The sequence below is a fragment of the Misgurnus anguillicaudatus genome, chromosome 20 (genome assembly GCF_027580225.2).
Source record: "Misgurnus anguillicaudatus chromosome 20, ASM2758022v2, whole genome shotgun sequence".
Taxonomy (NCBI): domain Eukaryota; kingdom Metazoa; phylum Chordata; class Actinopteri; order Cypriniformes; family Cobitidae; genus Misgurnus; species Misgurnus anguillicaudatus.
In genome coordinates, this window is record NC_073356.2 from 35,340,616 (window position 1) to 35,403,150 (window position 62,535).

Here is a 62,535-nt window from a genome sequence, read left to right on the forward strand (position 1 = left end):
CTAGCGAGCACGCGCAATTTAAGGCCACCGAAAGTCCACATGAAGTGGGCCATTTGGGACAGGGCCATCGTCGGATGAAATTCGAAATGGCCGTTCAGAATAAAGTAACATTGCAATACATGAGATATGTTTCCAATTTAGGACCACAGATGAAAGTGGCTGATTTAGAAAAAAAAAAATAGATTTGTGCTGTTCAGACGTCTTAAGAAAATCAGATATGGGTCACATTTAGCCTGCAGTGTGAATGTAGCCCTAAACAAGAAGCTTTTTGATTTAAACCTGCAGAAGATTAACCTGATTTCACAAAAATATGTCATATATAATGCTGTTGTTGTCCGCTAGGTGGCACTGTGTGATAAAATAATAAGAAATATCAGAAAGATGATGTGAGACTGTTTATTCAATGAAGCAAAATAAACAACTGTAAACACTGTTCTTATAAATGAATATACTCTTAATAGAACGTGTGAAAATTAAATCACTATTATTAATGTAAACTTATTGGAAAGCCTTCATATAAAATAATAAAGAAAAATTGTCCAGCAATAAATTTGGGTAGTGGATTAAAACAGACAGAAGTGCAAAGGACAGAAGATCTGACATCAATTGTCAAAATGGCTGCCTATTTCGTAACAGAAATTGTGAGCTGTCAAGCTACTGTAGCAGATAAAGAACTGCAGATAATGTTGGGCTGGCAGTAGACAAAACAGGATGAGAAATTCTAAAATCTTCTTAAAACATGTTTAAAAAGCATGCATTCGGTTTATTTAAATGCATATTTATGTTAATTTTGTGCAATAAAATATATGTAAAAAAAACTTTTTTATGAAAGTTAAGACTGAATGGACCTGAAAATGTCAAAAGGTGCTACCGCCAATTGTGCCAAAGAATGAAAAATATTAAATATTTTATCCACCTTGATGGCATGTAAGCATAATCAATCAATCAATCAATAAATAAATAAATAAATAAATCATTTAAAATATCATTTTATGAGTTATTTCTAAATTTAATTTAATGCGTTTTTGTAATATTTGTCCTGACATATGTTATAAAAAACAGCTGTGTTTTCTAAATAATCTTTGACAAATTATGTAAAAATGTATGTTAAAAAAATCACATTACACTAAACTAGATAATTATATTTTATTTCACATTTGTTTTTATTAATATATTTATATTTTCATAAAAAAAATACTAGTTACACCAATTGACACAGATCGGTTACACCACATTGACATTTTTGCAATTATCCCCCAAATTCTGTCAAAATGAAATAAAACCAGAAACTTTAGACTTGGTCCTCAAAAAAGAGAGTGATGCAAGTAATCTGCAAATTTATTTAGAAATTTTAACCTTTTTACATTTAATTGAACCATATGGACACAAAATTATTGAAAATATAGTGTCAAAGTGCGCAATACCTTCAGAAGGAACAACACCAAAGACCCTATCGTCACTCATGACTTCAGACCGAGGGAAAAGGTAAGAGTTGACTTCTTTTATGTCAACCAAGCAGACTATCTGCTATGTGTGGACTACTGCTCGAAATTTCCTGAAATTGCTAAATGAACACAGACAACAAACCAACATGTGATAACGGCATTGATGTCGAGTTTCACAAGACATGGAATTCCAGACGAAGTTATCTCAAATAACGAGCCACAGTTTGTGATCACACAATCTAGAAACTTCAGGGATGAATGGGATATCCTCAGTCGAATGGTCAAAAGGAAAGAGCTATACAGGCCATTAAAGAGCACCTATTTCATTGCTAAAAACAACATTATTTTTTGTATTTGGTATAATACAATGTGTTTGCGTGGTTTATGGTGAAGTAAGGAAGTAAAGTTGTCTCCTTCACAACTGCTCATGGGAAACACCTGCTCAAGACGAACGAGACAAGTTTCCAGAATCCACATAACGTTATTCAGGATTCATTGAATCCAGTGACTGTGTCCCAAATGTAGTGGCTGAAATGCTAGCGTCACTGCCAATAACAAAACCTGGACTGTTGTCTTCAAGACTTGAAGTTGTTTCAGAAGAGACTACTAAAGTGACACGTTTTGGCAGAGTGGTTAGGCCACCAAAATGTTATTCTTGCTTTAGTTATTTGTTTGTTTAACACCTGCATTTTGGTTGGTTTGAAAGAAAATGATTATATTGTTTTATGAAAAAAGAAGATGTGATGTATGCTGGTTCTTACCACTAGGTAGTGCTCTGTATTCAAGTATCCTGTGAAACAAAACATCAGAATAAGAAACTCAGTCGGAGTGAACAGTTTTTCTGTGTCGTGTTTTCATTAATATCTTTGGACTCTTAAACTAGTAAGCCTAAACAGCTAACAAGAGTTACCAAAAGATATCACAAAAGTAAACACAGCTAATCACTTACAGGTAAGTCATAGAAATATAACACAGATTAACCTGAACAGGTTTATCATGTTAGTGATCTAGTGAAGTAGGTTATATGTCAAACTGGATGTCAAATAGCCTACTCAACTGTTTTGGTTGTTTGCTACAATGCTGGTATGTTTTTTTTAACATAAACGTTTGTAATTTAATTGGTTGTAAAGCAAAGTTTAGTTTTATTTAGTCACATATAAGTTGAACACTAAAGAATCAGGAAGTTTATGTCGGACTGAATGACGGCACGATGCACTGCAGGTGTAAAACACATTATTTACAGAATTTACAGATGAAATGAAATAACAGATGAATTTACATATGTTGAAATAATAAACAAAACAGAATAATATTTTAGTTTTATATGAACAGCAGTGTATAGTTCAGTGACTTTTATAAGAATTACTGTTTAATATTTCACTTCCAAAATCATATTATTTTTCTTCTTCCCTTTGTCTATTGCATATTTCAAGACTTAATTGTTTTTAAAAGTATTTTTTTTTTAATATAATCATTTTAAAATACAATTTAACATTGTATTTAAACAGTACAATAAAAAATTGTGCAAGTCAAAGGACCGGAGTCAATCTTATAGCACGTTTACCAGAGACATTGCACTGCTGACAATTTTTAAGACGTTTGACAGGTTAGGTGTGCGGTTTACATAAGGAATAATTGATGACGGGCCGTTGAATTATTAGAAAAATAACAGTCCGGAGTCAATTGCCTTGACGTTACTTTTCCACGTGACCACACCGGAACTTGCCCTGTTGAGTGGCAAACGTTCAACAAAATGTCTGGTTTTCATAGCGGGTGCTGCGAAAATGCCAGTAAAACTGACTAGTTCCACTTGATAGCAGAGGTGGACAACCTGTAACCCGTAACTCACGACTTCAAAACCACGACTCACGACTCTGAATTGGGAGTACATCGATCTACGAGTTCACGGGTGGGAACTCACAGGTTTGACTGCCGTTCCAGTGCACTTTCACAGGTAGAAGGTTGTAAAAACACCGGTTACAGACTGCCTGGAACGCATAGAGTCGTGGTTTTGAAGTCGTAATTCACGGGCTCAAAAACCTGCATGGAATGCAACAAAAACATGTCTCGCCCTACGCTGCTGGCCAATTGAGTGGAACGTCCGCATTTGGCGGCCATCTTACCATAGGGCGCTCGGTCACTCGTAGCATTGAGTTTTAATGATGCATGTACTTTTAATTGACCATAACTTGCTTAATTTTCTACCAATTTTCAAACGGTTTGGTTTGTTATAAACGTCAAAGATGTACCTATGACAATGCATATTTAAACTAAAAAAACAAAATTTTCATAAAAGATGTTAAAGCATCCAGAATTATAGCCACATTAATAACATTTGTAAGATATCAAACCGTTTGAAAATTGGTAGAAAATTGAGCAAGTTATGGTCAAGTACCTGCACCATTAAAACTCAATGCTACGAGTGAGCGAGCTGCCTGTGGTAAGATGGCCGCCAGGTGATGAAGTTTGGAGCCCCCGCCGTAACACATCTAGCCTTTATACATATCTATGGTTACCACACTTCAAGACATCGATCACATGATATATTTAAAGGGATTCGTCCGGTTTTTGTACTTAAATCGCTATTGTGAGTAGGACTATTTCTTCCGCATCTCATCCAACTTCTCTTTTGCTTGTTCCAAAACGTAATTTTAAAGCTGGCAATGGAGGCTTGAGCCATTGATAGCATTCTAATGCAGCTATTACAGTTTTTCTCAGTCGCTTTAGTACATTTCTCGAATCATACTCGACATTTGCAAAACAGTAAGTGCATTTCTCAAAACAATTCGTACAAATAGCAAAACACCATGGATAACCTGCAAAAGCCACTCTCTTACTCAAAATCCTTAGTTCATCTCTCAAAAGTAAATCTCTGTCAATGAACATGTCAGTGCCATCAGAATGACAAGTCATTGTGTCATTGTGTACAGATAAGACAGTCAAATTGCTAGTCATGTTGTCAATATAACCTTTACTCTGGATGGATGTTCTGATGTAAAATATGGCTAAAGTTTTCTTAAGCAATATCGCTCGAGTAGGAGTGTGATATAGCTCTATATCATCATGGCTGTGATTAGGCCAGAGGCACGAGGCCGCTTTTATAAAACAGTTCGACGGCACACGTTTGAAAAATGAAAACTAGAAAACAACAACAGAGTTATTTTAAAAGCCTCTTTGTTTGAGAACTACTCCTTCCGCCATGGATTTGAGGGAGGCCAGAATGACAGGTAACACTTTCGACTGTTTTGAATCTCATAATAACTCAATGGACGGATAGACGTTTCTTTATATTAACGTTTTGGTCACAAAGTGTAGTTTTAAGATTAGTTCAGTCGAGAATATATATATATGTATTATATTTAAATCTGCAGTCGATTAGTAAAGATAGCGCCTGTTTGAACGTTTGCTTAGTGAGATTCGGTACGCATGAGAACCAAAGCATGAGCGGACGATAGGGGTGGGCGGTATGAGCAAAAATTCATATCAAGGTATTTTTCACTCTTCAGCCGGTAACGGTGTTACGGTATGTTGCCATACGAGATAAAACAGTTTGAGGTCACACTGTAGTAAACCTTAGTTAAATTACTAGCAAAATTTGTATTTTTAACCTTATGTAACTAATAAGTGAGGCATTGGACGTATAGACATGATTTTTTATCTTTTCCTATTTTTTCCTTAAAAAGTGCCATTATGTGGATTGGTGGAGTCATCTTCTTATGCATATTAATCACTAATATGTGAAGTATGAAAGTATGGAAATCTGTAAAACATTTGCTGGTATGTGCCTTATTACAATGTTTTGCGTTACATCCAACAACTTTAAAGCTGTCTGCTGTGTATATATTGTGTCTGTTTGATTTATTAATATACAAAGAACAAGATTTTCTTTTTGTTGTTAATATGAACGTCTGATGGGAGATGCCATCTCACTTTAAATTATTTTTAATCCCTGACCGCATTAATGAATGCAGTTTATTAATACAAGTTAGTTATATTAATAAATGTATTTATTGCATTTAATTTAATTAACCAGCAGATTCACATTGCCAAAAACACTCCACTCATACGTTTTTATGCGTAAATATGCACTATGTGCTGTTTAATAGCCTCTCTAATTAATAAATCTGCATTAAGAAAACGAAATTTATCATTAAAGGCTGTTTTTAATGTGTTTGGTACGTTGCTTACGTTATCCGCTAAAGGACTCTGAAAGCGCTATTCATTTAACCGTAACTCCTCAACCATTTGCGCTATCAAAAAAGGAATGGTTCCTATAAGAAGATAAATTGCACTTTTAGCCAAATTATGGTTTATTACGGTAATTTCTTGCTTTCCATCCTCAAAACGCTGCTGTTATCTGGAGAACGCGTGCAGGGCGCAGTAGAGAGAGCAGATCTGAGTGAAAAGCGAGTAACACCGTTAAACGCCTTTGAAGCAGTGAGGTAGAAAAAATGTATAACACTGTTGACGCGCTGTTGGTGCCTTGGGGACTCGACAGCCCGACTGTTTAAGTTGATTTTCAATAAAGCAGTGTTGATTTTGTTCGCTTCTGGGTCCTCTTATGTTTCAGAACCTGGTAATATTAGGTAAGCCACGGGCTTGTTTCTCGCCAAACTCGCTGTTCACAACACCTGAAATATAGCATTTGGCAGGATTTGCGTGCACTATTCTGTGCATCCTCTTATAAAAATGATGATTAAAAATGGATTGAAGTGCGATCGGAGCTTTTCGTTTTGTGTTTCTGTGGACAGCGCATCTCGGGAACGGAGGTATGACTTTTAAGACTTGGGTAAACTCCCGCGGGGTCTTAAAAAAATAACATTCATAAAGTTAAATTTAAGTCCTAGGATGAAGATCTGGGCGTTTTAAGGCCATAGATATAACTTTCTGAAGGTTAGTTTTTTTTAACACCCCGCGGGAACCCTGATAAGTGCAAAAATAGAATTTAAAATATGTAACGCCGGTATCAAGGGTTTTGCAAAATCCATATCATGGCGTGACACAATACCGGTAATTACTATCATACCGGTTTATTGCCCACCCCTAGCGGACGTCAGTGTTCACTCGCCCCGCTGACCACCGCCCTGTCTGGGCTACATCTCTGACAGGCATTCCCTGGCTCATTTGTAGGCCTTGTTTGTTTTTGATCGTCAAAATGAGATCAAATCAGCAGTATTTGGTGTCATGATCAAACTTTTACTTGATTTCTTATTCATATTTAGTGTCTTTTGTGTTGTTATTGTTTTGGCGCGAGGTAACAGTTAATAAAACTATATTTATATAATGTTACTATTTGTTTACCATTTCATCTTAACGCGATACGAGCACTCGGTTATTATTAGACTTCGTTCTTTTCAGTACTATATAAAACTGTTTTTTATAAGTGTCAGAGAGATGTTTTTGCATGCTGCTTATAAATATTCCAGTGGCGATATCTCATAACATGTTTTAATAGTCACGTCGCGATTAAATAAATGATAAATGTCCACATTTAAAAGCTGCGGTGCTTACCTGCAGTTCCACGGTGTTTCCGCGTTCTGATAAGAGATATTGCTCCAGAAAAAAATTAGTGTTTACATTCCTCTTTCCAAGTGTTAATCGTCCACACGATGTGACAAGACATTACTCCCATTACCTTTAACGTAACATCCAAGAGCGCTGATCTTTGACGGAATAATAACTTCCGATTGGGGATTCACAGACTGATTTACGAGCTAGTGAACTAATGAGCCTGCAGTTTTGACTAATGACCTCCATTCACTAGGTGGCGGAATGATACGAAAGGTGAAGCGGTTACTGTGCCTTTATCAGTAGAATATTGCACGCCTCTTAGCCAATCAGATTCGAGAACCAGAAAGAACTGTTGTATAAATGACAATTATTGTATTGTAAATTGTAGGTTACACCTTAGTGTAAGTTATGTGGGAGCGGACTGGACAAAATTTACATTTACCCTTTTACTGTTTGTACTGTAATTTGTTGACCGACCATGTCATTGCGCGATTACATAGAGGAAAAGACAGCACTGCATAGCACAAAGAAAAAAAAGTAGAAATGTGAACATGGGACAATCTCGTTAGGGAAAACTGTACATGCAGTGCTTTGGGCTGCCAGTGACGTCTAACCATTATAGCCCAAGAATAGACGTGTATACTTTTAGAACATGTAAACGAAATGAAAGCAACCAAACACCTTGAACACCTGTTGACTTTGCTTACGTTTTGGAATATCATACATTTTCAAGTTTTTGGTAAAATGGCATGTAATCAAATTCAAGGTTATTTAGGGTTGAAGTGGTTACTCATAGCCTATATTGGGTCTATAGTTAGTCATCATTTCAACGTCTCAGTTTTTGCTTGCTGAGGATGTTTCTGTCTGTTAGAGAAATTCAAGATTCACCTGGGAGCAATTTACCAATTCAGGACAGATTTAGAAAAAACGTCTAATGGAAATGTATGGAAATATGTTTGACTATACCTTGTATTATGAGAACTTGTTCAACCATTTTGCATGTAAAGACTTATACTATGAACTAATGCCTATATGTTGTGTGGAGTGAGACTATTCAACAGAGACCCATTATAATTCATTTTGATCAACATGACATAAGCAACTGATAATGTAGGAAAAAGCAGAGAATTGTACATAATCATTTGCATGGATGTACTAAAGCATTTGCAACTTGTTTAAAGAAATGAGAAACTGCTTTTTTGATGTGCACAAGTGACACAATGTGAGAATTGAACAAGTAGTTTTGAGAATTTTAATTCTGATCTGAGAAATGAACCAAAGCGACTGAGAAAAAAGTGTAATGAAGTTATTAGAACGAGAGCAAGAGTGACAGAGACACAGAGAGAGAGCGAGTGAGAGAGAAAGAGGGCAAGCGAGCGAGAGAGAGAAAGAGAGAGATTGTGTGAACGAGGCTACCTCGGTGCGTCTCTAAACAGCACTGTTTTTGCCCCGGAAACCGTCTGTCATGTTGTTTTTGTTAGTTCGTTATTACAGTTACCTATGCGAAATGATATGGAACTGTAATGCGGTCCAGAAAGCTGCCTGGAACTATGTTCGTCATGCATTTCCCAGAAAATAATTGGACACCTCAGAACGTTTATCAGCCAATCAGATTCAAGCATTCAGCAGACCCATAGTATAAAGAAAATTAATCATCCATGGAACATCTCAACCAATCAAAATAAAGCATTCAACAGGCCCATGGTATAAAGTGCATGAGTGACTCTCAAAAACTAAAGTTATATAAAGGTTCTTCCGAGCAGTTTATTAGATGAATTGTTTCTTTATTATCTTTTGATTGACTGTTGAAACTTTTCTCACTACAAAGAACCTTTTGTGTAACAGAAAGATTCTGTAGATGTTAAAGGTTCTTGATGAAACCATACAGCCACACAAAGACAACTTTTCAAACTTTTATTTTTAAGAGCATTGTTTTTGATAAATCAGGAAGGCCTAGGTGAAATATTTTTACCATTTCTTTTTCTCAGCAATGTCGATGACTGAAAAGCTTCAGTGTTCAATCTGTCTGGATGTGTTCAATGATCCAGTCACCACTCCATGTGGACACAACTTCTGCAAGATCTGCCTGAAGAAATGTTGGGACAACAGTGAGAACTACAGCTGTCCAAACTGTAGAGAAACATTCAAGCAAAGACCTGAACTCAAGATTAATACAACACTCAGAGATCTTGTGGATGAACATAAGAAGAAATCAGCAGAGAAACCTGAAGTCCTCTGTGACATCTGTGAGGAAGTAAAACTGAAGGCTGTGAAGTCCTGTCTGGTGTGTCAGAGCTCTTACTGTAAAACTCATCTGGACCGTCATTTGATAGTGCCAGGTTTACAGAAACACAAACTGGTTGATCCTGTGAATAATCTGCAGGATTATATATGTCAGAAACATGAGAGACCTCTGGAGCTCTTCTGTAGAGATGATCAGACATGTGTGTGTCTCATCTGTACTGTCACAGATCACAAGAATCACAACACTGTGACTTATGAAGAGGAGATAGCAGAGAAGAAGGTTAGATTTGCTAACAAAATTACATTTTTGGGGTGAACTCTTCCTTTATACTGCCTTTAAAATGCTAAAATAAGGCATATTTTTGTAAGATAAAAAAATCTGTGTCGTTATAAAATCTATTTATGTTGTTCTTTCTATAGATTGAGCTGTTGAAGACACAGACAGACGTGCAGCAGAAGATCCAAGAAAGAATCGAGAAGATTCAAGATATCAAACATTCAGCAGAACTCAGAAGAGTGTGTTTATAAACTACTGAAGAAGTTCAATATTTAATATATCATGTGTTACGACCCAAGGCTGTCTAGGGTGAGGGATGTAACATTTTATTTGAAAAGCTTTTCCTTTTTGGGTGTGTGTGTGTTTGGATGGCAGGAGACAGACACGGGAATAAACTGAAAATTATTTATTAAATGTGAACCAGTGAACAAAGTGACAAAAGCGTGAATAATAATAATTATGATAATGATAATAATAATAATAATAAGAAAACAAAAATGAGAATAGCAAAATAATATTTACAATATTTACAGGGGTGGAACACAAAACACAGAACCAAAGGAAAGGGGACGAGAGTGGTGCTAAATCAACGAAAGAAACAAAACAAAACGAAGCTAACTATTTTTAAAGACCTCTAAACTAATCTAAAGAAAATAAAAATAAAACAAAAGGTCTTCAGCGTATACACGCCCTAACTAAACTACACTAGCTAGCTAAAAGTCGGGGAAAAACATACAAGGGTGGCACTCACTCCTAAACTAGTGTGTCTAATACAAAATTAATATTTCCCTACGTGTGCACAATGTATGTCGCGCGACAATCTTACCTGTCCGCCTTCCCCGGCACGGGGAAAACGAAACGCCAGAACATTCAGGACAAAACAACGGGATAAATGAGATAACGAAAAACGAGAATGAACTGACATACACAGGCGGGGTAAATATAACAAGCGAAACAGACAGTACACAGTAACAGAAGGGTGTATAATTGTACAGTAAATACAGTACATGAGCCGCAAATGACTGACGCGCGTTTGAACTGGCGTCCTTTTTAAAACTGTGGGAGAATGGAGATTGGTGGAACCTGATGTGACGTCATTTATATACTGCAATGATTGACAGGTTGATGGTCCAATCGGGAAACTGGGTGTATCTGGAGAGAGAGACAGCGGAGAGAGAGAGAGAGACACAACAACAAAGACACACCTACACGGACGTAACACACCCTCCCTTAAGAACAAACAGGTGTTTGTTCTATCACACAATTAGAGGGTTAAACTCTGGAAAGGGCATCGGCTAGAACATTGTCTTTACCTTTTTTGTGCACAATCTCCAAATTAAAGTTTTGTAAATACAAAGACCAACGCATTAAACGTTGATTGTGATTGTACATGCGTGACAAGAAAACCAGGGGATTATGATCCGTGAAAACTGTAATAGGTAAGTTATTTGAACCAACATAAACCTCAAAATGTTGTAAAGCCAGAATAAGGGCCAAAGCTTCTTTCTCTATTGTAGAATAATTGAGTTGATGTTTATTAAACTTCCGTGAAAAATAGCTTATGGGATGGTCTACACCGGATTTATCCTCCTGAAGGAGAACAGCTCCAGCACCAACACCACTGGCATCCACTTCCAATTTAAAAGGTAAAGTACAATCGGGTGCTACAAGCACAGGAGCATTACAGAGTAAAGCCTTAACATTAACGTAAGCATATTGACATTCAGGGGACCACACAAAAGACTTAGATGGGCTTAGCAAGGAGGTGAGAGGTTGGACAACAGTCGAGAAGTTTTTGCAGAAACTTCGATAGTACCCCGCCATGCCCAGAAACCTGCGCAACTCACGGCGGGTGGTGGGAACGGGAAATTCCATAATGGCCGTGACCTTGGCCGCAACAGGGCGAACTTGACCCTGACCCACTTCCTTACCAAGATAGGTAACAGTAGTCTGTCCAAATTCACACTTGGCTAAATTAAGTGTTAAAGAAGCTTTGTCAAGGCGCTCAAACACTGCTTTTAGCGTACACACATGTTCAGCCCAATCCATTGAATAAATAACGAGATCATCTAAATACGCACTACAATTGGGCACATCACCAAGCACCAAATTAACAAGTCGTTGAAACGTTGCAGGTGCGTTACGAAGACCGAATGGTAAAACAGAATATTGTAGAAGATGATCCGGAGTTACAAAAGCAGAAATTTCAGAAGCTTGAGGGGTGAGTGGAACTTGCCAATAACCTTTTAACATGTCCAATTTACTAACAAAATGTGCTGATCCAACATTGTCAATACAGTCTTCCATGCGGGGAAGAGGATAACTGTCGGGCACCGTTACCGCATTGACCTTACGGTAGTCGGTGCAAAACCTGAACGTTCCGTCAGGTTTGGGAACCAGAAGACACGGAGAACTCCACGGGCTACAGCTTGGTTTAGCTAACCCATTTTCTAGTAAGTATTTTACTTCTTGGCGCATAATAGATCTTTTAATTGCATTTACACGATAGGCATGTTGCTTAATAGGACGAGCACCATCTACATTAATTTCATGCTGCAAAACCGTGGTTTGTCGGGGAACATCGCCAAAAAGACAGGGAAAATCAGAAATCAATTTAACAATGTCAGAACTCTGTTCTGTAGTTAAATGAGTAAGGAATGACGGGAGATCTTTTATTATTTCAGAGTTTGGTAACCGCGCACATTGCTGAGGAGTGTTGCGAAGCATCACTCCATCCTCGTCATCACCCGCACAACCACGAGAGGAACCCAGATCAACGGCGGTAACTACGGAAGAGATAGTGGGCTCTTTCATCTGATCCGCAGCATCTGCGAGGGGTTTCTCACGGTCATGGTAAGATTTTAGCATGTTTATATGGCAAACACGAGACTGACGTTTCCTATCTGGCGTATTAACCATATAATCTGTCTCACTCATTTTCTTAGCTATTGTATAAGGACCACAGAACCGGGCAGACAGTGATGAACCTGTGACAGGCAGAAGTACTAGCACTTTGTCACCAGGTAAAAATGAACGGGCAACTGTTTTGAAATCATACTGGCGTTTCATATTCTCCTGAACAGAGGCCAATGACTCTTTAGCAAGAAGGCATGCATCATGCAACCGACTACGAAACTTGCTAACGTAATCCAATATATTAACTTTTGAACTCGATTCAGTAGACATGATTTGTTCTTTTAAAAGTTTCAAAGGACCTCTGACGGTGTGCCCAAAAACGAGCTCCGCCGGACTAAATCCGAGGGACTCCTGAACAGCTTCACGCACGGCAAACAGAACTAAAGGGACACCCTCATCCCAATCACGAGCCGTTTCCACGCAATATTTGCGCAACATAGACTTAAGGGTTTGATGGAAGCGTTCGAGTGCGCCCTGACTTTGGGGATGATACGCACTCGAAACTCGGTGAGTTATAGCAAGAGACTCTAATACCTGATTGAAAAGTTTTGACAAAAAATTAGTGCCTTGGTCTGTCTGGATAATTTTAGGAAAACCAAATGTTGAAAAGAATTTTGTCAATGCTTTGATAATGACCTGAGCAGTAATTTTTCGTAATGGAAAGGCTTCAGGAAATCGGGTAGCCACACACATGACAGTCAACAAAAATTGATTACCTGATTTAGTCTTAGGCAACGGTCCAACACAATCTACTATTACATGCTCAAACGGCTCTCCCACCACTGGAATTGGGGAGAGCGGAGCAGGCGGAACAACCTGGTTCGGCTTTCCAACAAATTGGCAGGTATGACACGTACGACAGTAATTCGCAACGTCTTTCTTTAATCCTGGCCAGAAAAAATGTCTTAATATCCTATTGTAGGTCTTAGTTACACCAAGATGACCAGCCAACTGATGATCATGGGCTAAAAATAAGACATGCTGTCGATAAGGTAAAGGAATAACAATTTGGTACACAACATTCCAGTCTAAATCCTGCTGTGGGGTGGAACACCATTTACGCATTAACAATTCATTGTCAATGAAGTAAGCAGTTTTCTTATCCCTAGCGAATTCACACGAGACAGCAGAGTTGAAACACGGCGCGAGCGTCTTGTCTTCTTTTTGAGCGGCCACTATTTGCGCTCGCGAAACTGACAACTTCAGCTTGGGACGGGTTAACCGGTGGAGGAACATTTGAGACCTGTGCGGGCGTTGGATGCGCAGCCGAGCCGGCGGCGACCTTCATCGCTTCCAGCTCGAGCTGCCGCAGCTTCACCTGCTTTTCGGCCTCGATCTCGAGCCTGCGCACTTCCAGACGCATTTCCAACTCAGCCTGGCGTGCCTGAGCTTTTTCTTGTGCCTCTATTTGTAGGCGGGCCAAACGGACTTTTAATCGGGCATCTATCCTCGAGTCCGTGGACACCGGTGAAAATGGATCGAAGGGTGACAAGCCAGGTTTCGCATCGGCCTCCGCCGTCGCGCCACCCACAGCTCCAACCCGTTCGTCCACCTCATCGTCAGTGTTAGAATGGCCAACAGAATCACCACCAACATCAACCTTCCCACCGGTCTTACCACCCTCAGCACTTATCACAGGAAGAACATCAAGTTCAACCAAACCTTGTAGAATTTTTCGTTTGATTTCCTTTTTAAGCATTTGTTTGCCCAAAGAAATATTGTAATGCTCTGCTATAGACTCCAACTCCTTTTTCCTACATAATTCAATTTGCTCTACAGTAGGATTACCAATAAAGGCTTGCAAATTAAACAATGCCATGACTGTTACACACCACACCCACACAAACACGCAGCGCGGCATAACAAACAGGCCGCCAACCGCAGGCCAAAAGCAGACCGCTAACACAAAGTCGTCTGCCACCAAAGCACGCACACCCAGGAAAAAGGAAAATTTTCAAAAATTTATATGGATTATCAATTTTTAATGATCCCGGACGAGCCCCCAATAAATGTTACGACCCAAGGCTGTCTAGGGTGAGGGATGTAACATTTTATTTGAAAAGCTTTTCCTTTTTGGGTGTGTGTGTGTTTGGATGGCAGGAGACAGACACGGGAATAAACTGAAAATTATTTATTAAATGTGAACCAGTGAACAAAGTGACAAAAGCGTGAATAATAATAATTATGATAATGATAATAATAATAATAATAAGAAAACAAAAATGAGAATAGCAAAATAATATTTACAATATTTACAGGGGTGGAACACAAAACACAGAACCAAAGGAAAGGGGACGAGAGTGGTGCTAAATCAACGAAAGAAACAAAACAAAACGAAGCTAACTATTTTTAAAGACCTCTAAACTAATCTAAAGAAAATAAAAATAAAACAAAAGGTCTTCAGCGTATACACGCCCTAACTAAACTACACTAGCTAGCTAAAAGTCGGGGAAAAACATACAAGGGTGGCACTCACTCCTAAACTAGTGTGTCTAATACAAAATTAATATCTCCCTACGTGTGCACAAGGTATGTCGCGCGACAATCTTACCTGTCCGCCTTTCCCCGGCACGGGGGAAACGAAACGCCAGAACATTCAGGACAAAACAACGGGATAAATGAGATAACGAAAAACGAGAATGAACTGACATACACAGGCGGGGTAAATATAACAAGCGAAACAGACAGTACACAGTAACAGAAAGGTGTATAATTGTACAGTAAATACAGTAAATGAGCCGCAAATGACTGACGCGCGTTTGAACTGGCGTCCTTTTTAAAACTGTGGGAGAATGGAGATTGGTGGAACCTGATGTGACGTCATTTATATACTGCAATGATTGACAGGTTGATGGTCCAATCGGGAAACTGGGTGTATCTGGAGAGAGAGACAGCGGAGAGAGAGAGAGAGAGACACAACAACAAAGACACACCTACACGGACGTAACATCATGTTTTCATTTGATTTGTCAAAAAAAATGCTGAATGGAACATTAAAATTTTATTATTTGCTTGACGTGATTGATGTGTCAGAGAAACACAGAGAAGGAGAAAGCAGCCAGCGTGGAGATCTTCACTGATCTCATCAGATCCATTGAGAGATGTCAGTCTGATCTGATGAAGATGATGGAGGAGAAGCAGAAAGCAGCAGAGAAACAGGATGAAGATCTCATTAAAGATCTGGAGCAGGAGATCACTGAGCTGAAGAGAAGAAACACTGAGCTGGAGAAGATCACAAACACTGAAGATCATCTACACATCATACAGGTCACTGAATCTCTCATGAGGTTTTTCTCTTCTGTGAGTTTCTCTGCTGATGTTCTTCTCTCTCCTGCTGTAGATTCACTCATCCATCTGTAGGCCTTTAAACACCAAGAACTGGCCTGAGATCAGTATGAAGAGTTATGTGAGTGTGGAGGAGACGATGAGATCTTTGACTCAACTGCAGGAGACTCTACATGAGAAACTTGGTAAAGCCGGTAAGTAAAGATCAGATATACTGTCTAGGGATTTTCAATGTTTTGGACCTTGGTTCTTATATTTTTCTTGGGCAGAGTAAGCTCAGTTGGTGGAGCATTGCATTAGAAGTGTAAAGGTCATGATTTTTTTATTTCCAGAGAACACAGCAAAGTTTCCAGTGTTAAATTAATACTGCTTGGTGTATATATAATACACACAGTGTTGTTAAATTAACACTGAATCAGTACATTGTTGTATTCTTCATATAAACTATTGTTGTGTTTTAGATAAAAAGTACAAACTTTAAACAATACTATTTCTTCTAAATATCATACAGTACTGGCTTCAGCTCTAAGAGAGTCAATCCGCAATTTTGTGTATATCATTTAAACAAAAAAAGCAAAATCTATCTTTTGTGGGTCATATAGATTAGCGCTGCTTGGTCTAAAGTTTGGTTTTGTCTACATTTATCCTGCTTTACAACCAACAATAATTCAGCGTAAAAGTTTGACAACTTTTTAGATTCGGTAGCTACTGTATCTACTGTAATTGCATATATAAATTCATGTAAACGATGTGATGTTTTGTTGTCATTTGTCTGTACAGTGTTAAAGAGGATGCAGCAGTATGCAGGTACAGTCTGATCTGTTCACTCATATACTACAATAGTTTACATTTATACACTGACAGATTAATTAATCACTGTATTAAATATCACAAACATCATCATCATCACTAAGTGTTTGTATTATGAAGTTGTGATTCATATTCTCTGATCTCTTTCAGTGGATGTGACTCTGGATCCTGAGACAGCTCATCCAAATCTCATCCTGTCTGATGATAAGAAACAAGTGAAATATGGAGACATTAGGCGTGATCTTCCATACAACCCTAAGAGGTTTGATATATATTATAATGTCCTTGGAAATGAGGGATTCTCATCAGGGAGATTTTATTATGAGGTTCAGGTGAAGGGAAAGACTGAATGGGTTTTAGGTGTGTCCAGAGAATCTGTTGTAAGGAAGGGAAAGAGCACAAGGACGCCAGTGAACGGATACTGGACTGTGTGGATGAGGAATGAGAATGAATATAAAGCTGCTGCTGATGTCTCTGTGTCTCTGAAAGTGAAACCCCAGAAGGTGGGTGTGTTTGTGGATTATGAGGAGGGTTTGGTCTCCTTTCATGAAGTGGTGTCCAGATCTCATATCTACTCTTTCACTGATCAATCTTTTAATGAGAAACTCTATCCAGTTTTGAATCCATGTGACAATGAAAATGGTGAAAACTTAGTCCCAATGATTATTACACCTGTCCATTACAATCAGTAATTTTACAAAATACAAAATATTGCAAATCTCAGACTCTCACTTTCCCCATGAATTACCCATGGGCATTCATTGTATGAATATAAGTTAGTCAGTTTAGGTCAATAAAAAGATAATTGATTTATAAACAGATGCATTTTAGTTTTACTGAAGAAATCTAACTTCCAGTTGTACATGTAATGAAAGTGAAGTTACTTGAATTAATAAATACAATGTGTGTCTTAAAACCCAATGGGCATTAATTGAATATTCATAAATGGCTCATTTTATTTTAATTAAAATATTATACATTTATGAACAGATGTGTTTAAGTTTTTCTGAAAAAAAATGTAACTTGTTTACATCCATTGCATGAACCTAAACTTGAACTGTTTCTAAATTGTTCACTGGATTGTGATTAAGTTTTTCACAATTGCACAAAAACGGAGGGGTTGCTTGAGTGTAACCTTGTTCCCTGAAAAAGCGGAACGAGTTGCTGCGCTGCTAAGCGCTATGGGGAAAAGTCTTTATTGTTGACCAGCTGAATATAGTGTGTAAACATGTCAATGGAATTAACCCGGAGGTATATAGCCTTGGTTGATGACGACATCACAGTGCACTCGATGCGAGGCTATAAAATAGATGAGCACCAGCTGTGTCATCAGATCTTTTGTTTGAAGACCAGTCCTGGGACATCTACTGTACGGCAGGACGGCGCAGCGTCTCGTTCCGCTTTTTCAGGGAGCAGGGTTGCACTCAACTAGCCCCTCCATTCCCTATAGAAAGCTATACTCGATGCTGTGCTGCTAAGCGCTATGGGGAACAACAATACCCACGCTGCCGTGCTTGGAGATGTCTGGACGCCTTACGGATGTATAAGTGTGCGCATAAAGGCCGCAAGGAAATCTCAGACATAAACAACCAAGCTAAAAATAGTGGATGTGTGCAGAAAGGATGCTCCTGCCGCCTCACTAACACCTATAAGAAGGCACCCCTTACTAATAGTAGCAGTGGGGGATACCCCTTTATGGACAAATGGTATAGACATTAGCTTGAGATGTTGACTTGAGGACATGAGACCCTGGAGTGACATGAGCATCCAAGCAATAAAATCTTATGAATGTATGCGGAGAGGACCAGCCCGCCGCATCACAAACGCTCTGTAAGGAGGCACCCCTTACTAATAGTAGCAGTTGGGGATACCCCCTCTTGGAACAAATAGTATAGACATTAGCTTGAGATGTTGACTCGAGGACATGAGACCCTGGAGTGACATGAGCACCCAAGCTATAAAATCTTATGAATGTATGCTGAGAGGCCCAGTCTGTCACATCACAAACGCTCTGCAAGGAGGCCCCTTTTACTAAAGCAGTAGAGGAGGCTACTCCCCTGGTGGAGCGAGCTCTCAGACCTGCCGGCGAGACTTGACCCCGCACCTCATAGGCAAGAGCAATGAAATCCCTAACCCAATGTGATATGAACTGCCTGGTGGCCGCAGCACCTCTGTTGCGGGCCCCAAAACAGACAAACAATTGCACTGACTTACGCCACTGGCTAGTGCGGTGAACATAAGTCTGAAGAGCATGGACTGGACACAATCTGTGGTATAACTTCTGCTCCAGCGTGGTGAACGGCGGAGGGCAGAAAGTCTCAAGAATGACCGGATGTGCAGTCGAAAAGGGAACCTTAGGCAGGTAATCAGGATAAGGACGCAAAATCACCTTCACCATTCCTGGGGCAAAATCTAGACAGGATGGCGAGACCGCCAGAGCCTGCATATCCCCAATTGTCTTTAAACAAACGGCTCGCGCTATCGGCCATTCTATGTTTGCTCTGGTATATACAGAGAGGCATTTATTGCTAAATCTGTCAGGCATAAATGAGAAGGATAAAACTTTTCTTTTAGATGCCCCTGTTTCCCCATTGGGTTTATTTGGTGATGCGGTTGACTCCGTTGTCACGAAATTCACTGAAGTTAAAAAGCATGAGGGAATATTTACACTGTTTTTGCCTCGCCGCATGCAAGGGGAGGGGCTGTCACTCACGGTCACCCGACCTCTTCTCGGTCTTTCAAAGCCAAGGAACATTAAAAGGGATAGTGTAGCGAATCGTGTTTCCCCGCAAAGAGCTTGGGGATCGACTCGTAACACTCAGCAGCCCCAAGGGCGGACCACAGCACTTTCATTTATAAAAAGAAACAATCCTGACGGTTCCACTCTTTACAGTAGGGCCCGCCGGCGGGGCATATCATATTACATCAGATCGTTCCGTCCCGCTGCCACATACAAAGCTTCTCCACCTCCGCCGCCTGTGGGCTTGCGGCGGGGTGGCAGTTTCCAGCGAAAGGCCCCCTGTCTTCAATGTAAAAGGCCCCCCATCTTCCTGCTGTCATTCAGGGAGCAGGGTTTTTAGCATTCCCCCAAGAGGAAATAATAAAATTAATACCATTATCAGAGAGTCTGGCAGTGTGGAAACTCCTGCCAGGCGTTTCTGCTTGGGTAATAAGCACAGTACACATAAGATACATAATCCAATTTATTCATTCTCCACACTTCAATGGCGTGATATTCACTTCCGTGAGACCGGAATGAACGCACATACTTTTGCAGGAAATACAAACTCTACTGATGAAAGGGGCCATAGAACATGTTCCCCTTCCAAAGAGAAGGTCAGGCTATTACAGCAGATACTTTCTGATTCTTCCATTCGGCCTAGCTTTTTTACTCCGCAAATACACAAAATGTATGGATGCAGCACTGGCTCCATTGAGACTCCGGGGCATCCGCATTTTAAATTACATGGTTGCCTAGAGCTGACGGCTGTATTTCTGGCCCTGAAATACTTTCTCCCCCAACTGAGAAGCTGTCATGTCCTAGTGCGGGTGGACAACACAGCGACAGTCTCATACATAAGTCACAGGGAGGTCTGCGCTCCACAATTTGAACAGGATAGCAAGGCAGATTTTTCTCTGGGCTCAGGACAAGTCCCTGTCACTCAGAACAGTGTACATCCCGGGGAACCTGTGTGTAGGAGCAGATTTACTGTCCAGGCAGACATTATTGACTGGGGAATGGAAACCCCACCCAGACATAGTGTCTCAGATATGGACCTGATTTTACAGAGAGGAAGTGGACCTCTTGGCCTCTTTTCAGATAGCGCAATGTCTCCTTTCCTTCTCTCTGAGTCCCCAGCCCCCCTGGGTCTGGACGCAATGGCGCACACATGGCCGGACAAACGCTTCTATGCGTTTCCTCCAGTTGCACTGCCCCCGCAGGTTCTAGCCAGAGTTCGCCCTCTTACTGATAGCACCGCGTTGGCCGAACAGAGTATGGTTCTCAGAGAGAATATCTCTCCTCAATGGCTCGCCATGGGCGAGTCCGGAGAGGAGGGACTTTCTGTCTCATATAATGTGGAATCTCCATGTTTGGCCCCTGAAGGGTACCAACTGATGGACACAAGCTTGTCGCCTGATGTTATATACACTATTTTGAGTGCTAGGGCTCCTTCAACTAGAAAGATTTATGCCTTTAAATGGGGTGTCTTTGAAGCATGGTGCACAACACATAATGCAGATCCTGTTAACTGGCAGATTGCTACAGTTCTGAGTTTTCTGCAGGAAAAGCTGTCAACAGGGTTATGCCCATTCACTCTCAGGGTTTATGTGGCCGCTCTTTTGGCTTGCCACGCTTTGGTGGACGGGGCGCCACTTGGGAGGCATCCTCTGCTCGCTCGCTTTATTCGTGGGGCAAAACGATTGAGGTCTCCAGCAAGAAATAAGATCCCTTCGTAGGACCTAGCTATAGTCCTTGAGGGTCTGTTCAGACCCCCTTTGAACCTCTAGAGTCAGCGTCTGATAGACTTCTGACATTAAAGATGGTTTTTCTAATGGCGATAACTTCTTTAATAACACGGAGAGACAGATCTGTAGCCCTACGCAATTTGTCAACTGTCTCTTTGTCTATCGTCCCGCCTGCACTCTAATCCTTTTACAAATCAGTCTGGTATGCCTGTAATATCGTTATAGTATGCAGCGCAGCACAAGCCTTCGTGGGCAGGGTAGGCTTCTTTAATGAGGATGCCGAGCCAGGCGAGAGATAACTCGCGAGCGTCTCTACCACCTGTGGCATTTCGGTATATCCACGTGTCTTCGTACCCACGATAGTCAAATAAATTGGCGCCATGGGCATGAAAACACGTGATGAGTATGGTCTTTCCCATGATTTATTTAACTCACCATGGAGATCCTCAAAGAAGGGGAGAGGCTCATGTTTTTTATAGCAAGAAATTGACCGTGGCCAATTATTTACATTTTTGTTTTCTGTGGCATTGATAGCATAGTGTTTTTTACTGAGCTGTTATACTGCAAGATGGTGCGCGACTGCAAAGCGGTTTGTGCGGTGGGATCATTCTGCGGTATGTACCCTTATAGATTCGTGTGTTACTAATTTGTTTCTGTTTTTAATATTATCTTTCTGCTCAGCAGGACTTCCCTGCATAACTGAGAGCCTTTTGGGCTATTCGCGAGAGCGTGCCAATGCTGAACTGTGACCGTGTATAATTACGACTGCGTCGCTGTTTTGCCTCGACGTTCATCCCCATAGCAACGATTAACTGTTGCGACTTGATTGCACGTTGCTATCGTGTATTGTGTCCACTATTCTTCTGACTGTACAAACTGGTTGGGTATGTCATCTGGCCCCAGTCTATTCAATTCCACTGGTTTGAAGCGCCTCATATGTATGTCAATTTGTTTTAATTCAATGTCAGTTTGTTTTATGTGTTATTGGGTCCTAATTATGAAGTGGTTAGACCCTTGAATTATTTGATTTGTTGTCTTTGGATTGTATTTATGTTTTGTGTGTTCTCAATTTTTGTCTTGTTACAGGAGCTAGGGGGTTTCTGGAGGATACAAGCAACGCCGCCATTTGTGTGGTGTATTCACACTTAGTGCTGTGTGTCTTCTGACATTTTAACCCTTCACGTGCGTGTGTGTGGGTATTTGTAGTGGATTATTTGGGCAAGTAGGTTTCCAAATTTGGCAGCCGGCCTGGACCTCCAGATACCTCTGCTCTTTTTTTATTTTTTTTTATTGAGAATTGTGTGTCTTGAGTAGCTTCTTCTTCTTGATGGTGTTTATAATGCCAGTCTAAGTTTAAAAGGGAAATTTCCAACAATTTATTGAATACTCACGAATAAAACTTTTCTATTTTTTCTATACCTGCCTCATGTCCTCTCACCCACCCACTCAGAACGAACCTGTGTGCCCTTAGGGCTATTTCCCTGGGTTTCCAGGGTGACGTAGTCGATCGTATATTATCATCGGGTAAAAGTGTGGTGAATCTTAATCAATTCTAGTACCCACTCGGTGCCGTACTGCTACACAAGCATTGGGACAATTTTAACCCAGCGCTGTGTTCTGTCCAATATTTACCCATTTTTTGAATGTATTTCATTTATTTGTTTATTAACATTTAATTAGAGGATCAACCCTATGAGATGCAACATCTTGTTTTCATGGGATCATGAACAAACAACATAGAACCACAAAACAATATAATAGATACAAGCGAAGTATACTTGACAGTAAATAAAAAAAGAAATCAAGAAAAAAGAGATAATAAACATAAAAATACAACAAAGCACGCACTCACGCAAGCTCTCACTATCCCCATCACATGGGCTATATTTCCAAACAGCCGGAGTAACATTTTACATAACAGAATAATCCCAAATATTACTGACAAAGTTCACAGCACTGTGAATGTGCTTTTATAATCATAAAAACATACATATATACACATAACATGTCTGCAACACAGAATAGTCAATTAGTAACTCCCTCCAATTTGTTTCTCTTTCTTTCTCCTTACAGCCTGCGGTGGGTACAGCGAGTCCTCTTCGGGGGCCGGGTCGTCGTTCTCCTCCCTTAGAGAGCTCGGGCTGCAACGGAGATCACACTTCAACTTTAACTGTGACTTCCGTCCTTACTTTCAGGGGTCTGGCAGCAGTGGAAACGTTAAGTACTCTTCAAGGAACCTGGTTCGTCGTTCTCCTCTCTTAGAGGGCTCGGGCTGTAACATAGATCACACTTCACCTTTAACTGTAATTTTCGTTCTTACTTGCAGGTGGCGACTAATAGGGGGCACAGAGGGTGAGTCCTGCGACGATCTTCTTTTCCAGGGCCTGAATGATGCCCGGGGAAGTAGCGCAGTCACTGTCGAGCCGAACGCTGCCCTCTCCTGCTTATGCGTGGAACTCTGGACAGGGGCGCACCTTTGGAGAGGCTCCGTGACAGGTAATTAATAACTTCAGCAGTACAGCAACTCTACCCACATGTACATCAATACTTCAACTTGTACTCACAGAAAATCTTGGTTTCCTGTACCCTTTCTCCACTGTCACCACCGTAATGCACGTCGTCAATACTGGTTTCTCAACTGTATCGCTGCACGGCAAAATAATAACAGGCACTTCACTCGCCACACCGCATCTCCCTCGTTATAATCTCGGCCAACTCCGACCTATGATGGTTCCTGACAACAGGTACACAGCACTTCACTGCAATACAATCACGTGTACACACTCACTCTGTAAACTCCAGACTCACCCACACCACACTTCGGTGAACAATAAGGCCAGGCCAGGGGCTTTCGTGGAGCTGGTCAGAGGGTCTGCGGGGCGCTGACGTGAAGAAAGCCAGAGTTTGAACTGTAGCCGTAGTGATACCTTTTCCTCCTAATGCTGTTTGGCCCTCGGCTCACCCACCTCTCAACTCTGCGATGGGGCCGCTGCTATCGTTGCTGTAGACTCACACACATACGTCAATTCCTGATATCTTAGATACACACACGTCTTCATACACCTGCTATACTCACGAAGGATGATCACACTTTCTCTTTTCGACCCTTCAGCTCCCCCACTGGTCGATTTCTTCTCCGTATGATACAGGATTTAGCGCACTGTCATCCAACTGTTACATACAACATCAATGCAAATGACGAGTCAACATCTCGACCATAACAGAGGTTTATAGATCATACTCATCCAAACCAGCGATCTTTAATCTGCGTCTCCAACTATCCACTTCACTGTTCCAGGAAATATTCACTCCACTGCTCCAGAGAATATCCACTTCACTGTTCCAGAATACCGATCCGCTACCAGAATACACAACCCGAATGCACAGGCACACACACGGCAAAAACTTCACTGCAACTGCAACCTTCTCTTCCGTGGCGCTCCTTTGACAAACGCTTTCCACTCCTTCCTTTATGCTCACTCGGCCGTCTTCTTTCCGCTCGCCTTAGCGATTCCCGGATCAACAGCACCTGTAGAGGAGTGGACGTTTAATCCGCCCGTGGCGGAGCGGAGCTCACCCCGAAATCAACTCTCCTGCTTTGTGTTTTTGCCAATCTATTTATGTGTCATCTTCACCTTCTCCTCCAATCATGTGTTGCCATCTTAATTCCCCACACCTGTTTCTCGTAAGCCCCAAATCGTGCTGCCATGGGAACCAGGAAGTAAAAAGGTGCTCAAAAAATTTTAGCCCGGGCGGAAACCGTCTCCGGGCAGAACCACTCTTCTGCATTTTAGTTACGCCCTATATAGTCACCCCGTGACATATATACACAAGGACTAATGACAACAAGAAACAGGTGAGGATGATTAATTAACATTGATGACTAATAAAACAATTATGGAGACAGGCAAACTGGAACAAAGATAAATGAACTACACCTGTAACACTAAATATATTTTCAAATTCAAAAATATATTTAGGCAAGGCAAGGTAAGGCAAGCCACGTTTATCACATTTCATACACAGAGGTCATTCAAAGTGCTTTACATACAGTAGAAATGAGAAAACATATAAAAGAGAAAAAAGAAAATGTAAAAATAATAGATACACGATAAAATCACAATTAAAAAAAAGATACATGAGACCAGCATGGGATGCTGGTGCTAATGCTGGTCTAGCTGGTGCTAATGCTGGTTTGGTGCTGGTGATAATGCTGGTGCTGATGCTGGTTTAGCTGGTGTTCACTAGCAAACCAGCACCAAAACACAACATATGCTGGTCTTGCTGGTATGCTGTTTTTTTCAGCAGGGTGGTCAAAGGCGTATTTTTTGCCATGTGATGACACACACACACACACACACACACACACACACACACACACACACACACACACACACACACACACACACACACACACACACACACACACACACACACACACACACACATTCTGGTTTCCATGTTTTGTGGGGACATTCCATAGACGTAATGCATTTTATACTGTACAAACTGTATATTCTATTCCCCTAACCTACCCCATTCCCTAACCCCAACCATCACACAAAACTTTCTGATACTTCACATTCTCAAGAAACATCATTCTGTTTGATTTATAAGCTTGTTTCCTCATGGGGACATCAAAATGTCCCCACAAGGTCACAAAAACACTGGTATTCCTATAATTGGTCCCCACAACGTGATAATTACCAGGTACACACACACACACACACACACACACACCACCAGTCAATATATACAGCATCCAGGGCATCTGGTTTAAAAATAAATGTGTGTTGTGTATAACAACACACCTTTTACATAAAAAATCTGTAGTAATTACATGTTTAGTCAGTATACATAATCCCTGTCTGGGAAACCACCCCTAATTGTCTAAACTGAAACTGAAGCTAAACTGACGTTTGTTTATAAGCATGTGGGTAAAACCAGTAAAATCAGTGTTACATTGTCATTGTAGATTGAAGTGAACACACAGCTGATATTCACTTACAGGTAAGTGATAGAAATATAACACAGATTGACCTGAACAGCTACTTTTATTTGTTTACTACACTGAAATTAGTTTTATTTAACAGCACACTGAACTGCCACAGCATTTTTTTTACTGTAATGTAAAAGATGTAAAAAGAGGTCTAACAGAGTACCAATTTAAATAATTAATAGAAAAAAGATAAACTGTTATTACAGAATAAAAAACAAGTCATGACCTGTTTGATGAAGTCTTCTCTTACACTCAGTATAGGTGTTTATAATGTGGCGGTCAAACCATTTCTGATGTTTGATCTTTTCACAGCACTTTAGAATATAGCTAGTCTGACGTATTTAATCTGCCATTTGATTTATGAGTTGAAATTTTGTGTAATTTTGTGAAATGACTTAACGATGAAAGAAACATGATGTTTATGGAGACGACCTATACAATTTAAACTACATTTCCTTCAATGTGCCGCCATCTTTTATTTTTACTTGTCTTTTATGTCACTGGTAATAGTTTTTTGTGTTACCCTGCCCTAATTGTGTCCAGGTGTGTCTCGTCTTGTCTTGTCATCATGTCTTCGTCTTGCTTTCTGTTATGTTATCACTTATGTTTGGATTCTTTAAAGACTTTTATCTGCACATAGATCTTGCCTTAGCTTCATGTTTGGACAACATGTTACACAATACAAAATAGATCAAATTATTAATAGTTACATCAGACTACACAATTTAATATTTTTATAAGGCACCATGGGGTGGTTTCCCGGACAGAAATGAGCTTAAACCAGGACTAGGCCTCAGTTTAATTAGGAAATATATATAGTTTTAACAATCATGCCTTACTAAAAACATTACTTGTGGCATTTACTTTACTTTACTTTACTTTACTTTACTTTACACATAGTGGAAATTCGTCTCTGGCTTCACATACATCAATACAACAACACATAACACATAAAATACAATAAGAAGGGAGAATGTAAAACCAAAATACACATCAATCTTTACCATTTGAAGGGGACAGAGAATGACAAACCATTTTTACCTTGTCTTTGTTGAATAATGGTAGTCTACCCACATTCACAAACATACAAAAAGTGCTAAACATGCTAAACATCTCAGTCTCATAGAAATTCCTCTTTTAGAAATGTCAGTCAGAAAACAGCCCAATCTGAAAAACTGATGCTTATGACATCACAGGCATCTAACTGCCCTTCCACTTTAAAATAATTGGCTACATTTTTTGAGTGGCAGCAAAGTCAGCCAATCAGTAATGAGATTGCAAGTTAAGCCAGTAGGGGGAGCCAAATAGGTGCAAACCCACCTGTTTAAAATCCCCCACCCTAATAGAGATATCTGAGAGAGGTTTTTAGGAGGCTTCTAAGGCATTACAGACCCAAACAAAAACATTTTTGTCTACATGTCACATCACAGAACAAGGATAAATACTTCGTTCAATCATTCTATGTCACCTTTAAAATCTTGACAGCATTTGGCACAAAGGATAATTCGAGGCAAAACAAAGTATTTTAAGATATAGATGCAATAGATAGATGCAAACTAATGTCAAACATTAAAATTAAATTATTTGATATTATTATTTAATTAATATCACAGCAAACTTCATTCAGGTAACATTTTCACAATTTCTCTTTGCAGTGATGTCATCTGCCAGTGATTCAATGATTGAAAAGCTTCTGTGTTGTATCTGCATGGATGTGTTGAATGATCCAGTCAGCACTCCATGTGGACACAACTTCTGCAAGATCTGCCTGAATTCATACTGGGACAACAATCTATACTACAGATGCCCATATTGTAATAAAACATTTGAGCAGAGACCTGAACTCAATATTAATATTATATTGAGAGATCTTGTGGATCACTTTAAAACTCAAGTTCCTGAAGTTTTCTGTGACGTCTGTGAGAAAGTAAAACTGAAGGCAGTAAGTAGGCTACTGTGTGGTGTGTCAGAGCTCTTAATCCAACAATAGCAAAAGTCACAAAATCTAAAAAACCTCAGAACCTACCGGAAGTAGTGTTTACTTGTGTACTGTATATCCAGTCTTCAGAAGCTATATAGAAGCAGAATTACATTGTAGTTTTATTTGATAAACCATCTCTAAAGCTTACTCATGTAAGACAAATGATGTTTTTTTCTTAGGTGAAATCTCAGCAAAACTCTCCATCTGCGTTCCATTTAATTCCACAGCTGGTTGAGAGAGGCAAATCTCATATGTGGATTCTCGTACCTATGGGAATCATCCTGCTGATGCTTTTCTGCTTTTCTTCTACTGATGTTGAGACTGTCAGCATTCAGAAACTCAGTAAAGTTGGTATGTAGGTCAAACACACTGGTCAGACTTTACAGTATATGCAGTGTTGGGCAAGTTACTTCCAAAATTTAATACATTATTAGATTAGAATGTGAAGTTACTGTCACACTAAAGATTTTTTATTTTGTAACTAATAATGAATAATTTTTATAAACTAATAATGAATAATTAACAAGGAACCTTAAAGGGACTGTAAGTAGGATTTTAAGTGTTTTATTAATCCAAATCAATGTCTTTATTCATAAATATGTCCTCGTTGGTGTCAAATGACCTCTGCCAGTGATCTAACTTTTCTTTGTAAGCTTAGAATTTCTCCTCTTTACTTACATTGAACGGGTAAGTCCAAGGAGGCATCCATATCGTTTCCGCCGTATTGATAAACTATAATAGCAAAGAGGGACAAAAAAGCAATAGCTTACTAACGCGTTTCCACAACGCGTTTTCATTCAGAACATGTGAACCAGCTGCAACGGACAAAGAGATCAGTGATTACATAACGGCTACTGTAGTTGCACACGTTGCAACATGCATTTGGAAAGGGGAGGCGCTAGAGAGCAATGTTTGTTTGAATGCAAAATACAATTCCACCACTAGATGGGGTAAATCCTACTTATTGCCCCTTTTAGACAGGGAGCATGAGATACACAGAACATAAACACAGGCACCCCGACTCTCCACACAAAACAAGACAACAAAAAGAGCTGATCCTGTCACATGAAACAAGGGATAATACAAACAGGGCTGACAGGATCATGACAGTACCCTCCCTCTTAGGGAAACAGTACATGACACTAGACAAGTCCACAGAGCAAGATAGTGTCCAGAGATCCAGACCCCCATGAAAAGAAGTATAGAGCTGAAGATCTTTGCCCGAACCCGACGGGACCCGGGTTCGGGCTTCATTTCTAACATTTTACTCGGGCCGGGCTCAGGCTTGCGCTCAGGCTTTGTGAGGTAAATGAGCGGTCAAGTTCAATGCTGCTGGATCAGTAGCGCAGGACCGCGCTGAATTAATTTACAGTGGATTTAATGATTTTCCTCATCAAAAACATGTAGCCTAATCTTGGTGAGTAGGTTTTTCAATGTATAAATAAATATGAATCGAGTCTTAAATACATAATTTAGACAGAGGATATAGACTAATGTTGGCAGTAATGGAGAGAAGTGCCGACGCAAATCCCAAGGAGCCTTTCTCTTAATTTCGTTATTGCCAAATACCCATCTTAATTCAGAATGTATTATCTTAATTTAATTCGTTAAGAAATAATAATTTTATGGGCATATTTATAGTTTATATTGCATAAGCCTATTTAGATTGAGATGTTACAATGTTACAGATTACTTATTTTATTTCTTTGTTTCAACTTCCAAGTGGCGTGTAGATTATTAGTCATGAATAAATAATGTTAAAACCTGTGTAAATTTCTAATTCTTGACAAAAGCTGTGTGTGTGCGCACATTTAAATAATGTCGGGCTGTAAACGGGTTCGGGCTTTTAAAAAGCTGTCAATCTAAATTTACGTTCGGGTTCGGGCTGCATTCTGTCGGGCTCCGGACATTTCGGGCCTAACTTTTAAGGCCCGATTACAGCTCTAAAGTGGGACTCCATTCTCTGCAAGGAGGTGGGCTTGGGATCCCGCTCTAGGCTCACCAGCCAGCCACGCCCCTATGGAGCTCACCAACAAAGAGCATGCCCACAGGGTTCACCGAACGGGGACGCACCCGCAGGGCTGGCTCACCAGGAACACTCCCGCAGAGCTCGGTGACCGGGAACAGGCACCCGGAACTCTTTCTGCACAGAGCTGGCACTCTCAGCACGCAGTGTGAAAAGCTGGGACTCCCTCCCTGCTTCCCATTAAGAACCGGCACAAGCAGTAGCTATCCTGGAGCAGGCACCCGTGGCTCACTATCATGCAACACGCGCTCTCATCTCACCAACTAGGATCTAACGGCTCCCTGAACAGGATCGCCTTCTCGGGGGCCTCGCTCCAGGGACCTGCGACTTGCCAACCAGGAACGCATGCTCACATCTCGCCGTCTGGAAGCTCAGCCACGGATCACCATAAAGGGACACTGACACCAAACAAGAGTACACCAGACAATAGGAACACACTTGATTGACGCAAAACTAAACTTGGTAAAAAAACTGAGCTGTCTGCTGGGTTCTCTTTGTTTCGTCATGTTTGGGGGAGACACAGCCCAATTGCAGACAGCTCTTGAACAAAAGACTTTTATTTTATAACAAAATACCCTTCAGGGGGCAAACAGTGACAATAATAAAACATAACCATAAGAGGGTAAGGCATGACCAGATACACACAACTGTATCAAAAGACACACAGGTGAAGGGCGTAAACTAATAATGAATATTAACAAGGAGACAAGGAGGCGGGGTCAAGACTTAAGACAGGAGAGCACGAGGTACACAAAACAAACACAGGCTTGTGACTCTTCACAGAAAACAAGACAACAAAAAGAGCTTATCCTGTCACATGAAACTAGGGATAATACATGGGTGACAGGATTATGACAATTTTAGCACAAAATGTATAAAACCACACCCATTAACTTTGTATATGTACAGACATGCATTAATAAATAAATGTCAAAGATGTGATGATGTTTTATTATCATTTGTCTCTACAGTGTTGAAGTGGATGCAGGAGTATGCAGGTAGGTATAATGTAATCTGTTCTGTAGTTTACATTAATATACTGACAGAATAATTGTTCATTTGTTCATCATCATCATCATCATCACAAAGTGTTTGTATTGTAAAGTTGTGATTCATATTCTCTGATCTCTTTCAGTGGATGTGACTCTGGATCCTGATACAGCTCATCCTGAACTCATCCTGTATGATTATAACAAACGAGTAAGACATAGAAACATGTATATGAATATGTATGTTATGCACATGTATGAGCTCACAGAAAACCCAGAGAGGTTTGATGAACATTTTTATGTCCTGGGAAAGCAGGGATTCTCATCAGGGAGATTTTATTATGAGGTTCAGGTGAAGAATAAAACTGCCTGGATTTTAGGTGTGGCCAGAGAATCTGTTAACAGAAATGGAGAGATCGCACCGACACCAGATGATGGATTTTGGACTGTGTGGATGAGGAATGAGAATCATTATGTAGTTAATGCTGGTCCCACTGTTTCTCTGTCTCTGAAAGTGAGTCCACAGAAGGTTGGTGTGTTTGTGGATTATGAGGAGGGTTTGGTCTCCTTTTATGATGTTGGGTCCAGATCTCATATCTACTCTTTCACAGATCAGTCTTTCAATGAGAAATTATATCCAGTTTTCAACCCCTGTAGGAATAATGATGGTATAAACTCAGCCCCACTGATCATCACACCTGTCTATTACTGTCAGTAAATGTACAAATATTCCATAAAATACTTGTAGCTCATTGGTAGAGCATTGAATTAGCAGTTCAAGGATCACAGGTTCGAACACACTTTGACAAAATGTATACCTTGGCTGCATCTAAAACAGCTCCCTTCTAATGAATAACAGCTGTGAATTATGCGCTTAAGCTGCCACGTCACAGGAAAATAAGTGAAAAGTGTCCCAATGTGAAGTAAGCTAGTGTCCTTACCAGTGCCCGAACCTGCACACACGATATAATGATTCACAACCTCGGGAGCTGATGATGCATTGTAAGTCCCCTTGGATGAAAGTCTCTTCCATATGCATAAATGAATTAAATGTATCCGTATACTTACAAATTTGTCCTATATGTTGTATTTTACCTCATTCCTGAATTAATTTGAACTTAACTCCTTAATCTTGATGATTTAAATTTTTTAACCAAACTTTTATTAATTTATTATATTAAAATAGCTTTTTTTTCAATAGATGACAATAATACTGTATACATGTGTATCTGTAGGTTGTAATTCAGTTGACAAACTTTTTAATCACCTTTTAACCCACATATGCTCTGTTGCAATATTCCAAGCAGGCAAATCTGCGCTCATTGATTCCAGTTTTTTTTGTCTGTGTAGGCTATCTTTATTAAAACTACAGTTACAAATTTAAGAGCAGTGAGTGGTCTTTTTTGTTTTTTAAATTAACATTAACAACATTATACATATCTAGGCAGCATGACAAGTGTATTTGTATAGCACATTTCATACACAGAGGTCATTCAAAGTGCTTTACATAGAAATGAGAAAACAATGCTCGCATGGTTGCAGCTCGCACTGTGTGAGAGGAATTATGAGAAGAGCCGAGCAGGTAACAATCACCTCACAACCTCACAATAATTTTTAAACATGTCAAAAAAGTTTGGGAGCTGTTGATATAAATTCAGAGTGTTGGTGCGGGTGAACCAGGGGTGTAGAGAGCGGATCGGGCCGCATTTTTCTGTCCGAGCCCGGCCCGCATCCGACATGGCAGTAACCGAACCCGACAGGCATTAAGATATTTATGTTCGAGCCCGACCCGAGCCTGAAACAGTTAAAAATTGCATTGTCACAGCAACATAAACACATTTCCGCACACATGAAGAGATGGATGGCGATAGTTCATCTTAAAATAAAACTTTTATCAGCTTACCCCCAGACCATCCAAGAGGTAGGTGACTATGTTTCTTCAGTAGAACACAAATGTAGATTTTGAACTCCAATCGTTTCAGTCTGTCATTTGTATAATGGATGGTAACAAAATCCAAAAAACATGCACAGACAAATCCAAATTAAACCCTGCGGCTCGTGACGACACATCGATATTCTAAGACACGAAAAGATCAGTTTGTGCGAAAAACCGAACATTATATCATTTTTTACCTCTAATACAACATATCCACAGAGAAACGGGAGTCCCGACCCGTATACTCTCTCATGCTGTGCCCCCGTTACAGTAGGCGGCAGTATGCACCTATGAAGTTGTTTCGCAAGTCGCAACCTGCTATTAAACATTAAATGAATAAGAAGGTGATGTGAACGCGCGTGTTTTCGTTTTAAGATGAACTATCGCTCTAAACAGGCTCATTGGCTACCTTCATATTATAATAAGCTGTTTTAAATTTCAAATGTTCAATGCCTTATTGCGCCGAGCCCGACCCGAACATAATTTCTAAATATCTATCCGAACCCGGCCCGTCGGGTCTCGCCGGGCTCGGTTCGGGTATCCATCCTCTACAGGGGTGGATTTACCCATTAGGGAAAGTCAGCAACTGCCTTGGGCCCTGAGCTACCAAGAGGACCCAAAATCCAGGGGTGTACTTTCTGAGCTGCCACTTTTTGCCCCTGGTAATCACCGTCAATCATCATCAGCAAAACCCTGAACTTTTGGTTGATTAAACCAAAATTAGCTTACCTTGATCATGTCACTTTCAAAACACCTGCCCTGCATTCCAGTTCGTTTTTTATGAACTTTCCTCGCTAACTTCCCTCTGTCTCGTTCACTCTGATGTACGTCATTGCTTACGTTGTACGAGTGCCCACTACTGCTAGAACACTTGAAGTGGGTTCAAATGGATCGCCCTAAGCCCTTGATCACATGGAAAGTGGAGACCGCCCCTTCCATGTGCAAAGCGCGAGTTGCCGAAGTGACGTCACAATCGTGCTGCATTGTGGGATATGAAAATTCGAGGGAGCGAGGGTCTGTCCATACAAACTTCCCTCGTCCACTTGACGAAGTGGAACGCACTTCAAAATGGCGACAGGGATTCCCCCGAGGGGAAGTGCTTAGGGAAGTTCGCGAGTGTGTGTCTAAAACTGGAGTGGAACGCACCCTTGATAAGAGTTACTTCAGTCTTCCTCCTACTGGTAACTGAAAGTTAATGCACACCCACGGGGAATACATAAAAACATTTTCAAATTTAAACATATTCGGGTATGTCACATAACCAGCTTTCTGGAATACCCCCAGAAGCTTATATAATTTTTTTTTATTGGGTATTCTAATTAATCTTTTTTGGGTTTTATTAAGTTAAGTTTGGGACTCCCTACTTAATTGCCAACTTTATTAAACATGCACTTTTTTTGTTTAACTAATTTGCACATTGTTTACATTGATTGACAGCTACATGATACACTGCAATACATGTAATTTTCAATTTTGGATCTGTCTGGCATTTCAGATATAAGAAAGTTTTTTGTTGATGCTAGTTCGAAGGATTTGGGAGCTGTTATCCTGCAGGAAGAACATCCTGTAGCATATGGTTCGAGATCACTGACTGACTGCCAGAAAAGGTATGCTCAGAAAAAGAGCTTTTAGCTTTCGTGTATGGATGTGATAAACTTAGCCAGTACCTTTATGGAAAAACAGTAAGAGTATAGTCAGACCACAAGCCACTGGAGACGGTGTTCAAAAGCCTCTTCAGAAAGCCACACCACATTTGCAGAGGATGTTGATGAAACTCAAGCCATATGACCTGCACCTGCATCTACACACCTGAATCTACAAACCTCAATAAGAGTTGAAATTTGCAGATACGCTTAGCGGAGCCTACCTGGAGGAAGAAAGAGAACAACTGCTGGACAGAGACTTGGAAGTACATCAATTGTCAAAATGTCGGAAGAGAAATTGAGAGCTGTCAAGCAAGTTACTGTAGCAGATAAAAAACTACAGATGGCAGTAGACAAAACAGGATGGCATAAACAAATAAAAAGTGTGCCACCTGCAATACAGAAGTACTGGACCTTCAAGGAAGAACTGACAATCTCAGAAGGACTGTTGTTCATAAATACAAGACTTGTAGTAGCGCAAAGCCTGCAACCAGAAATGCTGGAGAACTGGTGTAGTGCAAAGAGTGAGCGAGAGATGTATTGTTCTAGCCAGGAATGGGAAAACAAATTGATGATATATTGCCAAAGTGCGCAATTCATTCAGAAGGAACAACACCAAAGACCCTCTCGTCAGTGATGACTTACACGAGGGCAAAGGTAAGAGTTGACTTCTTTTATGTCAACCAAGCAGACTATCTGCTATGTGTGGACTACTACTCAAAATTTCCTGAAATTGCAAAATGAACACAGACAACAAACCAACATGGGATAACGGCATTGAAGTCGATTTTCGCAAGACATGGAATTCCAGACGAAGTTATCTCAGATAACAGGCCACAGTTTGTTAGCACACAATTTTGAAACTTCAGGGATGAATGGGAGTTCAAACGCTCAACATCAAGCCCCAGATATACTCAACTGAATGATCAAAGTGAAAGAGCTATACAGACCATTAAAGAGTGCCTATTTCATTGCTAAAATAAACTTTATTTTGTATATTTGGTATAAATTCTCGTGGTTAATGGGTAAAAAAACATTATTTTCCACATACTGTACATTTTTGTAGCTATCGATCAGATATCGATCTGAAAAGCGCTGTGTCCCTGATTAATCTGTACTTTGTGATTGGTCTGAATACCTGAAATGTGGTCTGAAATGTGACGCTCCTTACCATGTTTGAAAGATTCGCAAATCATTTTCTTTGGGGTTTGTACTTTTGGCATAATACACACTTATACACCAAAGAAAATGTAAAATCGTGAATCGGACCATAGTTGCTCTTTAAGAGTCTACTCAAAAGAAGCACAAGTCATGGAGACCCATACATCTATTAAACATTCAGTGATGGAATACGCCACTTGAAGAAGTAAAGTTTTCTTCTGCACAACTGCTCATAGGTCGCAGACTGAAAGCCAGATTGCCAAACAGTTGTCCACAGCTTTATAAAGGAGTTCAGAAAAGCCTAAATGACAGACAGCTAAAGCACAAGATCTACTATGATCAAGGAGCAAAGACCTACCTGCTCGCGAGGAAGGAGAAAAGATGAGAGCAGGAAATCACTGGAAGACAGCTGTCGTGGTGGAAAAGCATGAAAAGCCAAGGTCATATCTGATTCAAACACAAGATGGAGAAATTTACAGAAGGAATCAAAAACACCTGCTCAAGACGAAAGAGACACGTTTCCAGAATCCAGTGATAAAATGACTGTGTCCCAAATGTAGTGCCTGAAATGCAAGTGGCACTGCCAATAACAAAACCTGGACTGTTGTCTTCAAGACTTAAAGTTGTTTCAGAAGAGACTTTTATAAAAGTGACACGTTTTGGCAGCGTGGTAAGGCCACCAAAATTGTATTCTTGCTAAAGCTCTAAGGACTTTATCTTTAGTTATTTGTTTGTTTAACACCTGCATTTTGGTTGGTTTGAAAGAAAATTATTGTATGTTTTATGAAAAAAAAAGAAGATGTGATGTATGCTGTTTCTGACCACTAGATAGTGCTCTATATTCAAGTATCATGTGAAACAAAACATCAGAATAAGAAACTCAGTCAGAGTAAACAGTTCTTGGGTGTCTTGTTTTCATTAAAGTCTTTGAACTAGTAAGCCTAAACAGCTAACAAAAGTTACTAAAATAGATCACAAAAGTAAATACAGCTATTCACATACAGGTAAGTCATAGAAATATAACACAGATTGACCTGAACAGGTTTATCATGTTAGTAATCTAGTTATGGTAATATAAGGTAATATGTCAAACTAGTGTAAACTGGAGTGACTTAGGATGTTAAATACTCTAGCTAGTTTAGTTATTGCTAAAGAAGTTTATGTCAGACTGAATGACGAAAAATAATTATAAAGGTTCTTCTCAGCAATTTATTAGATTAATTGTTTCTTTATTATCTTTTGGTTCTTTCTTACCTTTTGTGCCACAGAAAGATTCTGTAGAAGTTCTTGATGAAACCATACAGCCACATGAAGACAACTTTTCAAACCTTTATTTTTTTAAAAGTGCATGTTTTTGATGAATCAGGAAGGCCTAAGTGATATATTTTTACCATAATTTTTTTCAGCAATGTCATCCTTCAGTACTGCGATGTCTGAAAAGCTTCAGTGTTCAATCTGTCTGGATGTGTTTACTGATCCAGTCAGCACTCCATGTGGACACAACTTCTGCAAGATCTGCTTGAAGAAATGTTGGGACAACAGTGAGAACTACAGCTGTCCAAACTGTAGAGAAACATTCAAGCAAAGACCTGAACTCAAGATTAATACAACACTCAGAGATCTTGTGGATGAACATAAGAAGAAAACTGAAGATAAACAACCTGAAGTCCTCTGTGACATCTGTGAGGAAGTAAAACTGAAGGCTGTGAAGTCCTGTCTGGTGTGTCAGAGCTCTTACTGTAAAACTCATCTGGGCCGTCATTTGACAGTGACAGGTTTACAGAAACACAAACTGATTGATCCTGTAAATAATCTGCAGGATTATATATGTCAGAAACATGAGAGACCTCTGGAGCTCTTCTGTAGAGATGATCAGACATGTGTGTGTCTCATCTGTACTGTCACAGATCACAAGAATCATAACTTTGTTTCTGTAAAGGAAGAGAGTGAAGAGAAGAAGGTGAGAGTTAATGTCAACATTAAATTTTTGTGATGAACTGTTCCTTTACACTGCCTTTAAAATACTCAAACTAGGCAGTGTTGTTATAAAATGTATCTGTGTTGTTCTTTCTATAGATTAAGCTGTTGAAGACACAGACAGACTTGCAGCAGAAGATCCAGGACAGAATCGAGAAGATTGAAGATATCAACATTTTAGGAGAACTCAAAAGAGTGAGTTTATAATCTACTGAAGAAGTTTAATGTTTAATATATCATGTTTTAATTTGATTTGCTGAATTGAACATTAAAATGTAATTATTTGATTGATGTGATTGATGTGTCAGAGAAACACAGAGAAGGAGAAAGCAGCCAGCGTGGAGATCTTCACTGATCTCATCAGATCTATTGAGAGATGTCAGTCTGATCTGATGAAGATGATGGAGGAGAAGCAGAAAGCAGCAGAGAAACAGGATGAAGATCTCATTAAAGATCTGGAGCAGGAGATCACTGAGCTGAAGAGAAGAAACACTGAGCTGGAGAAGATCACAAACACTGAAGATCATCTACACCTCATACAGGTCACTGAATCTCTCATGACAATTCTCTTCTGTGAGTTTCTCTGCTGATGTTCTTCTCTCTCCTGATGTAGATTCACTCATCCATCTGTAGGCCTTTAAACATCAAGAACTGGCCTGAGATCAGTATGAAGAGTCATGTGAGTGTGGAGGAGATCAGGAGATCTCTGACTCAACTGCAGGAGACTCTACATGAGAAACTCTGTCAAGCTGGTAGGTAAAGATCATATACAGATTTTTAAAGTGCACCTATTTCATTGCTAAAATACATAATGTATAATACACTGTGTTCGCATGGTTAATGCTTCGAAAAACACATTATTAGTGGTGCTTGCATTTATTGAAAGCATCGTTATTACTATATTTGCAGTACAGTGTCATAGACATGGGGGTGGGCTCATTTTACTCAGGCATCCAATCAGTCTCTCAGGATCATTACAGAAGTATTAAGCCACGCCCATAATCACTAGTTGGTGCAAATTTTCTCCCTATCAACCAAATCTAGTACCCCAACAACTGACTAAACAAAGCCTTATATCTCCGCATCAGAACATTGTAGAAACACGGGGTTTGGACTTTTTTACTCGTGACTCGAAGTGTAATCACTAGTGGGTGAAAATTTTCTGCCTAGCAATCAAACACAGTACCCTAGCAATGGAATAAACAAAGCCTTCTCCACATCAGAACATCGTAGAGACATGGGGGTTGGACCGTTTTACTTGTGGCTTGGATTATAATCATTCTTGGATGATGTTGTCCCATGAAATTTGCCACATCAAGCACTACTTCACATTTTCTTCATCTAGTTTTCTACATACCGTAAATTTTTTGTAGCTCCAGTTTTCCTTGTCTTCCTGAAACGCACTGATTTTGTACAAAACTCATCAATTTGAAAAGCGCTGTATCCCTGATTGGCCAGCTAATCTGTACGTTGTGATTGACCTGAATACATCTGATGTCAGCCAGAAATGTGATGCTCCTTACCATGTTTGAAAGATTTGCTCACAATGCAATGCTAACAGGAGTTAACAGGCTGTGAGTCCAAGTGGGAGGAATTATGATAATGTCGTTCTTGTTCACGTCAACAAGCCAAAGACGTAAACTGTTGCCCACAATATCGATAATCGTTTATTTTGGGCTATGTACCTCTTGCATATCGTTAACATGTACTAATACACACTTACACAACACAGAAAATGAAAAATTGTGAATCGGACAATAGGTGCCCTTTCATGCAAAACCTTTCGTTTTTATCTGCCATGTCAATCTTTCAATCGCTTTCGGCTAATGTCAGACATGCACACTTTCTCTGTCGCATAATGAGAAGACACGCCCTTTCTGCTAATTGGCTACAAGTTTGTTTTGTTATTTGCCCAACTCAGTTTTCTAAAGCATTTTTTAAACATTGTGCACCCCGCCTTTAACGCGTTAATTGGCGCTGTCCCGTGAGCGGGACACCTACGTTTATTTCAATATTTTCTATGTAAATGTTAATCTATCACGACAAACTATATATTGTTGGAAAGGTCTAAGAATGTAGTTTTCATATTTCAAAACCTTTTAGCAGTAATAATAATGCAGTAACTGTAATTTATTCATTTGTGACACAAGTATGCAGCAAACCTCAAAGCAAACCAGCACAAACCTCATTTTTTTTGACAATTTTATGTATTAAAAATTATACTATATTGCATTTTTATTTATTACAAATAAATGTAAACTGCTTTAAAAAAAATTAATATTTTCACCTCCAGACACTTCCCTAAAAAACGTTGAAGTGTCTTCTTTAAAACCAAAAATTACCAAAATTAAAACCTAAAATTAGGCTTCTAGACCAAAAAAAAAAAAAAAAATGCCAGAGTTATATTAATTTAAAGGTGTATATCACCTTTTCACCAACCCCCCACTCAAAAAGGCTGCGCCAGTTAAAGGGTTTTAAGTTTGTTTTTGTCTCATTTCTGCTGCTATACAACCAGCACTAATTCAGTTGTAAATGAATCAATTTTACCACACACATTTTGCATCTTTTTGGTGTAGATTCTGGGCATAATTGCATATATATAAATACATGAATACATTGATTAGAGAGAAACATGATGTGGATCATTTTTATCATAGTTTGTTTATTATTGCATATACAGTATAAATAAATGTCAAAGGTGTAATTATTATCATTTTCGCTATACAGTGTTGAATAGGATGCAGGAGTATGCAGGTAGAGTGTGACATCTGATCTCTTCATTTATATAGTTTACATTTATATACTGACAGATTATTCATTTGTGTTACAGTTTGATTAAACATTGTGTTAAATATCACAAACATCAAAGTGTTTGTATTGGGAAGTTGTGATTCATATTCTCTGATCTCTCTCAGTGGATGTGACTCTGGATCCTAATACAGCTCATCCATATCTCATCCTGTCTGATGATAACAAACAAGTGATAGATGGAAACGTGTGGCGTGAACTCCCAGACAACCCAAAGAGGTTTACTATGTATCATATTGTCCTGGGAAATGAGGGATTCTCATCAGGGAGATTTTATTATGAGGTTCAGGTGAAGGGAAAGACTGGATGGGTTATAGGTGTGGCCAGAGAATCTGTTAACAGAAAGGGAGAGATCACACTGACACCAGATGATGGATTCTGGACTGTTTTTCTGAATAATGAGAATGAATATAGAGCTAATGCTGATCCCTCTGTCTCTCTGTCTCTGAAAGTAAAACCACAGAAGGTGGGTGTGTTTGTGGATTATGAGGAGGGTTTGGTCTCCTTTTATGATGTGGAGTCCAGATCTCATATCTACTCTTTCACTGATCAATCTTTCAATGAGAAACTCTATCCATATTTTAACCCATGTGACAATGAAAATGGTATAAACTCAGCCCCATTGATCATAACACATATCTTCTGCATGTCGGAAACATGCAATATTATTTAATACTACAGATCATCTCATAGAAAAACGCTCTAATCTCAATCCCACTGATTATTCAGATAAGCATAATGAATTTCAGTAATCAAAATATAAAAAATAGCTATTATAAGTTTTATTTTTTTTAAACGTATAATATAAGTTTTATAAATGAGACCCCTGATCACTATACTACTTTAGGCAGTGCTTGCAGAGTTTTGTGATATTTTGAGAGAATAAATCTTGTGGTTCAGTTTTCTTCATCTGTATTTGATTTCTTTTGCAACCTTAAAGTCTGTATGAACAGCTGATGATTGTATTATTATATGCTTTACAGTCTCATGATTCAGAAATGAATCTCTCTCTCTGGATCTAATGAAAGCAGTGTGTTGTACAGATATGAGTTATGTTTCTGTGTCATCTTCATTCAATAAATGCCTCATCACAATGAAGTTACTCTGCCCACAATGCTCAAACCTTTCCACAGGTCAGCATCCTCGCTTACAGAAGCAATTTCATTCAGAAGAGATGTGATCTCATTGAACGTTTTCAGAGTGACAGATACAACAACTAAATGGCTTGTCCACCTTGGTACAAGAAGCCGGTTGAGTCGCTCACCCTTGTAGTGCACAGCTATTGTGTATTTGTATGAGGCATTACACACATTAAAAAATCCATCTCAAAGGTTAAGGCAGTGAATATAGGGTTTGTCCTTAATAATTTTTCCTGTAACAGCTTCTGAACTCCACAAACCGGTTCTGACATCAGAGAGGCGCTATCTTGTACAATCATGTCCAACTTTGCCAAACCAAGATCTTCTTTGTCATTCAAATAAATAATTAAAGATGCATTTAAAACTTTGTGTTCATGTATATTTCATCAATTTATTTGTACAGTGGAAAATTATTTTGTAGTTTCTGCAATTACATTTACAAATTAACAAAAATATTGTTTAAAACAGAGCAGGTCCCAGACTGCAGAAGGTTTTTACTGAAAGTTTGTCCTATTTTTTTATTTCTACCTTCCCAACTGTCAAATAGAAATTGCATGTTATACAGTACAAGGTTTACTAAGCAGCAGGACTTTGAACCAAAATTTTTCCCAGTTGGTTCGTTCCGAACAGAAACAGTATTTTAACGTTTCCGGTTTTTCGGTTCAACCCTAAAATTGACGTTCCTGAATCGGTTAGAACAAAAAATAAAGTTCATTAAAAAGGCTACATTAAGTAATTCTGACATTTGATGAGTGCACTTAAACACGCGGACACACACAGACAGAGGACGAATTCCAAACGGTGCTTTGGGAAGAAGATGCAGTGCAGGATAAACAGTCGCTTCACATAAAGTGAAAATTACATAGTATTTCAGTGTTTTATTTGCCAAATGTATTTCACGACAGTAAGAGACACAGGAGCCCAACTCTTTCTCAAGTTTATTCCTCACGAGTTCTGATCTTTGAAGGGCATAGGGATAGTCACGTTTGATTGGAGTTGGACCGGACACATTCAATTGTATGTGCGTCTGTGCGTACAGAAATTTGCTCACTTTGGGGCCTTTTGTGGTTAAATTGTTTAAAATCACTTAAGTGTTAACATTTGCAAGCCTTTGAAACACGTGCAAATGATCAACTTTTAGCCTATTTAAATTTGCGTATTAATCTGCTTATCGCATGCAAACCGAACTGTGCGTCGTGATCTGCACGGATCACAGATCAACTGCGATCTGTTACACCACTAATTAGTATATATTAAAAAAAAAACATCTTGAGATATTTGGTAGCCTACAATATTTACCTCTTATGAGTGAGCATTAGAGACTTGGGCTCGAGTAGGCTACTTGCTGATGGCAAACTTCTCATTTCTCAGAGTGATTTCTTCATCGAGTATTGCACAGAAATCTTGTCAAAGAACAAAAAAATGATTACTATGGTAGTAATATGATTCTTTCATTTCATTTGATATCATATCATACATTCAAGTTAACATTGTCCAGGTCTATTTTTTCCAGAAACATTTTAATCGTTGAAAACCAATTATCAACCTGGAAGTAATCATTTCACGTGTTATGGTGGGAATATTTTAATGCAACTCGTATTAATCCCCTAGACAATTATTAGTCTGTATCAGGGACGTCACTAGGATTGGAAGGCAGGGGGGGCTCAGCCCACAGAGTATTTGTAACTTGTGTTTGCAAAATTTTTGCACTCACATCTGAGCTACAATTATGTCAACAACCAGTCAAGAAACCAAGATGTTAACAAGTAAAACATGACAGACATATCCTCCTCTTTCATTTCTACTCTGTTAAATAAAAGTTACTGTAATGTTAGCTTTTAGACACATCAAAGCTGCATGGGGGAATTTAGGCCAGACTTTGCTCCTGATTAGTTATTCTATAAGCAATGACTTAAATGCTATCTGTATGCTTTTGTAACTGTATGATAAAGTAATAGCATACTATATCTAATTTCTATATTAAGTTGTCCACACACAGAATGCTATGGTGGATAGGTTCAATCAGAGTGCATTTTTGTTTGACTTGCATACAGTTTAACCCAAGAACTAGAGTTTTAAAGTCATAGTGACATTTGACAACACACAGGTTTGAGCATTTCTCAATTAAAGATGATTTATTCTGCCAAATGAATACAATGTATAATATTAATCAACAACAAAAAGGCAGTATTTTACCAGGTAAGCTATTGATATGGATCCTTTTTAAAGTGGCTACTGTATAAATACAATAACCTGATGGCGGAAGGAATAAAAGATTTGGAGTAATGATTACTTAAGCAATATCGCTCGAGTAGGAGTGTGATATAGCTCTATATCATCACGGCTGTGATTAGGCCAGAGGCACGAGGCCGCAGGCCGAGTGCCGGAGGCAATCACAGCCGTGATGATATAGAGCTATATCACACGACTTCGAGAGCGATATTGCTTTTATACAACAGTTCGACGGCACACGTTTGAAAAACGAAAACTAGAAAACAACAACGGAGTTATTTTAAAAGCCTCTTTGTTTGAGAACTACTTCTTCCGCCACGGATTTGAGGGCGGCCAGAATGACAGGTAAAACTTTCGGCTGCTTTGAAGCTCATAACAACTCAATGGACGGAAAAGCCGTTTCTTTATATTACCGTTTCTTGGTCACAAAGTGTAGTTTTAAGATTAGTTCAGTCGAGAATGTATCTGTATTATATTTAAATCTGCAGTCGATTAGTAAAGATAGCGCCTGTTTGAACGTTTGCTTAGTGAGATTCGGTACAAATGAGAACCAAAGCATGAGCGGACGTCAGTGTTCACTATATAACTAGTAACTAGTTACTATATAACTAGTAACTATATAACTAGTTTTAATAACATGTCTTAATAAAAACATTACTTGTGTGCATTTTGAAGCATCACAAAAGACACTGATGTATTTTATGATATGTCAGTGCAAGTTGTTTTCAGTTTGGACAGCTCTTACATTTATTTTAGTCTAGAACTAGTCTAATCCCTGTCCTTGAAACCGTCCCATAGCAAACTGCAACAAAAATAAGAAATTCCCTCCAGAATAAGTCATACTCCAGAATCAGTCCAATCAATTATTTCACTTAAGATGCTTGCTTGTCCCGCCTTTGCCGCCCCCATTCCTGTCTCTGCTCAGACAGCCGCAGCCAGTTTCTCACAGTCATCTTTATATCAGCCTCAGTGGAACTTTGTAGGCAGGATTTCTTAACACAGCACCTAAAAAATTTAATAATGTAATAAGCAACAGAAAAAAATAAGACAGCACAAAAGTCTATATATCTTCGTGGATGGTTTCTAAAAAGACAATTCAGAAAAGTCAGAGCATTTTGCAAAAAATAAAATCATGTTGTTTCAACACATTGTAGGACTTACTCAGGAGTACCTGATGAATAGGCTGTGATTTAAGGAGAGCACATCCCTTCATCACTGGGTGTGTCTTGCTGCCAATCATCTTGTGGCACTAGGAAATACAGAAAAAGTCCCGTTACACAAAGAACAGCATCACCCAGGTCCAACTAACAGAGCTAAATAAGTGACCCCACAGCAGTGGTTCTAAAACTTTTTCTGTCATTTTTGTCATTCCCCATTTTATGTAGGACTGTGCTGTGTGTGCGCTGTGTATTGTGTGTGCTAAACAGTATGTAGGCTTTTTGCTCTCAAACTTTTCAAGTGCGCTTACAGCCACAAGTTTAAAGACCCAATAGACCCTTTTACTGTTTGTACACAATGGTGACGTGGCAACGTATGCACGAGCAGTTTGGCAACGGAAGTATGGCAAGAATCAGCAGTGAAGTAACACAGACAGAGAAAGTTATTTTAAAAAGTTGACTTATCAACTTTTTCAACACATCTACCAGATCCGTGTACTATAGTGGAGTGGATAGAAGACGTTAGCAGATGGCCAAATATAAAGTGTCCAGATACATATGAAGAGTTTGGTTCCAAAACCCAATAAATCCATTTTGACAAATTTTGTTAAAACGTGTTTTCTATACCAAGAAAGTGACAAGATGAAAACCACTATTTTCTGTTACAAACTTTCACATAGCATCTTTAGGTTATAAAAACATAAAAAAATTCAAATCCATAACTTGATTTTCAAAGATTTATTATAAAAACAGATTCTTTTTTCCACAAAATGCAATAAATTCATGACAAGTTTTTATCCAAAATGCTATAAATCTATTGAATCAATAGCCTTTATAAATGTGCATTCATCTTTGCCATGTTATTCATTTAGTTAACTAGTGGTATACACCAATTAAAAATATAAACATTAATGGCATTAATCAAAACACTTACTTTGTGATATTAAGAACACTGTCATTGCTGCGGTTATACTTGACGTCGTCGCTTAACGTGTTTCACAGCGATCAGCTGTAAAATGTTTTGGTCCTGCTCGATTTTCGTTGACTTTGAGTAAAATTATGGAACGTTTTTCATAAGATCCGCTGGGGTCAATGTGTTTGCATGACAGAAACTTGATGTTGTCGGCCCGGGCAAACAAGCACCCGTCTCCCGAGTGTCTCTTGCGTAAATTATTAGATGTTGATGGCTTACGTTTCTTTCCCGTCACAGAAAACCATCACAGGTTTATCAATGCTATTAAAGTATTATTTTGTTTTTGTTTGTTTGTTGATCACGAAGTACAAAGTAGATGAGGAAAACTAGTATTCCGTGTACTCAACGCGCCGCCATTGTTTGTTTACATTGCAATGGTGCGCTGCAAACTGTGGAGCGGATTTATGGCATTCTGTAGAAAAGGAGGAGTGGCGTTTATTGCATTTTGGGAAAAAAGGGAGAAAAGATGACAGAATAAAACGGCGTATATTGGATTTTGCTTAAAATTAAGAATTTACTTTTTAATATTGACCTGATATAATACTGATTCTGGCAGCAACTCATTTTTTTCAAAAATGGCGTTTATTTGGGACCAAACTCTTTATACACTGTTAACCCAGAAATTGTCTTTACTCAAACAATCAAGGAAAATCATTAATATTTTCTGTTTTGAAGCCAAAGCTTAAAAAGTTTAGTTGATTTAACTGTTAACCTTACAAAATCTATTAAACTAAAACATTCAAGTAAAATGAACTTAAAATTATTAGTTCATGTTGTGAGGAATACCCATAATCCTTTGCGCCTGAATATTTTGATTATTTTCTGCTTTTTCACAAATTAAAAACTAATAAGAACTTTCTCTATTCAAATATTTGTTAATAAAATGTCATATAGGTTCAAGCCCTTATATTATTGATGTTGTTTTGTTGTAAATTATACTTTTGTGAAGTCACCGTTCAGGTGATCAGTGTTTCCGTACATCAACCCTGTTCAAAACATTTTATTGTATTTCTCTCCTTTACAATGTATGTCAAAACACATTTTTTGTGTTTCTGTGGAGAATCACGTTTATTCAATGATTGACTTAAAGTCAGTCATTAATTTTTGTTATAATACCATTTATAACATCAAAAGTAATATAAAGTGATAAAAACTAAAGTTATATGCAACGGGTTTCCTCACAAATTTCTAGTAATGTCAACTAATCTGGGTTAAGAGTGCAGGAGTATTGGAAGAAATTAAAACATTAAGTACATTAAACTTAAAATTATTTGTTATTTCAACCAGGCAAAATTAACTCTTTTACGGCAACGAGTTTCCATACACTTTTTAAGTTCAATCAACCTGTATGGGCTTACAGTGTATATACATATATTAGTATATTATATTAGTACAACCAAACGCAACAACCAGACATTTTGATGCTGGGAAACCGTTTTAATAAACTTTCTGAGTTGCTAACACGTTAGAACAACTGGCGAACAACAACACTTCCGTTGCCGAAATGCGCGCACAAACTATTTGATCACATGGGCTGTAAAAGGGTCTATGCATCACATATTTAACGGAAACTTACATTCAGTACGAAGAAGGTCCTCATTCACTGATGTAATCACTTAAATGGAAAAAACACAAATGGCCCAGATCCAGCTTGATTTTAAAATCTGGCCCTAATTCATTTGCTATTGAATTATTCTGAAATGTATTCTTTTACTACCTCAGTATGATGTTCTGAGTAAAAAGTGCAGATTCATACATTACATGTAAAATATCTTACTATCGTTAGTCCTCTGACGGAGCACTGGAAGAGGGTGACGTGGAGGCTGCTGCAAAGCACACAGGCCTTCGTTATTATTCGGTGTCACTAGAAAATACAGAAAAACGAAATTATTGGAGTGAACAGTAAGTCAAGTTTATCACAATTAGATAAACTAATGTCAGTGGGCTGAGTAATTGCCACACATTTCTACACACACACGTGTCAGTGCTTTCATTGTCTGCGTTTTAAATGGCTTACAGTCAGGAAAGCCTTCAGTTCTCTGCGCCTCTTTCTGAATATTAACCGCAGTCTCTTGGAAAGACAGAAAACCTTGGTTTACTGATCACACTACTAATATAAACTCAAAAATCATATCTCTGGAACATCAAACTATGGTATGTGCTGTGGACCTGTGGAGTACATTGTGTCTGCTTGAATTTAGGGACCTGATGCATTTTACTATAGGGGGTACGCTTACCTTCACTCTACAATGATGTGGGATGGGCTGGAGGAGTTAAACAAGGGGTGGGAGGGTTAGCCAGCTTTCTTCTTACTGACACTTCAAGAAGATTAAAAAAGGTTACAACAGAAAGATGATCAAAAAGGCACATCAACCATAAGATTTGCACCTTAGATATCTACATCTGATATTCGCTGTATGAGAAGTGCAGCATTATACACATAAAATGTCTTACTAGGCTTGCTCCTTTGATGGAAACTTGGGTGGGCTAGAGAAGGCTGCTTCCTTTTTGTCACTGTCATGGCCATTTAAAAACAAGGATTAAATTTCGAAAAATGTTTAAACACAAATATTACAAATTCTTATCAGGCGTAATTAAAGTATGAGCATGTAATTAAAGGGAGAGTTCACCCAAAAATGAAAATAATGTAATTAATGACTCACGAGTTTGGAACGACATGAGGGTAAGACCTCCGTTCATCTTCGAAACACAGTTTAAGATATTTTAGATTTAGTCTGAGAGCTTTCTGACCCTCCATTGAAAATCTATGCACAGTATACTGTCCAGGAACAGAGAGGTAATAAAAAAACATCATCAAAGTAGCCATTTGACATCAGTGGGTCAGTTAAAATGTGTTGAAGCATCGAAAATACATTTTTGTCCAAAAATAACAAAATTACGACATCATTCAGCATTGTCTTCTCTTCCGGTTCTGTTTTGAACGCGCACGAGACTAAAGTCACATGACTGCAGTGACGCAGCTGACGTACAACGTGGCTGATGTGTTATTAAGTGCGTCCCCGCTTTTTTTTGTGCGCCCGAGCTTCGTTTACAGTCTGAGGGAGACGAATGCTGTAAATGTGAAAAAAATTCACAAACATATCTGAGGATAACACGCCATCTGCGTCACAAGACTTTAGTCAGACACATGCGCTACACAATAGACATGGAAGAGAATGCTGAATAAATTTGTCATTTTTGGACCAAGATGTTTTTTGGATGCTTCAACACATTCTAACTGACCCATTGATGTCAAATGGCAACTTTGATTATGTTTTTTATTATCTTTCTGGACATGGACAGTATACCGTGCATAGATTTTCAATGTAGGGTCAGAAAGCTCTCGGACTAAACATAAAACATCGGAGGTCTTACAAGTTTGGAACGACATGAGGGTGAGTCCTTAATGACATTATTTTTCATTTTTGGGTGAACTATCCCTTTAATTTTCTAATGGACATATGGAAACTTAAAGGAACACGCTGACTTTTTGGGATTTTAGCTCATTCACAGTAACCCCCAGAGTTAGATAAGTGCATACATACCCCTTCATCTCTGTGCGTGCCGTAACTCTGTCTGACGCACCCACCGCTAGCCTATCTGAGCATAAAGACTTGAAGTAAATGGCTCCAGCTAGCATGCTGCTCCCAATAAGTGACAAAATAACAGCAACATTTTCCTATTTATGTGTTGTGATTTGTTTAGTCACACCGTGTACAAACAACAAGGTCATGACACAGCCATCTTTTAACAGTATACATACTGCAGGCCCGGATTGGCCATAGGGAGAACCGGGAGGATTCCCGGTGGGCCGGTCTGTTTTTTTGGCCACGAGGGCCGGTGTTGTCATGCCACCGGGATTACGCATTTGCGGGTGAGAGATGTCTCCGCCGCCTTATGCACAAGTTGATTGTGTCCCGAGTCCCGACCACTTATTGGAAGAATTCTTGCATTAGGGTTCATTGACATCTAAAACGCATGGGAAACGCAGGACGTGCCGCTGTCTTCTGGTTTTCAAAGCGCTTACTTGAACACGAGTTTTGTTTCAGACGCGTCTATATTGAGTGCGCTTGCCGGCCGCGCGTCTATTATATTTTAAATAAACTTGTGCGCGTCTTTTGAGTGCGCTTGCCGGTGTTGTGTCGAACTCTGTTCCCCCTATGTTTCCCTTTGGTGTGGTGCTTTTGTGGCGTTTTCATCACGTTACATTTAGAAAGATTAAAGATTTGAATTGGTTATACTAAAAAGGCATAATATCATGTATTTTATAATACAATTTATTAAATATTTCATACATTTGACAGTTTTCTATTAGGTTATTTCTTTTAAAATATAGCCTGTCTTTTTCTCTTTTTTTTCCTTTACTGGTTGTTTTAAAAATTTAATGTTTGCATACATAATTAAATAAATATTATACATATAATATGATTCAAACTGTAAAAATAATTGACTTACCATTAAGAACAATACAGATACATTACAGAAATGCACACATATACATCTCAGTAGCCATTAAAACATTAAATATATAAATAATAAAACCTATAACGTGGTGGAAGCGCCGTAAAAACACGACACTTAAGGGAAAAATAGGGGGAACATGGGGGGAACAGACTTCGACACAACACCGGCCGCGCGTCTATTATATTTTAAATAAACTTGAGCGCCTCTTTTGAGTGCGCTCGCCGGCCGCGCGTCTATATTTAAAATAAACTTGAGCGCGTCTTTTGAGTGCGCTTGCCGGCCGCGCGTCTATATTTAAAATAAACTTGAGCGCGTCTTTTGAGTGCGCTTGTCGGCCGCGCGTCTATTATATTTTAAATAAACTTGAGCGCCTCTTTTGAGTGCGCTCGCCGGCCGCGCGTCTATGTTTAAAATAAACTTGAGCGCGTCTTTTGAGTGCGCTTGCCGGCCGCGCGTCTATATTTAAAATAAACTTGAGCGCGTCTTTTGAGTGCGCTTGCCGGCCGCGCGTCTATATTTTAAATAAACTTGAGCGCCTCTTTTGAGTGCGCTCGCCGGCCGCGCGTCTATTATATTTTAAATAAACTTGAGCGCGTCTTAATACAAACGGGCTGGCCAAAAGGAAAATAATTTACAAAAAGTATTTTTTTATCCAAGTCATAGATGAATTCTCTATGAATAGTCATTATTCATCGTTTATTGCAAGAGGAACAAAAATCTATTTAATGCAAAACTCATTAGTTTATTTGAAAAAAGTAGTTTCAAAAGTATATCCATGATGTTTTCTTTTTTTAACACATTGTAGGCCTACGTTATTTAGCAATAGACATGATCTAAGTACTAAAAAAAAGATACAGATTTTTTCCATTTGTTTCCGATAAATCTTGCTTGTGTATTGTATATCAGGGGTTTCCAAACGTTATCAACCCAACAGTTAATCTCAAGACTCACCATTTTTTCCATTTTTTAGAAATTGAAATGGAAAACACAAACACATTTGTTTCCTTTAGCAAGGCTGCGGAGAACAGTGCACTACTGCAGACTTATACTACTGAGGGTTTAAAGATATTATTTTAATAGTCAGTCGTGAACTAAAGTGGGCCGGTCTAAGGCATGAAACTCCAGGGCTGAAAATGAGTCCCACTCCGGCCCTGACATACTGGGAACTATATTCTCAGAAGGTGAAGCACTTGCTACTTGGGGGGAGTAACTGCACAACTCTGACCGAACTCTCTGCTCCTCACCGGGGGTTTCTCAGGTGCTGCTAGCAAATCACTGCACCCAAGTAGCCGGGCTTTGCCTTCTGAGAATATAGTTCCCTGTATGTATATGATTAATAGATGGCTGTGTCTCACATGACCTTGCTATTTGCACACGCTGTGACCATACAAATCACAACACATAAATAGGAAAAAGCTGGCACCATTCTGTCACTTATTGGGAGCAGCATGCTAGCTGGAGCCATTTACTTCAAGTCATTGTGCAAAGCTAAGCTAGTGGTGGGTGCATCAGACAGAGTTACGGCACGCACAGAGATGAAAGGAGTATGTATGCACTTATCTAACTATGGGGATACAGTGAATAAGATAAAAAAATAAGCCTTTAAGGTCAAAATAGTTAATTCAACTTGCCAACTGTTATGTTGTTTCCAGCCATAGGTAGGAGGGAAGGGGGAGGAGGGTTTTTTGGAAGGTTTGTTGTGCGTTTTCTTCTTTTTCGCCTGTGATGTTTGTGGTGCATTTTGGGTGTCTGATGAAGGGCACGATGCAGGGGATGATGGTGGTGATGGTGATCTAAGTCAGGATGGTCTGTAAATGAAAAGTTTTTACAAAGATTAGTTTTCATATTGATCACATCGAACATAGAAAGTACAATGAGTAACATCAGAACAACATAGCCCCCCACTCTCACTTGTCTCATGTAGTATTCAACAAGAGTATTGTTTTCATCCTTTAGATGGGTTGGGTGATGTCCTCTTGAAAAAACTTTGGAGTATTTTGTATGAGTCTTTATAGACCCTTTTACTCTTTGTACACAATGATGATGTGGCAACGTAGGTGCACGCAGTTTGGCAACGGAAGTATGGTAAGAATCAGCAGTGAAGTAACACAGACAAAGTTATTTTAAAAAGTTGACTTATCAACTTTTTCAACACATCTACCAGATCCGTGTATTATAGTGGAGTGGATAGAAGACATTAGCAGATGGCCAAATATAAAGTGGCCAGATACATATATACGTATATTAGTATATTATATTAGTGCAACCAAACGCAACAACCAGACATTTTGATGCTGGGAAACCGTTTTAATAAACTTTCTGAGTTGCTAACAGGTTAGAGAACCACTGGGGAACAACAACACTTCCGTGGCCGAAATGCGCGCGCAAGCTATTTGATCACGTGGGCTGTAAAAGGTTCTGGAGGCCACCAATTTATTTTAGCTTAAATTTTATTTAGCTTAAATTACAAAGGTTAAATAAAGGCTCTATTTTATGAATAGGTGTGTGTCCAAAAACACTTACTTCCTATCACTTTATTACTTAATAACCACTTTGTCTGACTGTCTACAGTGGCTGTGCACTTGTACTAAACTAGCTCTTTGATTGACAGGTCTACTTTTAACGTTACCATAAAAACGCACAACAAGAGCTGCCTTTAATTTTAAGCATGTCACTTAGACAAAATCATTAAAAATGCATTTAGAGTGTAAGGGGTCCATATTATAAAATGACAGATGTCATTTTTGTGTAGACAAAAGACAGTCCGTCAATTTATTACCGTTTACCTAACTGTTTACCGAACGATCCCCTCACGTCAAAAATACTGTCTAAAACAACTCACTGAAAAATATTTAATACGCGAACATATTAATAATAACAGAGGTGGAAAGTAACGAATTACATTTACTCACGTTACTGTAATTGAGTAGTTTTTTTGTGTATTTTTACTTTTTTGAGTAGTTTTTAAAATCTGTACTTTTACTTTTACTCAAGTATGTTTTATTTAAAGTATTGTACTTCGCTACATTTTAAATCATATCCGTTACTGAGTAAAAAATATTTTAAAAAGCAAGGTGATAAAGACGCGCAACGGATGTAAATGGGCGGGGCCCGGGGAACGCGCAAAACGAACCATGGAGACGGACGAGACAGGCGCGCGCTATTGCAGACCCGCCTCAGTTCAAATCTTATGAAAGAAACCCCTGGTCACATTTAAGCGACCACTTTCCACTGACGCGAAGCAAGTGTTTCATTTCTATGAAAGGTAGGATTCATGCTCTTAAGTACGAAATTGCACGACGCGTTTTTAATACCATGCGCATTATCTTCTGAGGTCTAGCAGCTTCGCGTCAAGTCAAACACAACTTCAAAACGTCCTCGAGAATGCGGTCATGAGAGAGAGAGAGAGAGAGAGAGAGAGAGAGAGACAGAGAAAGAGAAAGAGGAGAAAGAGAAAGAGAAAGAGAGAGAGAGAGAGAGAGAGAGAGAGAGAGAGAGAGAGAGAGAGAGAGAGAGAGGTCATCAGGTACCCAGTCAGGGAAGCAAGAAGATAATAAACTTGTCAAATGTATATAGACATGGCACTCATCTCATTATATGCTCATTTAAACTAGATATAGTTTAATAAAATAATGTATGTTACCAGCAATACATCAATTACAACATTACTATAGTGATTGTAGCTGCTGACCACCTTCAAAAGTGCATAACTCACATGTAAAATCATTAAATAATTCCATAAATGTTTCTTACTTTAAAAAAGCTTTTTATTTTATTAACTTTTTGTTATTGCACTTTAACTGTAAAGATGTTCCTACAATTAAACACAACTAGTTTGAGATGTATATTCCCTTGTCGTTTTTGAACTATACTAGACTCCCTCCACCTCTCCCCGCTGTAAAAAAAGTAACTTTTACTCTGAGTAAAGTTAAAATGACTTACTTTTTACTTTTACTTGAGTAGATTTTTAGACAAGTAACTTTACTTTTACTTAAGTAAAATATTATTAAAGTAACTTTACTTTTACTTGAGTACAAAATTTTAGTACTTTTTCCACCTCTGAATAATAACTAACCAGGGGTGCGTTTCCCAAAACCATGTTGCTTATTTTCCATTGCCAACCAACTAGTTGCTAACACAACAGGTTAGCAACTATGGTTTTGGGAAACGCACCCCAAGTCAACAGTTATAACAACAACCAAGTCTAAAAACATGTAACGTTGCCTCCGACGCCAATTTCTGTCGTCCGTTTATCGAAAACATTTCCACAATCATATTTAATCAACATACCTTCGCGCTTACACTGCCGGCTTGATGTGGACCAACAACTGCGTAGATCTAGTGAAGAAAAAAAGAGGCGCGGTCGGCATAAAGGTTGCTCGCGGTTCCTCTGCTTATCTCCGGATGCATACTAATCGCGCCGATGTTTTACCAAAATATTTTTATTCTGTGTGCAGGGGAAAAACCCCAACCGACACTTTGCCGCTGGTGCCCTCCAATTGCCGACGTCGGTAAGACTGAACGTGCTGTCTGGGATAATATGTTTTAATAGTCACGTCACGATAAAGTAAATGATCAATGTCCACATTTAAAAGCTGCGGGGCTTACCTGCAGTTCCACGGTGTTTTTGCGTTCTGATAAAAGATATAGCTCCAGAAAAAAACGAGTGTTTATATTCCTCTTTCCAAGTGTTAATAATCCACACGATGTGACAAGACATTTCTCCCATTAACTTTAACGTAACATCCAAGAGCGTTGATCTTTGACGGAATAATACTTCTGATTGGGGATTCACAGACTGATTTATGAGCTAGTAAACTAATGAGACACACACACGGAGAGTGATTCAAACAGCGCGTCTGTGTTTTTCCATTCAGAGATGAGCCTGCTTAGGACCTCCATTCACTAGGTGGCGGAATAATACGAAAGGTGAAGCGGTTACAGTGCCGTTATCAGTACAATATCGTATAGCTCTTAGCCAATCAGATTCGAGAACCAGAAAGAACTGTTGTATAATGTATAATATGTACTGTATGACTGCTTTCATTTTTGTTTCACATGTGTATCTGTGGAGAGTGTGGGCATTTACTCATCTTTAGCCTACTTTTAGGTAACATCTACGTATTTAATATTTAATTTATCACATTATATGATTAAAATAGTCTCAGGCCTAGTTAGAATATAGCTAGCATATTAAATATAATGAAAAAAAAATGTAGTGTATGTTATGCATAGTGCCTAGACCTGCCAACAAATGCTTATTGTTATAAGAAATTCAAGAAAAGAAAAGAAAAACAATCCTTAGACCTATAGACCATTACTGACCTCAATCACACCGGGTCCGGCTCCCTCAGAATCAACTGGCCTGTCAATCTCCTGCAGCTGCTTCTCTTTCTCTCTCCTAAAATATTTTCTAATATCCATCTCATCTGCTCAATGAATTGAAGGATACAACAGTATTGCATTAACAGGGACCCTATGATGACATTTAGTTTTCAGTGAAAACAACATTCTATGGGGATTGATACTGTTGAATATGCCTCTTTTAGAGATATTTTATTTTAGAGATATTTTATTTTAAAGATTATTAGGCCTATATTGTTGGCAAAGAATAAAGAGTTGTGATTAGATTGCTAAGTTAACAATTTCTTGTATTTTGCTTGTGCAAGACTAAAGTTTTTCATGACATAGCAAACCAAAATATTCCCATTCCTTTACCTCAAGAAAACGTAGCTAAAGGTAAGCAGCCAGCAGGTAATTAAAAACAACTTAAAATTTCACTCCTCCGTATCACGACACTTACCAATCTTTATTTTACCATTAGCGTGCGTACTAGCGTGTGTATTAGTGATGGGCAGTCCGGCTCTTTCCATTGATTCGGCTCTTTCGGCTCAAGCGCTGGCTCTACATTTTAGTGATGGGCAGTCCGGCTCTTTTCATAGATTCTGCTCTTCTGGCTCGGCTCCCTTAGAAGAGCCGGCTCCCCTGCATGCGTCTGAAGATTCGGCTCTGCTCGTTCGCTACAAAGAATCAGCTCTTAGAGCCGCTCGTTCGCGAACGACCCATCACTAATACAGGCAACCGGAAGCGATCGCCGTTTTCCGGTTTGGTCACTTGACGTTCGACATCTAGCGTATTCTGTCCGACTTGTCAGATGTTTTTTTGTAGCTGGATATATAACATTTGTTGAGTCTAAATATTAATGAGGACACGGTTTTTGATAAATCAAATTTTACTGTTCTTATAATCATTTAGGGGGGCTTAGGAACATTTTGGGGTAGCTTCAGCCCCCCTAAAATAGGCCTAACGACGTCCCTGGTCTGTATCGATTGATGATTGGTTCTTTTAACTGAAAGGGGGGACTTACATCATCAAAGTAGCCAAAATGAGCGTTGCATTGTCCTTTTTGCACAGTGATATCAGTGCTAAATTGTGTTATATCCAATATCTTTGGCCTTATGCATCAGATGTTCAGTGGTACTGTACATCAGATCTAAGGCTGAGACTATCTGTGGCTAAATCTAACCTGTCTGTTATTGTCAGTGTATATGGAGAAGCTCTGATATGACTCTTATTGGCTTTATTTTCTACACATATGATTGTAAGTTTGTCTCGGTGCAGAATACAACCCCATGTCTACAGAAAAGAGCATTTGTCTGTTGTGTGGCTTCTATAATTTAACTTAAATGTCATCTGGACTAAAATAAAAAATGTCATTGGGTATTTGTCATAAACATGAAGCTTTGTGATTTAAACCTCATATGTAAAATTATTGGAAAGCCTTCATATAAAATAATAAGGAAAAATTGTTCAGCAATAAAATTCACATCTGGTTACGCTTAACAATAAACTGCTATAAATCTGATAATACCTCTTCTGATAAAACACTCTCAGTACGGACAGGCACGTACACAACTAATTACTCTGTAAATATGGGTGGAGTTATGATGTCACTGTAGTGTTAGCGAAAGTGAAACTGGTTAACAGTGATAGAGGTCTTAACTAAACTCTTTCTTAATTCTAACAACAGAATATTTCTTCAGTCATTGTAAGAGTAAATTGAACACAGCTGATATTCACTCACAGGTAAGTGATAGAAATATACAGAGATTAATCTGAACAGGTTTATCATGTTAGTGATCTAGTAAAGTAGGTTATATGTCAAACTGGTGAACATTGGACAAACTTAGGTTTTAGGATATCAAATACTCAAATCATTTTGTTGTTTGCTATGCTGGAATGTTTGTTATTGAATTGATTGTAAAGCAAAGTTTAGTTTTATTTAGTCACATGAGTTTAAGACTAAAGAATCAGGAAGTTTATGTCGCATTATATGACAGCACAATACACTGCAGATGTAAATCCCATGTAAAGAAAACAAGATAAAATCACTACTTAATATGTTGAAATAATAAACAAAAAACAATAATTATTTATTACTATTGCATATTTCGAAACTTAATTGTTTTTTTTTTCAAAGTTTTTTTAATACAATCATTTTAAAATACAATTTAACAGTGTAATTAAACAGTATGATTAAAAAATATTGTAAGTCAAAAACTAACAATAAGAATAAATTTGAAAATAATATGAAAATAAACGTTAAAGGGGACAGAGAATGAAAAACCATTTTACCTTGTCTTTGTTGAATAATGGTAGTCTACCCACATTCACAAACATACAAAAAGTGCTAAACATGCTAAACATCTCAGTCTCATAGAAATTTCTCTTTTAGAAATGTCAGCCAGAAAACAGCCCAATCTGAAAAACTGATGCTTATGACATCACAGGCATCTAACTGCCCCTCCACTTTAAAATAATTGGCTACATTTTCCAAGTTGCAGCAAAGTCAGCCAATCAGTAATGAGATTCCAAGTTAAGCCAGTAGGGGGAGCCAAATAGGTGCAAAACCACTTGTTTAAAATCCCCCACCCATAATAGAGCTATCTGAGAGAGGTTTTTAGGAAGCTTCTAAGGCATTACAGACCAAAATTTGTCTACATGTCACATCACAGAACAAGGATAAATTCTCCGTTCAATCATATGTCACCTTTAAAGGTTCTTCCCAGCAGTTCATTAGATGAACCGTTTCTTTCTTATCTTTTTATTGACAACTATTGTAACCTTCATTTTTTAAGAGTGCATGGTAAGTTTTTGATAAATCAGGAAGACCTAAATGATATATTTTTATCTTTTTTTCAGCAATGTCATCCTTCAGTACTGCAATGACTGCGGAGCTTCAGTGTGCAATCTGTCTGGATGTATTTACTGATCCAGTCAGCACTTCATGTGGACACAACTTCTGTAAGATCTGTCTGAAGAAATGTTGGGACAACAGTGAGAACTGCAGCTGTCCAAACTGTAGAGAAACATTCAAGCAGAGACCTGAACTCAAGATTAATACAACACTCAGAGATCTTGTGGATGAACATAAGAAGAAAACTGCAGAGAAACAACCTGAAGTCCTCTGTGACATCTGTGATGAAGTAAAACTGAAGGCTGTGAAGTCCTGTCTGGTGTGTCAGAGCTCTTACTGTCAAACTCATCTGGGCCGTCATTTGACAGTGACAGGTTTACAGAAACACAAACTGATTGATCCTGTAAATAATCTGCAGGATTATATATGTCTGAAACATGAGAGACCTCTGGAGCTCTTCTGTAGAGATGATCAGACATGTGTGTGTCTCATCTGTACTGTCACAGATCACAAGAATCATAACTTTGTTTCTGTAAAGGAAGAGAGTGAAGAGAAGAAGGTGAGAGTTACTAACAGTATTTCATTTTAACTGTTCCTTTACACTGCCTTTAAAATACTCAAACAAGGCTTGATTTCTCAAGTCAGTGTTATAATAAAATGTATCTGTGTTGTTGTTTCTATAGATTGAGCTGTTGAAGACACAGACAGACGTGCAGCAGAAGATCCAAGACAGAATCAAGAAGATTCAAGATATCAAACATTCAGCAGAACTCAGAAAAGTGAGTTTAAAATCTACTGAAAAATTTAAAAGTTTGATATATCAGGTTTTAAATTGACCCTAACCCTAACATTCAAGTGTAATATTTTCATTGGTGTGAATGATCAGATTAACACAGAGAAGGAGAAAGCAGCCAGTGTGGAGATCTTCACTGATCTCATCAGATCTATTGAGAGATGTCAGTCTGAACTGATGAAGATGATGGAGGAGAAGCAGAAAGCAGCAGAGAAACAGGATGAAGATCTCATTAAAGATCTGGAGCAGGAGATCACTGAACTGAAGAGAAGAAACACTGAACTGGAGAAGATCACAAACACTGAAGATCATCTACACATCATACAGGTCACTGAATCTCTCATGAGGTTTTTCTCTTCTGTGAGTTTCTCTGCTGATTGTCTTCTTTCTCCTGCTGTAGATTCACTCATCCATCTGTAGGCCTTTAAACATCAAGAACTGGCCTGAGATCAGTATGAAGAGTCATGTGAGTATGGAGGAGACGAGGAGATCTTTGACTGAACTGCAGGAGACTCTTCATGAGAAACTTGGTAAAGCTGGTAAGTAAAGATCAGGGGGATTTTCAATGTATTGGACCTTGTTCTTATGTTTCTTTTTTTCTTGGGCAGAGTAGCTCAGTTAGGAAAGCTTGGATTTTTCACCTGCACACATTTAATCCCTGCATACATTGCTCTTTTGTAACAAAAATCTATGGATACTAAAGGGCTGTGCTAGTTTACAGACATGAGACTATTCTAGCAAAAAAACTTGAATCTAAATATTATGTTCGCACAAAATATTCACACAAATACAGTTTTGAATTTAAAAAATTTTCCACACTATCATGACCAGTGTTGGGGGTAACGCATTACAAGTAATGTGCATTACGTAATAAATAATATTACTTTTCTGAAGTTACGAGTAAAGTAACGCATTACTTTTTAAATTTACACATTAATATTTGAGTTACTTTTTCAAAAAAGTAATGCAAGTTACTTTTTTAGTTTAATTAATTTGATTAAAAAAAATTATGTACTGAATTAAACTAAACGTAGTCACATTATGCACTTTATGCTTACACGCGTCTTTGGGAACAGTTTGAGTCAGAAACTGAGATGGCAGGCCAGAGCTTGACATTTTTGTGATGAAATATGCAATTTCTGAATGTAGAACTATTTAGTCATAAAAACACCTGCAAGGCCTGAAAGAGATTAATCATCAGCCAAGAAAATGTAACGCAAAAGTAACTAAAAAGTAACGAAAGCATTACTTTCCATGAAAAGTAACTAAGTAGCGCAATTAGTTACTTTTTTTGGGAGTAACTTAATATTGTAATGCATTACTTTTAAAAGTAACTTTCCCCAACACTGATCATGACACATCTTAAACATCAACACTGATTTAGTGCTACTTTTTAACACATATACCTGAGTGTGTATTATATTTACACTAAGCAGTGTTTTTTTTGTTTTGGGATTTTGCTGTGCAGATACTGATTACATGTATAGGTTGTAATGCACTGCAAACCACTTAAAATAAAAACCTCTTAAAGAAGTGTAACCTACAGGTACCCCATAAAAGGTGGTAAATGACCAGGCACAAGGCAGTGGTGAAGTTTTAACTCAACAACATTTTTATTCAAACAAATAGAGACAATAGGATGTAACGCAAATCTCCAATGCAGATACCCACAAAGAAATCAAAAGAAATAAAACAAAATAAAACAGAGCGACCCCCGGATGGCCACAGGTTACCTATTCGTGTGAAGATAATGTGTTAGACAAATGTGCTCGCACTGCAATCCACTCACAGCAAATCACACTGCAGACCTAAAGAAAAAGACATAAGAGTGACCAAACCACCACACCATCATCCACCAGTGAAGGCAACCCCGCAGCCACCGATGGGTCAAAATGAAAATCTACAAAAGGAAACAAAAACCAATATTAGCAACAGTGGGTACTGCAAATGAAGTACATAAACACTTTAAATAAACTAGAAATCATTCGGTTTGTTCTCTGATTGTGACCTTAGTTCTTATATGGTCAACCTAAAGAAACAACACTTTAAAAGGAAAATTAAATATCAAATAAACGGTAACCGTGCATCCCTGCAAGGGAAAACACAATCCATTACTAAATAAATAAAACAGAGAAGCCCAGATTTACATTCAACCTTCATATCAATAGTCATAAAACAATTAAAACTTTATAAACCCTTTAAAAATAATAAAATAAACAATACCTCTACCATCCTTTATCTTGTTTTAGTGATATTCAGGCAACCAGCAAGTCCTTAATACTAAAAACAACAAACAAAATATAGATAAAAAATACAATAAAATACATGTGGTTCATTTAATCAAACAATAAAATCACTACCTGCCAAACGATGCCTCATATGTTTGACACTAATATCACTAGTGTTTGATATACAACTGCAGACAAACGATCTTTACTCCTGCTGGTCTATTGCCATTACGCAATACATCGCGCTGTGTTTTCTATTCAATCACCACACAAAGCGTACGAGAGACAGAAAAGCATTATTTAAAATAACTCGATGACTGATAATTTCCCATATAATATCAATGCCATACCTTAGCTTTGTCGTAGCTACTTTTCATGGATTAGCGGAAGGACCAAAGGAGGAAGTGAAAGAACGAATCATACCACTTCCTTTTATAGCACTAAGGCTGATGGGATTTGTAGTTCCCAAAACACACCCGTTACAGAAGCAAGTTTGTTCTTCATGAATAAAGAAATGTGTGGGTACAGATTAGCACTGCTTGGTCTAAGGTTTGGTTTTGTCTACATTTCCACTGCTATACAACCAGCACTAATTCAGCATAAAGGTTTACAACTTTTTAGATTCGGTACTGTACATACTGTAATTGCATTCATGTGAAAGATGTGATGATGTTTTGTTGTCATTTGTGTGTACAGTGTTGAAGTGGATGCAGCAGTATGCAGGTATAGTGTGACATCTGATCTGTTCACTCTTATACTACAATAGTTAACATTTATGTAGGTGTGAGCGGGCCACAAACTGATGTCACAGGTTGACTATTGAAGGGCGGAACCAAAAGTGGCAGAGATTGGTTCCGCCTGAAGATGGTTTCCGCCC

The 62,535-nt window shown here is 38.7% G+C and overlaps 3 protein-coding genes and 2 long non-coding RNA genes across 6 annotated transcripts; 3 read left to right on the plus strand and 2 right to left on the minus strand.

Moving 5' to 3' along the window:
* Nucleotides 1–2,242: 2,242 nt before the first annotated feature.
* On the plus strand, nt 2,243–18,950 carry LOC129454774 (E3 ubiquitin-protein ligase TRIM39). Its single transcript, XM_073858597.1, has 7 exons — nt 2,243–2,396; nt 8,945–9,480; nt 9,621–9,716; nt 15,427–15,660; nt 15,734–15,872; nt 16,459–16,485; nt 16,639–18,950. The coding sequence occupies exons 2-7, from the start codon at nt 8,947–8,949 to the stop codon at nt 17,178–17,180; spliced, it is 1,572 nt and encodes a 523-aa protein (XP_073714698.1). The 5' UTR covers nt 2,243–2,396; nt 8,945–8,946; the 3' UTR covers nt 17,181–18,950.
* Nucleotides 18,951–25,778: 6,828 nt separating this feature from the next.
* Nucleotides 25,779–32,276, plus strand: LOC141351549 (E3 ubiquitin-protein ligase TRIM39-like). Its single transcript, XM_073858599.1, has 5 exons — nt 25,779–25,965; nt 27,610–27,896; nt 28,115–28,286; nt 30,933–30,959; nt 31,097–32,276. The coding sequence occupies exons 2-5, from the start codon at nt 27,612–27,614 to the stop codon at nt 31,666–31,668; spliced, it is 1,056 nt and encodes a 351-aa protein (XP_073714700.1). The 5' UTR covers nt 25,779–25,965; nt 27,610–27,611; the 3' UTR covers nt 31,669–32,276.
* A 4,274-nt stretch (nt 32,277–36,550) lies between these two features.
* Nucleotides 36,551–42,000, plus strand: LOC129454791 (E3 ubiquitin-protein ligase TRIM39-like). Its single transcript, XM_073858603.1, has 7 exons — nt 36,551–36,694; nt 37,097–37,650; nt 37,767–37,862; nt 37,976–38,209; nt 38,281–38,419; nt 40,395–40,421; nt 40,583–42,000. The coding sequence occupies exons 2-7, from the start codon at nt 37,099–37,101 to the stop codon at nt 41,146–41,148; spliced, it is 1,614 nt and encodes a 537-aa protein (XP_073714704.1). The 5' UTR covers nt 36,551–36,694; nt 37,097–37,098; the 3' UTR covers nt 41,149–42,000.
* A 2,469-nt stretch (nt 42,001–44,469) lies between these two features.
* LOC129432696 (uncharacterized) lies at nt 44,470–54,834 on the minus strand. 2 transcript variants are annotated; one of them, XR_012359839.1, is made up of 8 exons: nt 54,731–54,834; nt 52,072–52,248; nt 48,431–48,490; nt 48,214–48,294; nt 47,994–48,047; nt 47,754–47,840; nt 45,008–45,095; nt 44,470–44,851 (listed from the first exon to the last, which is right to left on the minus strand). It is a non-coding gene; the product is annotated as an uncharacterized lncRNA (long non-coding RNA). The 2 variants fall into 2 exon arrangements; XR_012359838.1 differs by lacking the exon at nt 54,731–54,834 and adding an exon at nt 52,352–52,866.
* Nucleotides 54,835–61,019: 6,185 nt separating this feature from the next.
* On the minus strand, nt 61,020–62,002 carry LOC141351551 (uncharacterized). Its single transcript, XR_012359841.1, has 2 exons — nt 61,791–62,002; nt 61,020–61,710 (listed from the first exon to the last, which is right to left on the minus strand). It is a non-coding gene; the product is annotated as an uncharacterized lncRNA (long non-coding RNA).
* Between the last annotated feature and the right edge of the window lie 533 nt (nt 62,003–62,535).

Coding starts and splice junctions, on each gene's coding strand:
- LOC129454774 (XM_073858597.1), top strand. CDS start 8,947: ATGTCGATGACTGAAAAGCTTCAGTGTTCAATCTGTCTGGATGTGTTC. Junction 9,717..15,426: donor ATTCAGCAGAACTCAGAAGA/GTGTGTTTATAA, acceptor TTGATGTGTCAG/AGAAACACAGAGAAGGAGAA. Junction 15,873..16,458: donor TGAGAAACTTGGTAAAGCCG/GTAAGTAAAGAT, acceptor TTGTCTGTACAG/TGTTAAAGAGGATGCAGCAG.
- LOC129454791 (XM_073858603.1), top strand. CDS start 37,099: ATGTCATCCTTCAGTACTGCGATGTCTGAAAAGCTTCAGTGTTCAATC. Junction 38,210..38,280: donor ATCATCTACACCTCATACAG/GTCACTGAATCT, acceptor CTCCTGATGTAG/ATTCACTCATCCATCTGTAG. Junction 38,420..40,394: donor TGAGAAACTCTGTCAAGCTG/GTAGGTAAAGAT, acceptor TTCGCTATACAG/TGTTGAATAGGATGCAGGAG.
- LOC141351549 (XM_073858599.1), top strand. CDS start 27,612: ATGTCATCTGCCAGTGATTCAATGATTGAAAAGCTTCTGTGTTGTATC. Junction 28,287..30,932: donor TCAGAAACTCAGTAAAGTTG/GTATGTAGGTCA, acceptor TTGTCTCTACAG/TGTTGAAGTGGATGCAGGAG. Junction 30,960..31,096: donor GTGGATGCAGGAGTATGCAG/GTAGGTATAATG, acceptor GATCTCTTTCAG/TGGATGTGACTCTGGATCCT.